The sequence below is a fragment of the Pinus tabuliformis genome, chromosome 2_2 (genome assembly GCF_031772625.1).
Source record: "Pinus tabuliformis cultivar Carrire ecotype Pingquan chromosome 2_2, CPIR1, whole genome shotgun sequence".
Classification (NCBI taxonomy): Eukaryota; Viridiplantae; Streptophyta; class Pinopsida; order Pinales; family Pinaceae; genus Pinus; species Pinus tabuliformis.
In genome coordinates, this window is record NC_142300.1 from 1,149,785,956 (window position 1) to 1,149,858,044 (window position 72,089).

Here is a 72,089-nt window from a genome sequence, read left to right on the forward strand (position 1 = left end):
CTACCATCGCCCTAGCTAGTTTATTGCCATTTCTGTTTGTAAGCATATGTCAGTATTTTCCATTAATGAAATGAAGTATTATTTCCGCTGCATCTTTGTGTATATGGTTATCTCTGTAATTTGTTGCGTTCCTGTTTAAATCTGGATCATGATCAGAGGCGGAGACATTGAGAATATTTGACTGACCAGTAGTGAAGGTGGACAGGTATGCTATACTTATGAGGAACCTGTCAAGACGTTCCATGATATTGCCGACTCCTATTCATCTGTTGCTCCAGGTGTACCTGCGGTTCTTGGGACGGATATCAACCAGATCACGCTCTTGCATAATACTTTCAAGTTGGTTCCTGAATGGGTCTGAATTGAAGTTGCCCCCTCTTTTTTCGTTGGCATGCAATACCAGATTTAAATCCCCTGCAAGAATAAGATTGTTGTCCTGTTCTTCTTCTATACTTGCTTCCAAAGCGTTCCAACACACTTCTTTCTCTCTGTATTGATTCGGAGCATATATATTGTAAATTTTTACCATTGATCCATCTGTCTTGCTTTCTAGATTGACACAGATCCAGTTTTGATGTATTCTGGTGGAGTTACAGTTCCATTTGTTGCTATCCCACATTGTTAAAATGCCACCTGAGGCTCCTCTTGCTTCACTTGCACAACCACTATAATGCTTTTGCTGGCTAATGACTCTATTGATTTCGGATTGATCTTGCTTTGTTTCTTGAATAAGAACGATTTCAGGATTTTCACTTTGGATTAAATCCTTGAGGGCTACTATCTTGGAGGGGTGCCCTAATCCCCTACTGTTCCAGGATAGTATTTTCATCATGATTTACTGGTTACATGGAGAGGTGCTCGCCTCTCTTTGCCTTTGTTATTATTTTCTTTATCCGAGTGCCCAAGAATAAAGGATTCTATAGGAGTCTGAGAGCCCATGGCAATATCTTTCTGGGCACTCTCTTCTCTCTGCTGTTTGGCCGACTTTCTGCCAGGTCCATGTTTTTTGGGAACATCACTGGGCGCTCCATGCTCCTTTGAAGAACTTCTGGTAATCCTGGTGGAGGGGGTATCAGGGGAGGGTTGAGAGATGTGAGGGGGAGAGGGATGGTGAGAAGGGTCAGAGGAAGGGATTTCAGGCTCGGATTCTTCCTGAGCGAGGGTTGCAAAGGGATTAGAAGAAGGAGGAATGGAAGGTTCAGCGTTCCGAGGGGGAGAGGAGGGGTGATGAAGAGGGGGCTGCTGGGAAGAGGAAGGATGTTGAAGGGATGGGTGATGATGGGAAGGGTGCTGATGGGAAGGGCCAGGGGCTTCAGGATCTATTGATTTTAGGGGAGGGGTTGATTTTTTCCTTTTTACAGTTTCCCATTGCCCTTCTTGCTCTTCTGATTCTACATTTACTATTTTATTGCATCTATTTGCAAAGTGCCCATATTCGTGACATACCTTGCATTTGAAGGGTATCTGTTCGTAATCCAACTGCTGTATGTGGCACCAGTCGTCTACTTTCAGTTTGATTGCTTCCAGCAGTCCACGGCCCAGATCAACTTCAACACAAATCCGCGCACAAGCCTGCATGTTGTCTTTGGGTTCACTGCGGTCGATGTATTTCCCAACCGCATTTCCTATTGCTTTAACCGAATCGTCCCCCCAGCAGTGAAGTGGGAGATGGGGCAGTCTGACCCAGACTGGAACCGAACTTGGTATATCAAGTTCTGGATCGAAATCCGGGGTCCATTTATTGAGATAGAGGCCCCTGGAGTCCATAAAGTAAGGCCCATTTCTGAATATTAGGTCCTTATCCTCCTTAGTTTCGAAATGAAAGGTAAAATATCCTCTGCCACAGAATCTGATGGATATTTTTCCCTGAATCTTGTCCGACCAGTTTCGTTCGACCCATCTTTGCACTGTTTTGGGAGAAGACCATAACCCTGTAAATTGCCCGATTAATCATTTCTCTGCTAAAGAAATGGCTTCCATGCGAGGAATGGTCGAGGGCAAATGAACTTCCTGCAATACATCTAGCTTCTTCACAAACTTTGTTGCTGTTGGTCTAGGTCTTTGTGGAGGGAGAGATTTTACCAGGTTTGAGAAGGCTCGTTGCAGCTCCGGATCCCCACCAGGCGGATCCGGAGGGTCCATGTTGCAGATCGATCAGCCGAATGCAGAGGCTAGGTTCCAGACGCGCGCGAGCAGATTAGGTTTTTGAAAAAGGTCTTATTCATCATCCGTTGAATTTTAATAACTATGGAATAATTTTAATTAGATAAAATCTAGGATAATTAGATGCTTTAGATCTAATTTTTCTTTTATCTTTGTAAAATCTCATTTGTGGTTTATATGATATATAATCAATTCTCTCAAAAAGTTTGAAATTGGATACACATTAGGAAGAAACTTAGAAACTCTGGAAGAATTCCGACAAAGATGAGATAATCTAAATAATAAATAGTCTAAATATGTAGATAATCAACATAAATGATCATTTGAATAATTTTTCATCCGTTGAATTTTAATAACTATGGAATAATTTTTAATAAATATGGAACAATTTAAAATTTTGACAAATTTGAGATAACTAAATTATGAATTGCCAATGCCCAAGCTCCACACAAAGGAGGCGCATGCGGATAAAATTATAACCAGGATTATATAATAAAACAACCACGGTAAATATATTAATGAGAATAATTTGAAATAAATAAATAAATAAATAAATAAATATATATATATATATATATATATATATATATATATAACATGAAAGTTGTATATTTATATATTTATAAAAAATTTAGATAATTTTAGAAAAAAATTAGTTTTTTTTATTATAAAGTATATTTATTTTATATTTCTATATAAATTAGTATAGATTTATTTTTATTTTGGATTTATTAAGTGACAATAGATTAATTTTTTTTTATTTTGTTAGTTTGGATATCAAGATATTTGATTCCTCTTGGCGCTTAGTAGATCTAGAGTAAAGATGGATGTATGCTAGTTTAATTCCTTTTTTAAATAGGCTACATTCCACGTGAATGCCATGGGTCAATACCATTGGTTCTCAATACCATCAGTGAATACCATGCACCATTTCTATTTTTATTAATATTAATATTAGGATTAAGAATTTTTTTTTGCATGGTATTAATAATAATTTGACCCATAGGCTTCACCTAAATAAAACTTATAAAGTGAATTGTTGAATTTAAGTCTCTGTGATCCATATCAAGTTTTTTAGAAGATTTGTTCTGGGGAAATCACATTATAATACTTTTCTCGTTTGAACCAACTGAGTGTCGTTCATAGTCAAGACAAGTTGAAGTCATGGTTGCATGTTAAATAAGGAGAGCAAATCTTCTAACATGAATTATGGAATAAATATAAAAAATATGTTTTATTTATTTCAAGTTTTTTAGAAGATTTTTTCTGGGGAAATCACATTATAATACTTTTCTCGTTTGAACCAACTGAGTGTCGTTCATAGTCAAGACAAGTTGAAGTCATGGTTGCATGTTAAATAAGGAGAGCAAATCTTCCAACATGAATTATGGAATAAATATAAAAAATATGTTTTATTTATTTCAAGTTTTTTAGAAGATTTGTTCTGGGGAAATCACATTATAATACTTTTCTCGTTTGAACCAACTGAGTGTCGTTCATAGTCAAGACAAGTTGAAGTCATGGTTGCATGTTAAATAAGGAGAGCAAATCTTCTAACATGAATTATGGAATAAATATAAAAAATATGTTTTATTTATTTCAAGTTTTTTAGAAGATTTGTTCTGGGGAAATCACATTATAATACTTTTCTCGTTTGAACCAACTGAGTGTCGTTCATAGTCAAGACAAGTTGAAGTCATGGTTGCATGTTAAATAAGGAGAGCAAATCTTCCAACATGAATTATGGAATAAATATAAAAAATATGTTTTATTTATTTCAAGTTTTTTCGAAGATTTGTTCTGGGGAAATCACATTATAATACTTTTCTCGTTTGAACCAACTGAGTGTCGTTCATAGTCAAGACAAGTTGAAGTCATGGTTGCATGTTAAATAAGGAGAGCAAATCTTCCAACATGAATTATGGAATAAATATAAAAAAATATGTTTTATTTATTTACCATACCACTCGTTTATTTATATTTTTATTAATTTACCACATCTCTTTTATAAATATAATATTTGGCCCATGGTATTTAGCTCATCGTATTAAAATGGTATTTGGCTAATAGACTCCACCTAAATAAAACTTTTTTTTGAGTCTTCCTAAATATAAAAAAGATTATGGACTAAATATAAAAAAAAGTTTTATTTATTTACCATACTTATTTTTTTACTGTTCATATACTTTTTTATATTTTAAATTTATATTATGTTTATACATAATAGTAATTAGATTAATTTTTTATTATTAAATATTATATGTTAAATATTTACATTTAAATTTACATATTTATGTAAAATTTAACTATACTTAAGAGTCTCCCACCACAAAAATATTATAAATAAGTTTTATATTGTAAATTAAATTTAATAAATATATTTGATAAATTAAATTAATTCAACATTACATGGTTAACCAGATTGTGATGCAATCGCTGAAAAAGCTTGTTGGATTGAAATCCAAACCCAATGAGACATAGACTTAGAATAATATCAAATCCGTATTTCCATAGAGCAAGGGTTCAATCCCCTATATTAAGGTTAGGGAAACAAATCGGACATATTAAAACATAATCCGGTCAAAACCTGTCTGGTTTTTGTTCACATCCCTATTGTCTTCAACCGCTTCGAATTGGCTTCGACGAAACAGCCATCACCTGCGATGCATCATTAACCATTCCATAATCTGCTGGAGCGGGAAGCCAGTCATTGGTAGCCGGGTTGCTACGAACAGGGATTCGTTCCATTAATCCAGTCTCCTCTTGGTAACCCAAACGGAAGTACGACCCGCCATCGTACTCCAGTTTTATGAACGCATCTCCAGTCTACAAACACAACATTGATTTCACTGTCAATTCCATGATTCAAACACTCAATCCTATCGTCAGATTTAAAAAAAAAATTGCTGGAATCCATGATTCCAGTGAAAATAACTTTCCTGGCGAATTTGTAGCCTCTATAGACAAGACCTTTAAATTTACCTAATCGCCGCAGCCAGAAAGAAAGAGCCGCACTGTAGCAAGAAAGAAAGAAAATATAAAGACAAAATACTCACAGGGTGATGCAGCCTTTCCACGGCATTCAAGTCCTCGTAATAGTCGGTTTCCACAAACTCCTCAGGCAAACTCTCAACCTTTTCGCACACAATTAGCGACTGTTCACATAATCAAAAGTTGAAATTTTACATACATAATTAGATGCCGCCTCTCTTCTAATCCGAGATTGAATTAATTCACAATGTGTAGTTTAAGTGTTACAGAAAAAAGCAGGGTAGTTACCCCAGAGTGAGATTTGAGTTGTTGGTATTTCTGGAACTCTGGAGGGATGTCATCACATCGGTCATCTTCAACCCCCTCAACATCTTGATGATCATCATATCCTTCGCTGCGATTGGGCTTCCTGCGGCGCCTTGGAGCCACAGATTCGAAGTGAGATTTAATCTGCTCTGCGATCTGCCATTGCTGCTGCGCATCCAAAACTTCATCGCTCCTGCTCGGCTTCTGCACTTTTAGCCCACCTTTCCCCATGATCCGGAGATCTCTTCTTCTATCCCAGAATTTCCGAAACAAATTCAAACGCCCTCAACAAAACTATAAACCAGTGCTCTGCTATATGTCATGGGAGATTTCTGCATTGGTTGGCTATGGCTTTGGATATCCGAGAAGCAAGATTGTGAATTGTTATTTATAGTGTATGATTAGAGCCGACTGTTGTATTTAGAGACGTCTAATTACAATAATTGAGTTGGACATGCGTGCATCATGATTATGATGTCAATTACTGTCAGCAAGATTACATTCATATGCCAAATAATGTGATTAATTAAGTCATGACATTAAACTTATTTAAAAATAAGGATTTGGATACAAATAAATGTAGATTAATGTTAATCAATTATAATTGTTAATGGACCGATTATAGTTGATTAAAATAAATAGCAATAATAAATTTGAGCTGAATAAGGAAATCAAAATCTGGTTGATTGATTGATTGATTTCAATCATTTCAGACAGACTTGTTTCAGCTAAATTTTAGGCTGCCCTAGGATTGGGGTTTTGCAGTGCTATAAAAGGGCTGAGTCTCCAAGGCTTGCAATAACTCATAAAGATTGTCTGCTCCATTGAAGACTGGAAGGATTGCAAGCTCTTGGAAGGATTCAAGAGCCAATAACTCAAGTCAAGACCAGGAGCCTTTGAGGATGGAAAGTAAGTTCCGCTGTGCATTAATTTCAATTTCTTACAAAGGAGTAGATCTTGGTTGGGGTTTAAGGTAATTAGGAAAACTCTCAAGTTAAATCTAACAATTGGTATCGGAGCTCCCTTATGTAAGAATCCGTGTTTTGATTAAGGTGACTGGGCCTTCTCATTTTTTGGAATGTACTTCACAGCATAGGTTATGTCACGAATTTAAGGCATTGTGTTGCATGTTTGAGTTGCAGTTTTTAGGATACCATTTGGTGTGGAATTAAAGATAAATGGTGCGTTTGATATTTTAATTGGGCTGAATCGATATTCTGATTTAACTTTCGGATTACTCTTATTAAGCTGATCAGACTGATATGTTGCATTTTTTTTTGGCATGTTGGGCTTGTGCATTTGTCTCAATTTGGGACTGAACTGACAAGTACAATTGGTCTGTGGGGTTTGACAGATATGTCAGTAAAATCAAGCATTGAGAAGAAGTTCTCTTCGAGTGTATAGCATTTCCAATTTTGACAGTTTTTTTTTTTTTTTTTTTGGGTGAAGAGCTTCTCCTCTGGCATCTGATTTTTCACAAGCTTCTTGGTTCTTTGTCTATACATTGCGGCTGATATTAGGCGTTTTGTTTTTCTCTTCCATCAAGTTCACTGGGAAATATAGAGGCATGAAAACGCTTTAAAACCCGCACAATGCGATGCATTTAACAGCTCAAATACTTTAGGGACCATAGCGCTGAATTAAAGATGAGGAAGCATAGAAAATTTATACAAGAAAATACAGAAAACTTTCAAATTACAGGACTAAAACATTTCTTTCTATTTTCATCATCAATTTATACGCTGTAACAAATGTATTTTTTATATATTAATCAGAATTTCAGAGTAAAGATGATAAACTCATCTGTTTGAATAATAGAGTTCGCATGCAAACCAGTTGAGACCGATCAATTTGCACTTAATCGTAGGTAGTCCACCGCTGGTTGGGCCATGGTGATAATCTAGATAAAGAATGATTCTAAATTCAGACTAAAACTGGTCCAAACCAAGAAATTTTCACTTCTAATTTTTCTTGAAGATGGAACTGCACATAAGGCTATTGACAGTGAACACCTATGGCAGATTCAGGCCCCAATTGCTTCTTACTTTCTTTTTTATGCAAGGATTGTATAATTTTTATGGAATTTCTCATGTTCATGTTTGGCTTGTGGAGGGACTCGGGAATCTCAAACATAGCTGATATAGTTAAGAGGTTGATTCTTGACAATGACTGGTGGGCTATGGTAATTTATCCCCTAAACATTTATGAGCAAATATTTTCTATGATCCTCTGCACTAAAATATGTTCACCATACCTGTATGACGTGTGTGATTACGTAATGTAGATAGATACAGACAACTGTTCTGTTTATTTGGCAATTTCATTTTACAGACACGTTCCTTATTTTTATTTTTTTATTTTTTTTTTCAGGCAATTTTCTGTTTAAAATTTCTCTAGCTCACCTGATATAAGAGGGAACTGCTCATAAGATCTAGTTTAATATAAATTTAGCAGTATTAATATTTCAAAACAATATTTAGCAGTATTAAATTTAGCAGTTTTCGAATATTTTTCTTTAGAATTGGCTTTATTGGAATATATTGTTTTGGAATATAAATTTAGCAGTATTAATATCTTATGAGGGAACTGCTCATAAGATCTAGTTTACTATAAATTTAGCAGTATTAATATCCATGTTAAAGAGATTTGGTTTCTTCTAATAAGATCTAGTATGTGATCGTTTTCTGTTAGAACTTCTTAGCTATGAACAAAATGATATTGCTTGGCTAAAGTAGGTAAAATGAGCATACCTTTGCCTCCAGAAATAAGCATAATTTTGGAATCTAACTAAAGACAGTTGTTTGGTATACATGTGTTGTTTTCGCATGAGTCAAGCATTGATGTTCGCAAACGAACCGCTCTTTGTAAGACGATTGCAAGGATGACTCATGACAAGTTGAAGTAACGTGCTGGCAATGGACGTGGGTGTTAGCTTTCCCAAAGGAGGGTTGGCGCCTGCTAAGTTGTTTGGTGCATAAGGGTTGCCTGAAGGTAATGATTGCACCCAAAGGTGTTTCATTACTGAATGGTGTTTTGGCTAAAGTTTTAATTGAGCAAATAGTTTTGCACATGCTTTTAGATAGATTTTAGAATTATGATTAAATCGTGACGCATCGTATCTAAATTATTTCCTTGTTCTTGAATTTTTCAGATCCAAACATAATGTTAAGTCTAAGTCAGATTAAGCCCCTCATGGGGAACAATTTCAAACAGTGGGAGGAAAAGCTGAAATTAGTCTTAGGGATCATGCAATTGGACACAACACTGAGATTTGATCGCCCCAAGCCTAATAAAGAGAGTGAAGTAACTCCTCAAGAGAAGGCTGATATTGCTAGATGGGAGCATTCAGATCGCATGTGCATAATGGTGATGAAGCAAACGATCCATGAGACTTTTCGAGGCATCATACCTGATACAGAGACAGGCGCTATGGAATACCTTAAGGCCCTTGAAGAAAAATTCACAAAGAGTAAAAAGACTGATGTGAGTACACTCTTTGTGAAGTTGGCAACAATAAAATACAAGGGAAAAGAAGGGGTTAGAGAGCATGTTATTGAGATGACAAGACTTCAACGTGCCTTGAAAGGGCATAATTATGACATCTCTGATGAGGTTCTCATTGAGTTCATTTTTCTGTCTCTCCCGTCTAACTTTAGTCAATTCAAGATGACTTATAATTGTCAAAAAGAGATGTGGACATTACCTGAGTTTGAGGCTCGGTTGGTGCAGGAGGAAGAGAGACAGAAAATGACTAAGGGAGAAAGTGCTCATGTAGTAACATCTAATCCTAAGGGTAAAGGCAAGAAGCGCAAGTTTACTGCCAAGGAAAAGGGACCTACCAAGGTAGCTGCAAACAATGCCGCGCAGAAAAACAAGAAGGAAGATACTTCTGCGAAAGCAGGAGAAAGGAACTGTTTTTTCTGCAAAGCGCCAGGACATACAAAGAAATTCTGCACCAACTATCATGTATGGTTGGCAAAGAAAGGGTTGCCTAAGCCATCGCAAGCCAAGTGAGGTAGAGCGCTACGTTTACGTAGGAAATGGCAATAAAGTAGAAGTGGAAAGCATAGGAAAATTTAGATTATTATGTAAGACAGGATTTTATTTAAGTTTTGATGCTTTAGTGGTTCCATCTTTCAGAAGGAACCTAATTTCTATATCTTATTTGGACAAAAATGGTTATGTATGTTCATTTGGTAATGGAAATTTCAGTTTGTGTCAAGATTCTAAGCTTCTTGCTTCTGGTATCCTGTCTTCTTATGATAATCTTTATTTTCTAGATATAGACACTTCACATTCAGAGGCACTGCATATAGATAATAGAAAACGTAAATTAACTTGCGAGAAATCTGCAACATTATGGCACAAGCGATTAGGACATATCTCTATGAAAAGGATAGAACGTCTTGTGTCTAATGAAATTCTCCAACCTTTAGATTTTACAAACTTAAGTGATTGTCTAAATTGTATAAAGGGAAAACAAACTAATAAACGTAAGTATGATGCAAAAAGGTGTAATGATGTCTTAGAATTGATTCATACGGATATCTGTGGTCCTTTTTCAAAGGCTACAAGAAATGGTGACCGTTACTTTATCACATTCATAGATGATTATTCAAGATATGGTCATATTTACTTAATAAAAGAAAAGGCGAAAGCATTAGACGTGTTCATAAAGTTCAAAACTGAAGTTGAGTTACAACTTAACAAACGTATAAAGTCCATTCGTTCTGATCGTGGTGGTGAATACTACGGTCGTTATGATGGATCAGGAGAACAACGTCAAGGTCCCTTTGCAAAATACTTAGAGGAATGCGGAATTGTGCCTCAGTATACGTTGCCAGGTTCGCCTGCAATGAATGGTGTTGCTGAGCGACGAAATCGCACCCTTAAAGACATGGTGAGAAGTATGATTGCTCGTACAACTCTACCTGAGAATTTGTGGGGAGAAGCCTTAAAGACTGCAGCATACATACTTAATAGAGTGCCTACTAAAGTAGCTAACAAGACCCCTTACGAGTTATGGGTTGGGCGCAAGCCTAGCTTGAATCATTTGAGAGTTTGGGGATGTCCATGTGAAGCTAGGCCTTATAAGCCAAGCAAAAAGAAAGTGGACGAAAGAACCGTTAGTTGTTACTTTATAGGCTATTCTGAACGATCTAGGGGGTTCAAATTCTATAATCCAACAGAACATACAGCTTTCGAGTCAGGAAGTGCAAAATTTTTTGAGGATAATGAGTTAGTGGGGGGAGATATGACAAAAGATAGTATTTTTGAAGAAGAAGAGACGAATGCGAATGAGACTATGGACCAAAGTCCTAGTTTTGTTCAAATTCCGATTGCGTTTAGAAATACATCTTTTGACAATGTGCAAACTTCATCATCCCAAACAACTCAGTTAGAAACTCAACATGGAATAGAGAACACAAATGGACCTGAACCCAACCCAAACCCTCACATTGACATGACAAATGTTGATGGCCTAGGGCCTGTGGGAGAGTCAGAAGTTGGTAATGATGTTCTTCCTCCTGTTGAAGATCAAGTTGTAAATGAACCTCAAGAAAATCTAGAGCCTGTGCCAATTAGGAGATCTACTAGAGAGAAAAGATCTACACAATCAAAGGATTATGCATATCTTCAAGAACATGAGTTTGACATTGGCATGTTTGAAAATGATCCTGTTAATATCAAACAAGCTGTGGAAAGCTCTAACTCTCAAATGTGGATTAATGCCATGAATGAAGAGATGAAATCTATGTATGACAATGACGTTTGGGATATCGTTCCGTTGCCTAAAGACAAGAAACCCGTTGGTTGCAAATGGATATTTAAGACTAAGCGGGATTCTAAAGGCAATGTTGAAAAATACAAGGCACGTCTTGTTGCGAAAGGTTTCACACAGAAAGAAGGCATTGATTATAAAGAGACTTTCTCTCCAGTTTCATCGAAAGACTCTTTAAGGATTATATTGGCGCTTGTAGCACATTATGATTTAGAACTTCATCAGATGGATGTAAAGACGGCGTTTCTCAATGGTGACATTGATGAAACGATCTATATGAAGCAGCCAGAAAACTTTGTATCAGGTGATGCAGGGTCTATGGTTTGCAGACTTAAGAAATCTATCTATGGGCTAAAACAAGCATCTCGACAATGGTATTATAAGTTTCACCAAGTTATTAGCTCATTTGGTTTTGAGTCTAACATAGTAGATGAATGTATATACCTTAAGTTCTGTGGGAGTAAATTTATTTTCTTGGTTTTATATGTAGATGACATATTGCTTGCCAGTAACGATAAAGACATGTTGCATCAAACTAAGAATTTTTTATTTAAGAACTTTGAAATGAAAGATCTTGGTGATGCATCATTTGTTCTAGGGATTGAAATACTTAGAGATAGATCTCAAGGTATTCTGAGGTTATCCCAGAGGAACTATATCGATAAGATTCTAACAAGATTTGGCATGCAAAACAGCAAACCAGGAGATACCCCTATATCAAAAGGAGATAAGTTTAGTCTGAAACAATGTCCCCAAACTGACTTAGATAAAAATCTCATGAAAGATATTCCCTATGCCTCAGCCGTGGGTAGCATCATGTATGCACAAGTATGCACGCGTCCGGATATTGCGTTCATTACCGGAATGCTAGGGAGATATTTGAGTAACCCAGGTATGGAACACTGGAAGGCAGCCAAGCGAGTGTTGAGATACCTAAAGAGAACAAGGGACTATATGCTCACGTATCGGAGATCAGAACAGCTCGAGGTCATTGGATACACCGATTCTGATTTTGGAGGATGTGTCAACAGCATGAAATCAACATCAGGATACATCTTCATGATGGCAGGTGGTGCTGTGTCATGGAAGAGCGCTAAACAGTCATTGGTAGCCTCCTCCACTATGGCAGCTGAATTTGTTGCATGTTTTGAAGCATCTAATCATGGCGTATGGCTGAAGAACTTCGTCACAAGTCTGAAAATTGTGGATTCTATTCAGAAACCACTCAAATTATTATGTGACAACAATTCAGCAGTGTTATACGCATCCAACAACCGAAGTTCGTCAAAGTCGAAGTACATTGACATTAAGTTTTTGGTTGTAAAAGAGAGAGTGCAGAATAATGAATTATGTATAAAACACATAGGTACAGACTCCATGATTGCGGATCCTCTTACTAAAGGATTACCACCCAAGAAGTTTCACCAACATGTTGCTTGTATGGGTGTAATATCTGTTTAGGATAATTAGAAAAATGTGGGAGTCTGAATATGTTTTAAGTTCTGTTTTTTGATGTTCTATGAAATGCAATTGTAAACAATTTTGATGATATATACAAGTTGCATTTAGTTTCAGTTTCATTATTTCTTTCTTTAAAGTTTAAGTTTTTGGCCTCATACAGTAAAGTAAAGGTGACTCAATTAGAAATAGGCACGTCTAATCACACTTGCGTGTAATTTCTAAACTATATGTCCAAATCAGATTCATGTCATTCAGTTATGTTGGCAGCGTGATTTATGTCAGTTTAGTTGCGAATAAATGTGACAAATGCCGCTTAAGTCCTTTGTTAGCATAATTGATGGACGGAATTGTTTAAGAAATACGATAAGTAAAGACAGAAAAGTTGCATGCAATAAAGTTAAGGATATATAATCAAAAGGTTGCACTTGTCCATGTGGGAGATTGTTGGATTTAGAGATGTCTAATTACAATAATTGAGTTGGACATGCGTGCATCATGATTATGATGTCAATTACTGTCAGCAAGATTACATTCATATGCCAAATAATGTGATTAATTAAGTCATGGCATTAAACGTATTTAAAAATAAGGATTTGGATACAAATACATGTAGATTAATGTTAATCAATTATAATTGTTAATGGACCGATTATAGTTGATTAAAATAAATAGCAATAATAAATTTGAGCTGAATAAGGAAATCAAAATCTGGTTGATTGATTGATTGATTTCAATCAATCTGAAATTTCAGACAGACTTGTTTCAGCTAAATTTTAGGCTGCCCTAGGATTGGGGTTTTGCAGTGCTATAAAAGGGCTGAGTCTCCAAGGCTTGCAATAACTCATAAAGATTGTCTGCTCCATTGAAGACTGGAAGGATTGCAAGCTCTTGGAAGGATTCAAGAGCCAATAACTCAAGTCAAGACCAGGAGCCTTTGAGGATGGAAAGTAAGTTCCGCTGTGCATTAATTTCAATTTCTTACAAAGGAGTAGATCTTGGTTGGGGTTTAAGGTAATTAGGAAAACCCTCTCAAGTTAAATCTAACACCGACACGGATAAAATGTGTTATCAACTATTTGGATCGCCCACAGTTTACATCCCATGCGGATGTGTGCCGCATCGGTCGTCCTTATCCATTATTATCGTCCCCTGTACGGAAGAGTTTGCTCATTTACGGAGTGGTCGCATACTTGGGGCGCCCTAATTCCATGGTTTCATAAAAACATCATACGGATTGGCAGGAAGAAGCTAAGTTTTGGCCTTTTTCTTTCGCGGGGTTTCTGGAACCTCCTTTCATTTCACCCAAAATTTTAGAAATATTCTCCATGTTTATTGAATGGTCAAGATACGGATCGTTGGGACACAATATCTTAACGGCTTATCCATATTTCCAATGGGCAGTCCAGTTGGTTAAAATTCTTCCGGCCAAGTTATTGGCCTTTGCAATGGGTCCGTTCAGTTGGTTGAAGTTGGTTGGGTGAAGTCATTGGTCCTTTGTCTTAGTTAAATTTTTTTAGTCTATGAAAATCAAGTTTTTGAATGTGGGGTCGATGGACCGATCTAGAATTGTTTTTGCACTTAAAAAAAATAAAATCCTAACTCTTTATCTATCAGAAGTAGGTGGCTAAATTAGTTAAATAATTGTGTTAGTAGTTGTTTTTAGTGTGATTTTTTGGAAGCTTTTGCGGTGGGTGTTTCGGGTCAAATTTCTCTAAAATCTGGCAGCAATTTATTGAAATCACAATCTTAATGGGTAATTCACACAATCAAAATGTCCTTGGGGTTTTTTAGTGTCTTGAATCCAAATATGCAGTTAAAAAAGAGTTTAAATAACACAAATCAAGATTTCACCTCAAACTTTTAGCCGGATTCCGGCACTGGAAAGTCCAAAAAGTTGCACTAAAGACAACTCCTTTTATTCTTGGTTGTTTGTGATGATTTATAACTTCAATTGTGTAATAAAATCTCTCTATTGTGTTTTAGTTTATAAATTTAAAAGACCATGCATTTATAATGTGTTTACAGAAAATGTTGAAGACTTTGTATGAAGTTTGTTGGTATGATTGTATTTTGAATTTAGTGGTTTGAACATTAACATAGTAATGATCAAGATTGGATCATTATATAATTTGGCATTCATCTCAATGCTTTTTGTATGGAAAAATTGAAGGAATCAACTTATAAGAGTAGTTTTATTAGTGGGGTCTAATATGGAAAAAGGGGTCTAAAAGCTTTCTTTGTTGGTTTGAGGCCTTAATGACATGTTCTCAAGGGATGTTTTCAGGGGGGGTGGCAAGGGGGAGAGAGGGGGGTAAAACTTTCTCATTAAAGTGTACAACATTGTGACACTATTCTACGCTTACAAGAAGGACATCAATCAAATTTCATATGCAAAAAATATGCCTCCCGGAGCTTCAATTTATTCTCATGTCTTCAAGGATTCAAGGAAGAAACTTGAGGCTACAATGAGTTGGGAGTTTGTGTAGGATACGCCGAAACTCCACACAATTTCTAGGTGTATTTTCCTTCGCTCAAGATGGCAGTTGTGCAAAGAGATGTCAAGTTTAATGAAGAGAAAGTTATGAGAAGCTCTCTTGAGAGGGAGCTGCATATCCCACCAGAGCAGGAAATTTTAGTTCCAAAGGAGGAACCTCAAGATGAGCTTCAACAAGTTGTAGAGTAGCCACAAATGGAGGAGAAAAGAAGAGGTTGAGTGGAGACAACCACTCAACCAAAGACATCGAGGGAGGGGATAAAGAGAACTAGAGAAACTGATAGATTGGTGCAAGATGCGAGGTACATTGGATACATGGCTCTCATGACTGAGCTCATAGAGACAATGTCATCCTCTTTTGAGGAAGCAATTGAACAACATGTTTGGGTTGATGCCATGGTGGAAGAATATGAATCCATCATGAATAACAATGTTTGGGAAGTGGACCCAAGACCGAAGGATAAATCATTGGTGGGTTCCAGGTGGATATTCAAAGTAAAGCATGCAACGGACAGGAGCATTGAGAAGTACAAGGCCAAATTTGTGGCCAAAGGGATCTGTTAGGTAGAGGGAGTCGACTATAAGGAAACATCTTCCCCAGTAGCAAAGTATTCCTCCATCGGATAAATTCTTGCATTGGTTGCATCCCACCAAATGGACATGAAGATTGCCTTTCTCAATGGTGTTGTTGAGGAGGAAATTTACATAAAGAAGACAAAAGGATATGAGACATATGATCAGGAGTCTCATGTGTGCAGACTCAAGAGAGAATTGTATGGTCTCAAATAGGTGACCAGAGCTTGGTACACTCAAATCGACAGTGATTTTAGTAAATGTGCTTCACCAAAAGTGAAGCAAATGTGAACCTCTATCACATTGTGGTAGGTGGTAAGTTGCTTATTCTTGTTTTATATATTGATGATTTATTATTCACGGGTGAGGATAAATTGATAGGGGTGGTTCAAAATATCTTGCTTGCTAAGAGGAAGTGTTAGAAAGTGTAGGAAGAAAGCATGAATTTGACTTTAGCCTTAGTCAAATTGAGTAAATCGATATTCCACATCAGCAGGACGACTTAGAGGAAGTTAACTAGTGTAACATCGCTCTTGTCACTCAATCTTGGAGCTCAGTCATGCATGTGTTGATTGTTAAATTATAGTAATCTAGTTCAATTATTTTTAGTTGTACTCAGTTAACTGACCTCTAAAAATTAATAGAGTCAATGGAGGATCACTTGTGTAGCTAGACATCAGTTTAACGAATAGATCTATCACTTAACTGATCAATCAACCCAAAATAGCCCAAACATGAATGGAATTCAATTTGCTCGGCTAGAGTGGAGAAACCAAGGCAGTGTAAAATTAATTGTATACTAGGCAGAGTGTACATATTTTGCATGAAGTCAGAAGATCAATCATTGGGAATTGTGCAAAGAAATAGGGACTTTTCCCTATTCTTTCTTATATCTATATATAAAAAATAAATGTTGGAAAGGAAATATTTTAATGTTGTCAATGTGGTTTATGAATAAAATATTTTAATATGAATTAATATTATAGAATTTAGGCTTTTGTGATCCATATCAAGTTTTTGAGACATATTTTCGGTGAAAATTCATTTATTGACACGTTTCGAACCAACCAGTGTGGTTCATCTCTAGGACAAGATGAATAATCAGATCATGGCAGCGAGTTAAATAGAGAGACATATCACTCCAACGGCTAAAAGGAAATGACTTCATTTGATTGAACCCAAAATTAGAAGAAGAATATTTACTTTTAATTTAAATATCTATCTCTCTTTCTATATATATACATATATATAAAATATTTTTTATATAACTTTGGAAATACGAAAATATTTTTACCCAATTTATAACACGGGGATAAATCATTTTCTATTTAATTTAAGAAAGAATCTAAATAAAATATGTGTACATATATTAATATTATTATGGAATTATGAAGAGATTAATTACCCAATTCATACTAAAAACTCTTATAAAAAACTATTTTATTATAAACTTTAAGAGATAACAATCCCTGAAATAAAATAAAATACCAAAAGTGATGGATAAATATAAATATAATTAAATTAAATTAAATAATAATAAAAAGTAAAAGGGAAACCAAGGGGTCAAAAGAAACTAAAAAATAGAAAAGGAAACAACGAGGAAAAAACAAACTCCAGGGGAATCAGAAGAGACCAATTTCGAGAAAATTAAATCTTTTAAGGAGTGAAGGGAATAAAATTAAAATTATAAATAAAAACAAAAATAAATAAAATCGAAGGAATTAAGAAAGGGAAAAAAAGGGGGCTAAGCGGAAAGTGCACGGATCTAACAACTGTTAATTTTCCAATCATCATCCCTGTTAAGATTACTAGGCCTTCTTTCAATTTCTTTGGCCTCCCTAAACTTGCGATGATGAAAATGAGCAATCCTTACAGTAATCCTCAATGCATATAGGATGCTTTGTCCTCTCCGCATTTGTCCGCCAAAGCTAAAAAATGGGTCCTCCCATGCTTGATGTTGGTTGTGTGCTCATGAATCCTCTGATTAATAGTGTCGAGTTTCACCAATGTAGGGGTCCCACAAGAACATGGGATAACATAAACACCTTTCATATCCTTAGGGTCCATAGGGTCTTTTACAGATTTTAAGGAGCTATGAGTGGTGTTAAGGGGTCTAAAGGTGGAGGGAACATTATGCTTCCTTAGGATTCTCGCAATCTTGTTTGTGATCCCCTAGATGAAAGGTTGATGTACCCCTGGTATACGATCCTTGGGGATTTTCCTATCCTTGGGACCTTTTCTAGCTCTAAGACCCTGGTGCCTACTATACCCATTATTAACAAAACATTAAGGAGATGGTTTTTCTCTTTAGAAAGGTGGTTTTCATCATAAATTCTCAGCGCACGAGTAGCTAATGCGTTGAGAACACCAAACTTTTGAGAAGGAAAATGATGAGACTTGGCATGAAGATACTGCTCAGTATGTGTTTTCTTTCGAAAACCCCGGTGCAAGAAACAACCGTGAACCTTCTTTGAAATAAGGACATCAAGAAGAGGCATGAAACCATCAGCTTCCTGCTTCATAGTAAAATTTATGGAGATGGATGTGATGCAAAGTTTGTGAAGCAGTTTTTCTTCAGTGTGAGAAAAATGTCTTTCAACGAATTGAGACTTTAGTATGCCTTGGAAAGAATCTTGAATTTCATATCTTGGAAGGATAGGATGGAAGTTGTGTTGGGTGACAATGGAGTTCTAAAATATACAAAAAATGATATTACAAAACTAGCAACATCAGATGCACAGAAGTTGGCCCAGTGGAAGAAAGATATTGTAAAAGCCAGGAGGATTATCCTAGAGGATGTAAGAGACCATATAGTTTTGAATTTAGATGGCAAGGAGACAACTTTTTCTATGTGGAATACCCTCACAGACTTATTCGAAAGAAGAAATGGTGCCAAGAAATTGGCATTGGGAGACAAGCTCAAAAACATCTGAATGCAGAAAAATGAGGTCGTTGTTGAGTACATCTCCAGATTCACTCAAGTGAGAGATGAACTTGGAGGAGCTAGAGAAAACGTGCCACCATCAGAACTTTGGTCTGATTTGGTGAAAGAGGATATTAGAAGGAACACTAGAGATGGTGTCACATCTAGAGTTGAGGAGGAAGAAAATATTTCCTTGGAAGGTAAGGGAAAGAAGTTCAAAAGCAAGGAAAAATCTAGCTAGAACAATGGCAAGAAGAAAGAGATTAGAAAAAAAAAAAATTCACTATCATGAGTATGGAAACTATGCAACCAAGGTCCGCACAAGAAATACATTAAGAATGCTTTAGGAGGAGCAGGAGGTGATGCTCTCACATCACAATTTGAATTGCATTCAACTCTTATTGCATGCATGGAAAACATTGTAATGGAGAGTGTATGGTACCTAGACTCTAGAGCCTCATTTCATATGACTTGATGCAAGGATTTCTTCAGCAACCTAGAGGAGAAGGATCTCCAATTACACATAGAACTTGGAGATGATGGGAGGTATAGTACCAAAGAGATTGGTATTTGTAGGTTTTAACCCCGTAAAAAATTTACCTGCATACGAATTATAAAAATAGAAAATAAACAATGCGAGAGCATAACACATAAAACACATATACACAGAGGTTTTCCCTTGGATCCCAAAACCGAGACTACCGCCTTGATTTTTCATTATGATCCTTTCAATGTTACAATACATATATATACATGCCGAAGCATCCAATACCACGGACCGAAAACCATCGTGCCCAAAACCATGTGCGAAAACCATAGGTAGGTCCGCCCACCTAATATAGGTTCCAAAAAAATTTTCCCTCGGGTGCTGCCCCAGACCCCATAGAGGGGGACAAACCGCCCCCTTCAAACCCCCTGCTGTGCAATTGGCACAACAAAGGGGGGGCTTTGCCCCCTCGGTTAACTAGGGGAGCCAGTCGTGGAAAGAATATAACACAACCCAGCAATGTTGTCCCCTTTAAGAGGGATTCAAGCTCCCATATTCATTTTGAAAATGTTATCTATGTGCCTAGACTGAAGAAAAAATTGATATATGTAGTTGTATTGGAGGGAAAATGTTATGATGTGGTGTTCAGTAAGGGAAAAAAATTTCTGAAGCATCTTGCTAGTGGATGTGTGAAACAAATTGGAGTTCGAATGAAAAAAACTCTATAAGCTAGTGGTGGATGCTTGTGTTTCACTGAGTAGAAAGGAAAAAAATGTTCAAAGTCGAGATGTTGGGGAGATCTGGCATAGGCACATGGGACACCTACACCATGGGGCCTTGAAAATCATGAAACATATCACTATTGGACTCCCAAAATGAAACCTTGACCAACATGATGTTTGCAAGGGATGCACCCTTGGGAAATATGTCAGATCCACCTTCTAGGGTCGAGATAGTAGAGTTGGATTAATATCAGAGTAAGTTCAATATGATGTGTGTGGACCATTTTATACAACCTCAACTACAAAGAATAGGTATTATGTGATTTTTGTAGATGACTTTTCTCACAAATGTTGGATCTACTTCTCGAAAAATAAGTTTGAAGTTTATTCCAAATTTATCAAATCTAAAGCATTAGTTGAAAAGGATACTGGTTAGAAAATAAAATCCCTGAGAAGCGATAATGGAGGAGAATTTGTATCTAATGCCTTCAAGGAATTTTGTGCCAAGGGGGGTATTGGAAGAGAACTAATTGCACCCCATAACCCATAGAAAAATGGGGCAGTAGAGAGGAAAAACAGAAGCATTTTAGGCGTTTAAAGAGAAATGTTGCATGATTAAGGTCTTCCATTACATCTATGGGAAGAAGAATTCAATACTGCAATTTATTTGTAGAACAGAAGCCCTCACAAAATACTTGGCATGATCACACCCGAAGAATCGTTCTCTAGGAGGAAGCCAAATGTCTTCCATTTTTGAATTTTTGGAGCTACAGTCTATTGTCATGTCTCCAAGGATAGTAGGATAAAGTTGGAGCCTACGGCTGAGATGAGGATATTTGTAGGATACATGTAGACACCTCATAACTATTGGGTGTATTTTCCTTCACTCTGGATGACTGCGATGAGGAGAGATGTCATATTTGATGAGGAGAAGGCTATGAGAAGCTCTCTAGATTGAGGTTTGAGTATCCCACTAGAGGAGGAGCTTATAGCTCCAAAGGAGGAGCCTTAGACTAAGCTTCGGGATATTGTGGATGATCTGAAATGATCATAAACTAAACACTGATGTAGAATTGATTAACCATTAATGATTTGAATGTTAGCTGAAGCACGCAAACCGAGGAAAAATGCTTGAAAAGAACACTTTATGACAACTAGTTAAAAATAAAATCAATGCATAACAGAAGTGCAAACAGTAAAAACACAGTGATACCAGACAGCAAATTGATGAAGGAGTTCATCTCTGATGGACTACATCTCCGGGTTCGCTTTCAAGATGGATGACCATTTTTATTAGGAATGAGAAGAAGGTGTTGATTACACAGAGAAAATACCAAACTGAATGTGCACGCAAGCACTTCTGATCACTGTCATCAGATATCCCTCTGAACCAGCTTTCCAACGCTTCTTACGGTTTCTAAAACCGACCCTGATGCTCCCGAAACACTGAAAGAAAAATCTTCTATGTCCTCCAGAATCTGCATACAAAAGTCAAAAACCACTCTCTTTTTTTCCTCCATGGGAAAAATTGCCTCTTATAGCCTTGTGGATACATAAAAGCCTCCTTTGACTACATTTGAGGTGAATTTGGTTAGGTTTTGGATATGGTTTAACTTCGGTCTTGTAGGCAATAGACACCTAGGGCTAGCACCATGGTGGCCGAATTAATTCCAACAATAAATTTTTTTTAAAACCCAAAATAAACCATATCATACCCCAAAACCGCAAATAGTTGGCTGACCAGGCGAAGGGTTGTAACCGCTGCATGTGAACACCTGTAATAAACTGCTTGGATGGCAGTTACCTCGGCGGTTTGCTCTCCAACAGTTCCTGTCTGCGGAGACGTGTCACATGTCAACTGTTGCAGACCGCGAGGCTAGCTAACCTTTAGGTGCTAACCTTCCAAGAGTTAACCGTCATGACTTAGCTCTGATGGTCTTCCAAACCCTATTACATGTTTTCTCCATCGCAGTTTAGACTGATGGTTGATGTTAACCCGATGGTTTTCTAATGCATGTTCACATGTCAGTACTTCTCCAATGCGGTTAGCACTAACGGTTTAGTCTGACTGTGTATTGAATTGCATTTGTTTTACAATATTTTAACATGTGAATAGGCCAAGAGCTATTAGAGATAGGGTTTCACACTTAGACTTTAGGTTTTAGGTTAGGTTTCTAGGGTTGGTATTAAGCTTTGATACATGGTTTAGAGCTTAGGTAATGTATTTACATAGTTGTGATGTATGTTTTGATACATGGTCATGTATTAGATCTAGGGTTTTAGATTTTACATTAGGTGTAAAAACACCTTTTCCAATCATTGTCACAAAGTGACATAAAACCACACGCATGACATCCACAAACGATGATATCGATCCTTTGCCACAACGACACCCATGTCGACACTAATCCTGCGAGCTGAACGACAAAACACATGTCGTTGACCAAGTCCTGGGGAACTGTTGATGAACTCATGTCGACAACTAGGTACAACCCATATCAATTGAACGCCATGAAAACTATAAACATTACCTGAACAACTTGATCCATAACCAACACTGTCGATCTATCGTAGCTGAACAGAAGTGACGATGACACTGAATACTGATGACGACACTTGAACACCTATGCAATGAATCAACGGAATCCTCCTGGATCATTCCTCTCCACTTGAAAGCTTTTGGACCACAAAATTTTGAATAAACAATTAGTCGATGAGGGTAGAACTCCCTCTCTTTCCACCTTGACCTGACGATGTACTAATACATTTGATCAATCACTTGCAATTGATGACCCTGATGATGCTGACTATGGCACTTTTTGATTCAGTGACCTATTTCTTCCATATGCAGTATGAAAAACTTGCGACGATGTGAAAACAACCTATTAGCAACATGACAATTGAATTCTTTCCATGAAGAATCATGAGTTAGTGATTCACAATCTTTGAAAACAATCTCTACTGGATGTTGTTTAATACCATCAACATGTATAAACAATCTATTTTGTGGAATGACAAAGACAATCAAAGATACTTTCGACATCAAACCAGCTACTTGATTTAACATACTTTCCTGATTCCTGTTTACTAAGTGAACTTGTTGCACTGAACCTATCCAACTGTAAGGTGAAATTTGTTGCAACTTAGTTTGATTCTGAAAGTATTGAATTAGCTGTTGATTTGTTTGAATCACTTTTCCTTCATTTATTACATGATGTTTCCATTGATTAGCACTTTCCTCTGATGCATAAGTTCCCATTAGACACTTTGACACTGCTTTAGAAAAGGCTTTGATATGAAAACAAATAGGTTTCCTCTCCACTTGAAAAGAGGGTCCAAACTGTTTGAGACATGACATGGCGACACAATATAAGAGAAATCGAACACTGACTTTCCCCAATACTGACCTGCACCCCTGAAACTGAAAATAAACATACCATCTGAAACAAGTCTCTGATTAGACTTACATGTACCATTCCCTGCAATACACTGCTGATGATGATAGTTTCTAGAATTCAGATGAATGAATGAGTTGAGAGTCATTCTGTCTTTAAGAAAATGTTCATAGGACATCAAATGCATCTCATGTTGCTTCCTGTTTATGAATAAGATTTCTTGGAAAATAATTAACCACCTTGACCAATTGATCTATAAATTGAATCTCGCATTCCGAACAATCATCCTTATGTTGTTCCTTTATAAACATGGGTACATATTTACTTGAACTTATTAACTGCTTAACTTGATTTGTAACAATTAAATCTAAGTTTGATTTGACTTTATGTGCCCTGACAATAAATTCAACCCCTTCTTTCTTTAGGTGATATTTATGTTCTCTTTTGTAAAACACTGCATCTCTATCATAAAGATAAATACTTCCTAAGACAACTCCACATGTGTCTGCCGGGACCACATCTAACTCCACTTCATTAATGTACTTTGACGTAATTGCAGATTTTAACCGACACTACTATGTGACATGTATCTGACTTGATTTATTAATCCAACCTAATGGGTATGGTCTTGGATGATTCTGTGTCTCCAATCCCAATTGATTAACTATATGTTCATATATTAAATTTGTCTGTGATCCACTGTCAAACATTGTGTCTATCTTTGTATGCTTAGAAGTTAACCTTATGTGGAAGAGTTCATCTCTTTTATCCTCATGTGAAGGTTTTATGTTTGAAGAAGATACAATAGTTTTCGAACTTGAACCAGTATCAGGAGTTTTACCTGTCGTAACCATGGTGGTTATCCTCCTTTCATCACTTGAATCTGAACCCAGATCTTGCTGGACTGCTGCAATGGCCTTATTTTCATCCTTCGCCTTAAGGAAATTTTTGGGCTTAAGTTCTGGATGAAGTTTCCAGCACTTCAATTCATCATGACCGATTCTCTAGCAATGGGAACAAGTAGGTCTTTCCATCTGAACGATTGTTGGTTTCTTTCTCTTTGAATTGTTCTTTCCCTTACTGTCACTGGAATCTTTATTTCCAACTCTTTGGATGAATGTGATGAAAACTTGAATGGTTTGCCACCTGATTCAATATGTATGGCCTGAACACACACCTCATCAAAGTCATCAGTATTAAACATCAATAAAGTATGCTGCAAATATGAATGTAAATTGTCGATGTATTTTAACAAAGTTTCCCGTGTATCTAATGAAATACCAAGCACCAATGGTTTCTTTCTAAACTCCTGAGTAAGCTCCTAAACACTCTGCCCTTTACCTTGCCTCAAATTCTGCCAATCAATAACAACTTGTTGCATGTATGCTAAAGGATAGAATTGTTTCCTAGGAGCTTTTAAAAACTTATACCATGAAGAGATGAATTTTCCTTTACGCTTTACATCTATCTGAGTTTTACTTTCCCACCAGATTAAAGTTGTTCCCCCCATTCTAAGTGTAGCTAACTGAATTTTAGTTTTATCGCTAGAAATGTTTTGAATGCAACAATACACTTCTAACTGCTTTACCCAGTTATCTAGCTTTTCAGGATTCCTTTCGCCATCATAAGTAGGTAACTCAAATTTAATGTCAAGTTTCTAAAGAGATGGTTTCTTAGGTTTCTTTTCCATTTCAGATTCTGCACTAGAAGAAGAAGAAGAAGAAGAAGAAGAAGAAGAAGAAGAAGAAGAGGATGGAGATGATGGAGGTGAAGGTGGTTTATCAGTATTCCCTTTACCTTTGTCCTTCTTCGATGTTTTTGAAGAAGAAGCTGCATCTCTCGCCTTTTTGTATTCGTACAATTCTCCCAACATTTGCTGCATGGTTAAGAACGCTTGTTGAAACTGTTCTTCACTCATCTTAGTTTCAGTGTTTTCACCTACATTAGGTCCTGACATGGTCGATTTCTGAACGACTCATCACTTTCCAATCTCTGGATTGATCTGCTCAAGGATTCCTTCTCCTCGTTGTGAATTTGACCTAGTTAACATTCAATGGCACATTCTACAAATGCAACCTATTCTGATACCAAATTATATGATATGAAATGATCATAAAATAAATACTCATGTAGAATTGATTAACCATTAATAATTTGAATGTTAGTTGAAGCACACAAACCGAGGAAAAACTGCTTGAAAATAACACTTTACGACAGTTGATTAAACATAAAATCGATGCATAACAGAAGTGAAAATAGTAAAAACACAATGATACCAGACAGCAAATTGATGATGGAGTTCATCCTTGATGGACTATGTCTCTGAGTCTGATTTCAATATGGACAACCGTTTTTATTAGGAATGAGAAGAAGGTGTTGATTACATAGAGAAAATACTAGACTGAATGTGTACACATGCACTTTTGATCACTGTCATCAGATAGCCCTCTAAACCAGCTTTCCAACGCTTCTTACGGTTTCCAAAACCGACCTCGAATGCTCCCAAAACACTGAAAACAAAATTGCCTATGTCCACCAGAATCTATAAAAAAATTCAAAAACCACTCTCCTTTTTTCCTCCATGGGCAAAAATACCTCTTATAGGCCTGTGGATACATAGAAACCTCCTCTGATTTCATTTGAGGTTAATTTGGTTACGTTTTGGATATGGTTTAACTTCGGTCTTATAGGAATTAATTCCACCATAAAATTGTTTCAAAACCCAAAATAAACCATATCATACCCGGAAACTGCAAACAGTTGGCTGATCAGGCAGAGGGTTGTAACCTCTACATGTGAACACTTGTAATAAACTGTTTGGATGGCAGTTACTTCAACGGCTTGCTCTCTGGTGGTTCTAGTCTGCGGAGACGTGTCACATGCCGACTGTTGCAGACTGCGAGGGTAGCTAACTTCCAGGTGCTAACCTTCCAGGCGCTAACCATCATGACTTAGCTCCGACGGTCTTCCAAACCCTGTTACATGTTTTCTCAGCCACGGTTTAGACTGACTGTTGATGTTAATCCGACGAATTTCAAACGCGCGTTCACATGCCAGTCCTTCTCCAATGCGGTTAGCGCTAACGGTTTAGGCTGACTATGTATTGAATTGCATTTGTTTTACAATATTTTAACATGTGAATAGGCCGAGAGCTATTAGAGCTAGGGTTTAGCTCTTAGACTTTAGGTTTTAGGCTAGGTTTCTAGGGTTGGTATTAAACTTTGATACATGGTTTATAGCTTAGGTAATGTATTTACATAGTTGTGATGTATGTTTTAATACATGGTCATGTATAGATTTAGGGTTAGATCTAGGGTTTTAGGTTTTACATTAGGTGTAGAAACACCTTTTCCAATAATTTTCACAAAGAGACATAAAACCACGTGCATGTCATCGACAAAAAACGGTATCGATCCTTTTCCACGACGACAAAGCCTCCACAACAAAACCTAAGTACTATGTAATTTTTGTTGATGATTTCTCTAGAAAATGTTGGATTTTATTCATGCGGAAAAAGGATGAGGTTTTTTCCAAATTTGTAGAATTTAAGAAATTAGTTGAGAAGGAGACTAGGAAGAAGGTGAAGGTTCTTAGGAGAAAAAAATGGAGGTGAATTTGTTTTGAAATTATTCAAGGACTTCTGTGCCAAAGAAGGAATTCGAAGAGAAATGACAACTCCCTATAACCCACAGAAGAATGGGGTAGCTGAGGGGAAGAACATAAGCATAGTTGGAGTTGCAGGAGCTATGTTACATGACCAAGGTCAACCTTGAATTTGTGATAAAAATCATGTAACACAACAGTTTATTTGCAGAATTGGAGTTGTCATAGGATACTTGGTATGATTACACCAAAGGAAGCCTTCTCTGGGAGAAAGCCTGACGTGTCTCATTTCAAACTTTTTGGAGCTTCAATTTATTCTCATGTCTTCAAGGATTCAAGGAAGAAACTTGAGGCTACAATGAATTGGGAGTTTGTGTAGGATACACCGAAACTCCACACAATTTCTAGGTGTATTTTCCTTCGCTCAAGATGGCAGTTGTGAAAATAGATGTCAAGTTTAACGAGGAGAAAGTTATGAGAAGCTCTCTTGAGAGGGAGTTGCATATCCCACCAGAGCAAGAAATTTTAGTTCCAAAGGAGGAGCCTCAAGATGAGCTTCAACAAGTTGTGGAGTAGCCACAAATGGGGGAGAAAAGAAGAGGTTGAGTGGAGACAAGCACTCAACCAAAGACATTGAGGGAGGGGATAAAGAGAACTAGAGAAACTGATAGATTGGTGCAAGATGCAAGGGAGAATATGAGCGTTCCATCATCTTGGTGCAGGAAGAGGAAGTCACTTGAGAGGTACATTGGATACATGGCTCTCATGACTGAGCTCATAGAGACAGTGTCATCCTCTTTTGAGGAAGCAATTGAACAATCTGTTTGGGTTGATGCCATGGTGGAAGAATATGAATCCATCATGAATAACAGTGTTGGGGAAGTGGACCCAAGACCGAAGGATAAATCATTGGTGGGTTCCTGGTGGATTTTCAAAGTAAAGCATGTAATGGACAGGAGCATTGAGAAGTACAAGGCCAAATTTGTGGCCAAAGGATTCTCTTAGGTAGAGGGAGTTGACTATAAGGAAGCATTTTCCCTAGTAGCAAAGTATTCCTCCATCAGATAAATTCTTGCATTGGTTGCACAGATGGGATGGAAGATCCACCAAATGGATGTGAATATTGCCTTTCTCAATGGTGTTGTTGAGGCGGAAATTTACATAAAGAAGACAAAAGGATATGAGACATATGATCACGAGTCTCAAGCGTGCAGACTCAAGAGAGAATTGTATGGTCTCAAATAGGTGACTAGAGCTTGGTACACTCAAATCGACGGTTATTTTAGTAAATGTGCTTCACCAAATGTGAAGCAGATGTGAACCTCTATCAGATTGTGGTAGGTGGTAAGTTTCTTGTTCTTGTTTTATATATTGATGATTTATTATTCACGGGTGAGGATAAATTGATAGGGGTGGTTCAAAATATCTTACTTGCTAAGAGGGAGTGTTAGAAAGTGTAGGAAGAAAGCATGAATTTGACATTAGCCTTAGTCAAATTGAGTAAATCGATATTCCACATCAGTAGGATGACTTGGAGGAAGTTAACTAGTGTAACATGGCTCTTGTCACTCAATTATATCAGAAAATTTGATTTAGTGCGCTTGGAGTTCAGTCATGCATGTGTTGATTGTTAAATTATAGTAATCTAGTTCAATTATTTTTAGTTGTACTCAGTTAACTGACCTCTAAAAATTAATGGAGTCAATGGAGGATTAGTTGTGTAGTTAGACATCAGTTTAACGAATAGATCTATTACTTAACTGTTCAATCAACCCAAAATAGCCCAAACATGAATGGAATTAAAATTGCTCAGCTAGAGTGGAGAAACCAAGGCAGTGTAAAATTAATTGTATACTAGGCAAAGTGTACATATTTTGCATGAGGTCAGAAGTTCAATTATTGGGAATTGTGCAAGGAAATAGGGACTTTTCCCTATTCTTTCTTATATCTATATATAAAAAATAAATGTTAGAAAGGAAATATTTTAATGTTGTCAATGTGGTTTATGAATAAAATATTTTAATATGAATTAATATTATAAAATTTAGGCTTTTGTGATCCATATTAAGTTTTTGACACATATTTTCGGTGATAATCACATAAAAATTCATTTGTTGACGCGTTTCGAACCAACCAGTGTGGTTCATCGCTAGGACAAGATGAATAATCAGAGCATGACAACAAGTTAAATAGAGAGACATATCACTCCAATGGCTAAAAGGAAATGACTTCATTTGACTAGACCAAAAATTAAGGGAAGAATACTTACTTTTAATTTAAATAAATAACTATATATATATATAGATAGATATATAACTTTAAAAATATGAAAAAATTTTACCCAATTTATAACATTGGGGATAAATCATTTTCTATTTAATTTAAGAAAGAAACTAAATAAAATATGTGTACATATATTGATATTATTATGGAATTATGAAGAGATTAATTACCCAATTCATACTAAGCGGTTTAGGGTGATTTTTAGGATCAAATATTGTATAAAAAACTTTTTTATTATAAACTTTAAGAGATAAGAATCCCTAAATAAAACAAAATACCAAAAGTGATGGATAAATATAAATATAATTAAATTAAAAAAAAGTAAAAGGGAAACCAAGGGGTCAAAATAAATTAAAAAAATAGAAAAGGAAACAACGAGGAAGAAACAAACCCTAGGTGAATCAGAAGAGACCAATTTTGAGAAAATTAAATCTTTTAAGGAGTGAAGGGAATAAAATTAAAATTAAAATTAAAAATAAAAATAAATTGATAAAATCAAAGGAATTAAGAAAGGAAAAAAAGGGGGGCTAAGAGGAAAGTGCACGTATCCAACAACTGTTAATTTTTCAATCATCATCCCTGTTAAGATTACTAGGCCTTCTTTCAATTTCTCCGGCCTTTGTAAACTTGCGATGATGAAAATGAGCAATCCTTGCAGTTACTCAGGCTTCCTCAATGCATATATGATGCTTTGTCTTCTCCACATGTGTCCTCCAAAGCTAAGGAATGGGTCCTCCCATGCTTGATGTTGGTTGCGTGCTCATGAATCCTCTGATTAATAGAGTGTCTAGTTTCACCAATGTAGGGGGTCCCACAAGAACATGGGATAACATTAACACCTTTCATATCCTTGGGGTCCACGGGGTCTTTTACAAATTTTAAGGAGCTATGAGTGGTGTTAAGGGGTCTAAAGGTGGAGGGAACATTATGCTTCCTTAAGATTCTCGCAATCTTGTCTATGATCCCCTTGATGAAAGGTTGATGCACCCTCGGTATCCGATCCTTGGGGTTTTTCTTAGCCTTAGGACCTTTTCTAACTCTAAGCAAAGCTTTAAGACCCTGGTGCCTACTATACCCATTATTAACAAAACATAAGGAGATGGTTTTTCTCTTTAGAAAGGTGGTTTTCATAAAAAATTCTTAGCGCACGAGTAGCTAACGCATTGAGAACACCAAACTTTTGAGTAAGGAAATGATGAGACTTGGCATGAAGATACTGCTCAGTATGTGTTTTCTTTCGAAAAACCTGGTGGGAGAAAGAACTATCATCCTTCTTTGAAATAAGGACATCAAGAAGAGGCATGAAACCATCAACTTCCTGCTTCATAGTAAAATTTATGGAGTTGGATTGATTGTTCCTTGCTGACTTTTACAACAACAATGTCCTTGTTCCTATTCAAGGATTTGCAGGCTTCAAACTCATTCTTGCTAATGTTGTGATTATCACCAAAAATATGTCTCAAAAACATGAATTAATATTGACATATACTTGAAAATGTATTAATAACAAAAATAATAATTTAAAGCAGTATAATGAAATTTAATTCCTCTTGGCTCATGTTAGATCCATGCTTAATAACTAAACCAACCTAAATCCATCTTAACTCCAAATCTATAAAACTTAAGAGAAATAAATATACAAAAGATTTCATCTAGACTCTTAATAAATCGATTTCAAATTAAAATGTATCTAATCTAATTATCATTAATCATTTACAATTTACATCTTTTATAATTTTTTATCATTAATCATTTACAATTTACATCTTTTATAATTTTTAATCTTTTGGTATTTGAGTAGTTTCAATCCTTCTCTCATATTCATTTCACATTTTCACTTCTCTACAATTACATAAAATCTAGGATAATTAGATGCTTTAGATCTAGTTTTTCTTTTATCTTTGTAAAATATGGTTTATATGATATATAATCAATTCTCTCAAAAAGTTTGAAATTGGATACACATTAGGAAGAAACTTAGAAACTCCGGAAGAATTCCGACAAAGATGAGATAATCTAAATAATAAATACTCTAAATATTTAGATAATCAACAGAAATGATCATTTGAATAATTTTTCATTTTAATAACTATGGAATAATTTTTAATAAATATAGAACAATTTAAAATTTTGACAAATCTGAGATAACTAAATTATGAATTGTCAATGCCCAAGCTCCACACAAAGGAGGCGCATGCGGACTAAAATTATAACCAGGATTATATAATAAAACAACCATGGCAAATATATTAATGAGAAGAATTTGAAAAAAAAAAGAATATATATATATATATATATATATATATATATATATATATATATATATATATGTGTGTGTGTGGAGGCGCATGCGGACTAAAATTATAACCAGGATTATATAATAAAACAATCATGGCAAATATATTAATGAGAATAATTTGAAAATATATATATATATATATATATATATATATATATATATATATAACCTGAAAATTGTATATTTATATGTTTAAAAAAATTTAAATAATTTTAGAAAAAAATTAGATATTTTTTTATTATAAAGTATATTTATTTTATATTTTTATATAAATTAGCATAGATTTATTTTTATTTTGGACAAGTGACAAGAGATTAAATATTTTTTTATTTTGTTAGTTTGGATATCAAGATATTTGATTCCTCTTGGCGCTTAGTAGATCTAGAGTAAAGATAGATGTATGCTAGTTTAATTCCTTCTTTAAATAGGCTACATTCCACGTGAATACCATGGGTCAATACTATTGGTTATCAATACCATGTCAATACCATGCACCATTTCTATTTTTATTAATATTAATATTAAGATTAATAATATTTTTTTGCATGGTATTAATAATAATTTGGCCCATGGTATTTGACCCATAGGCTTCACCTAAATAAAACCTTTTTTTGAATTGTTCCTAATATAAATCTATGATCGATATCAAATTTTTAAGAAGATTTATATTTACATTTAAATTTACATAAAAAATTTAAACATACTTGACTATAGAACATTTCTCACCACAAGTTATATTGAAATTAAACTTAATAAATATATTTGATAAATTAAATTAATTCAACATTACATGGTTAACCAGATTGTGATGCAATCGCTGAAAAAGCTTGTTGGATTGAAATCCAAACCCAATGAGACATAGACTTAGAATAATATCAAATCCGTATTTCCATAGAGCAAGGGCTCAGTCCCCTATCTTAAGGTTACAAAAACAAATCGTATATATTAAAACATAATCCGGTCAAAAGCTGTCTGGTTTTTGTTCACGTCCCTATTGTCTTCAACCGCTTCGAATTGGCTTCGACGAAACAGCCATCACCTGCGATGCATCATTAACCATTCCATAATCTGCTGGAGCGGGAAGCCAGTCATTGGTAGCCGGGTTGCTACGAACAGGTATTCGTTCCATTAATCCAGTCTCCTCTTGGTAACCCAACCGGAAGTACGACCCCCCATCGTACTCCAGTTTTATGAACGCATCTCCAGTCTACAAACAGAACATTGATTTCACAGTCAATTCCATGATTCAAACACTAAATCCTATCGTCAGATTTAAAAAAAAATTGCTGGAATCCATGATTCCAGTGAAAATAACTTTCCTGGCGAATTTGTAGCCTCTATAGACAAGACCTTTAAATTTACCTAAGAGCCGCACTGTAGCAAGAAAGAAAGAAAATATAAAGACAAAATACTCACAGGGTGATGCAGCCTTTCCACGGCATTCAAGTCCTCGTAATAGTCGGTTTCCACAAACTCCTCAGGCAAACTCTCAACCTTTTCGCACACATCACTGGCGACAACACTTTTGGTTTGACAACGGACTCTTGTATCAACGCGTAGTGTAACAACATCCAATATGTAACAACATCTGATGTGTAATAGCAACTTCTAATAACATCCAATGTGTAACAACAAACTGTTCCACCATTCTTTGTAGTTAATCCGCGCTACCTGTCTGCTTCATAGCTTCATTCTCGCGAGCCATCATGTGAAAAGAATAAGAGCTTCTCAAAATACTTCTTCAATACTCTCCCAGTTAGGCACAAAAAAGGAATAAATCATCGCATTACTCAATAAAATATGGCAAAGTAACATAACAATAGAATAGGTTATAAAGGTGAGAAAACAGGGAAATTGGTCATGTAAAGTCATAAGTCGAGGACAGAAAGGTCAAAATTGGGGAAAGAAAGTGTAGAAAATAGGTAAAAAACCACACCCAACAGTTGAGCTAAAATATTTAGAGTCATATGCATGTCCTGACTTTGATCCAGAACCCAACAAGGGAAAAAAAAATTATTGATACAATACCCAGTGCCACCATTTCCACCACCAAGGTCTTAAATATTGATCCCTAAGATCTAGAGGAGGGGGAGAATCTCTTCCACTTAGAGATGTTGGTGAAGGGTTCCCCACTGCAGTGTATTAATGAAAGTGGGAGCCAAAATAACTTCATATAAGAAGAGGTAATTAAGTGGTTAGGCCTGTCTACTACACCACACCTAAAACCATACACCATCAGGTGGTTCCACCAAGGGAAAGATCATTGCTTCAGCCAGCAGTGTGTCCTACCCTACATCATCAAGCCCTTCATGGACAAGGTATTGTGTGATGTTTCTCCCTTGAAAGTTTGTGATATTTTATTAGACAAACCATACTTGTGGAAGTGCAATGTTGTGTATAAGTCCAAACCTTGTATTTTTATTATTATTTTGGGCAGAAAAATATATAGGATACCAAAGGTAGCCCCACATACCACCATTTCTTTGATCACTACTAAGAAATTCATGTTGGCATTGATGTTGTGATGAGTTTTCTGGTTGAAATTGATGTCAACCTAGTACCATGGTGTTGGAGGCTACATTGATGATGTGATGAGGTGATAGTTGATGAGCATTGCAATGAGTGATGGTTGGCATTGATGTCAACCTAGACTTGGTTTGGAGATGGTATCCATATGCTTGATTGTTTTATGGTATTGGCTTGTGCATGTTTGTTGTGACATATGATTATGTTGCGGATGCTTTGATGTTGGCATTGATAGTTTTGACAGCTGATTGATTAACTAGGCCTCTATGCATATGATGCTTGAGGTGTTGCTCTTGAGATGTGCCCTTCATGCTATTGAGTTATGCTTTGGAATTCTGAGGATGTTTGAAGGTATTGAAGAGGTTTTCATAATCCCATCTATAGTTGAGCTTGATGTTTGATGCCACTTGACATATTTTCTGCTCTCGTGAGTTACTTATTGCACTTATGATGTCTACATCATGTATGAACTCTTCAAGAGGTTTCAGAGATGCTTTTGGGGCTTTTCATGGCTTGGAAAAGCTTTACATATGTTAGAGATGTTGAGAAAGAAGTTGTAGGTAGTTTTGAGTTGAAGACATTGTGTTTTTCCTTCATCCCCTGCCTAGTCGCATGGATAGTAGCCCATGGGAGCAGTTTTAGGCTCCAAATGCATGGAGGGAAACCTATGGGGGCAACTATGGTCCCAATCACATGGAGAGTATGTTATGAAAGAGACTATGCACGTAGATGAAGTTTTCTCTAGATTTATCATTCTCCTCAGATGATTTAATTGGTTTTATTGATGTATCGTGTTCTGAAATTTTCATTGAAGATTAAGATTGGCACAATCAACATGATGGAATGTAATTTGAAGTGTGAATTCCTTTAATGAAATAATTAGAGGATTAGTGAGAAAAAAAATGTTTAAAATAAGGAGCAGATCAACCATTTGGAGCGAGTGGTCAGAGAAGATATTTGAGTAGAGAGCATAGGGCGACCTCCTCGAGCACATAATGTTATAGAGGTCGAATTTGTTGAGGTGTGCACACATAGAAATAAACCTTTGAGATCAGAACATAGTTTAATGCATGTAGAGGCCAATTCTCACTATTTGTAGAGGAAAAGGTTGATCTACAACTAGAGATAGATTTTGCAGAGTCAGATTCAGAAGTTATGTAACACATGGATCATAGATTATTGGAGCTTAGTATAGTTTGATGGTCTGACATATGTGTTTGCAGGTATTACTTATTGTTGTAGCATATTCTCATGATTTGCGACATGTTGTCAAGTCTATTTTCTAAATGTGTTGATGTGTAGACATGTTGTTATGTGAGTTGTTTGTTTGAGTTGGTGCTTGAGTATTGAATTGATGAGTTTATGATTTGATTGAAGGATTGTTGCATATCCTTGGAGTCCATTGTATGAGTGAGGTATTGGTTTTATTTGTTTGAGATGATGATGATGTATTGAGCTTATCAAAGAGAGAAAGTTGGTGTTGTCTTGTGCAGGGGTCTAGTTTGAAATATTGTGAAATGTGGCCCTATTGATCTACAGATCAAATTAGCATGGTGAAGAAGGGATAGGTGTTTCTTGCTTATGCGTGTACGTAGCTAGTAAGATGAAGTAACATTTTCATAGTCCAATGGTTTTTGGGCAAGGCTTTTATGGGATAAGAGTCTCCAGTGGATGGGAGTTCACTTACTCAATGTGATATGAGAAACTTCCTTGTCGGGCATAGCCAACTATGATGATGTAAATTAATTTTCCTGATTAATAAGATTAGAAGCAAAGAAACAACAACAGGGAATGGTGGTTTTTTACTTGGAGGGAGGTTTTCCACCACATATCCTTGTGTCCTTTTTGTATGTGATTGTTTAATTGGTTTATGGATTTTAGATAATGATCATGGTATTTAGTTTGTTGGTTAATGCATAATATGATCTAATATACTAATGGTGTAATGTGTGATTGTGAATCAGTAAGAAGAAAATAATTTTAAAGTATACATTGTCATTACTGATTCACCCCCCCCAGCAGTGAGCACATTTCCAACAATTGGTATCAAAGCATGGTGCCTTTGTTGCAACTTCACCGCTAGAAGGTAGATCATGGGATATCAAGGAGATTTTGGAGCAGATGAACTATTCACTCTTCATGGATTGAATTATGCACTATGGAAGGTAAGATTGGAAGCCTATTTTATTGATCTTGATGTGGATGTTTTTCTCTCATTAGAATACAATATGTATGCTGAATCAAATGAGAAAGCCAAAAAAATAATCTTGATGACCCTATTAGATCATGGTGTTGCAATAGTAAGACACTACATTATATGTATGTGTTGTATCGGCTACAAACACCCTCCAAGATTTTGGTTTGCATGCAAATTTCGGAGCCTACCTTGGATACTGTGATCAATCATCCTTGGTCACTTATTGGTAAGATGATGATTTTAAGCTCCCCTCCTTGATCCTAATAGTTGTCTGCATTCTCATCTTTATGCAGCATGTTTCAACATCGGGCATAGGAGTTGTTGTTTGTCATGCAAAGGGAATGTTGTTTTTCTTCAAGGGAATTGTGCATATGAGTGGTTGTCATCACATAGACATGTTTCACACTCACTTAACACACTCTTGTCACGAATTTTGTTGCATCAAGAAAAGTATGTATTATGTATTTTGGATGGTCTACATTGTGTCACTAAGTGTTAGTATGCGATCACAATCAAGTCCTATCAATGTTTACATATGTTTCATTGATTCACACTTAACCATGTTCCTGAGCAACCTAGCCTCATCCAGCTTCCCGGAACTGTGCGCTTTTCTTCTGCTAGCATCAACCTTCCTCCCTTGCATCCTAAAACCCCGTAGTGTGTGGAGACACCAACCTCTTTTTCCTGCTGAAACCTTGCAGCCTACAGAGACACCAACTCCCCTTGCCTGATAAAACCGCAAAGCCCAAAAAGACCCCAACCAACACTTCTTTCCAAATATGCACAAAGAAGTCAGGTAGCCAACACTACTCTCCAAAAATGCGCAGAGCAGTCTAGCTGCACTGCACTAAAATATTTCAGAAAGGTTTCTTCCCAGGATCCCCATCCTGCAACAGTATCATGTGCCTCAAACTGTGCAATGTTGTCCAAGTTGCCTTGTCTGTCTTGCATGCAGAAAATGCACAGACGGGCCTCCTAGGGCCTCATTCTAGCAACAATCACTGTCCGCTGAAATTGCGCAGATCTACCTCTCACTAACTACAGGAAAAGTTTACATGCTGAAATCGCTTCCAAGGAGTTGAGGATAAGGACCAAGGAACCAAGTAATGGAAATGATCAGGACCGCATGCAAACTTTTTCAAATGCATGATCATCTTGAGGGTAAGCATGGTAAGTAAAGAACCCCTTTCGAAGTACACCTCTTAGTTGAGTTTGCAGGACAACTTATCAATGTCATATCATCCTGTCCTCAGTAACATCTGTGTGTGCAAACACAAAAGGTCATTGTATTTGTTTCTTCTACATGTCTTGCTTCCTTTTCACTTGTTCAACCAACTATCGTCTTCGACATGTTGATTTCTATGTCATACATACGACCTCGTTCTAGTGATTTTGAAGGTTGTATTTGAGTTTTGTTCACTATGTAAACATCTATCGCACTCACACACGATGTTTTAAGCACTATCGTGAAAGTGTCGTCACGATCGTCTGAATGTATATCTCAAGTGTCACGCTTGTTGCTTGCACTTGTTGGTCAGTCACACTGAGTGTATGTTACCTTGATGGTTTGAGGTGTCTTATCGTCGAGTCATGTTGAGTGTGTGTTCACAAGGTCATGCATGCACAAGTTCACTTGCTCACACACTTAGTCATTTTTCTAAAACTCTATCGAATGGACCTCCCTCCAACAGCTAGACCTTCGTTGAGTTACACTGCACAGTCTCATCTCTCAGTGAACATCTACTACTGCCCAGAATTATGCAAAGCTTGAGGCTATCTCCCAAGCAGTATGCACTGCGAAATCTTGGAATCGACTCGACTAACTGTCACCCAGAATAACGCAAGTCATCTCGATTGGCGTTGCCCACAAGCAACACCATCCAGCCTCTAGCTGGTCAACTGGAGAGTTTGACCAGGCAGTGACCCCGAGACTCACTCCTCCAAAAAATTGTGTAGAAGTTTCCAAGCATGCCTGCTTCCATTGACTGAAGAAACTGCGTAGAAATGCCCAACAGACACCCGTTGCCTGTCACTACACTGCCCTAAAAAATTGTGCAGTTTTTCTAGCCAGCACCCTGTCAGCTGTCCTGCTGCTCCTCCTGAAAATTGTGTAGTTTTCATGAGAAGCCTCCCAACTGCCCAACGTCCCACTCAGCCCAGAAAATGTGCAGGGATGTCCAGCAGGCCAACCTCCCATCTCTACGTAGTTTTTGCCAGCAGCTTCTCACGGCTCGTTGCCAGCTCCCTAGAAAATTTGTGCAATTTTTGCCAGCAACCTCTCGCAGCCCATTGCCATCTCCTTGGAGAAATTGCACAAATTTCACTGCTAGTCTCCCTCTACTACCTCCACTGTCTCCCTAAAAAAATTGTGCAGATATATCCTCTAGCCGAGCCAAATCCCGCAGACAGTCACTGCCGATCTAGATTTCCCATCTCAGCCTCCTAGTTACCTCTGCGTAATTTTCATGGACAGCACCTGGATCTCGCATCCCGGCTTGAAATGTGCCTTGAGCAGTTTCAGAGCCTTGTCCTCTCTCCTAGTCACCTGCATCTGAAACTGAAAAACAATGCATGATGGTAGATTAGGAGATTTCTGGATTTTATGTCGTCTCAAGAGTGATTGCAGATATAGGTACATGGATGAGATATGGTGTGATGAAGAATGGGATGAACAAGGAGTGCATGCTAGAAGACTTGTTCGTGAATGAACAAACACATGGAGCATGCCAAGTACAAGTGAAGGAGGGACATGCACGTGAAAACATCAAGCAAGCATCAAGACCATCAAAGACTTTGCACACCTTGCCATGTGGAGGTGAGGCTATGATACACCAAGAGCACATTCATCACTCAGCAGCACTACAACTCGGCATGAACACCACCACCAACATGAACATACCAGCACTGTCGTGTCGAGTCATGTCATGAGTCATCTTGGCCACATCACTATTGCAGGCCATACTATTGTAATTAATGTAATGTAATGTGGAAGTCTAAGAGACCCACATGTAAAGTTGAAGAGTCATGTAAATCAAATAGTCATGAGGGAAGTCGAACAGTCACAAGGGTCAGTTTCACCATTAGTTATATATACCCCTTATTTGTACAAGCAAAAGAATTTTCACCTTGGCTCCTCCTACATATCCTTGAGAGTCTGTGATCTTTTCTTTGAGGAGCGAGTAGTGGCTCCAATGCCCCGCTATAGGGGTTAGTGATGTAATGTTGTACGAATGTGTCTTGGAATTTTCACTTAATTCAGAAGCCTATAAACAATCCAACACGTTTTCACAAAGGTATTGTATTCGTTTGTAAGACTATTCTTTGGATGCTTGTAATGCATGTTCCTTTAACTTGTGTTAAGATAGTTGAACTGTTTTAGTTGTTTTAGTACATATACTATTGGAATTGTGTTGTATCAGTTGTTAACATTGTCTCGCCTGTGTGGGATATTCCACTGGACACTCGACAGATTCATTCTTTTAAACTTGTTATAACGCTCGTCGCACTCGTGTGGACTATTTCGCTGCCGGATGTACATGTTATTTGTTCACTGTGTGTTTGTGACTGCCACACCCGTGTGAACTACTCTGCCAGAAGCTGCGCATGTCATGTTGTGTTGTGTGTCTCTGACATAGTTGGGATTATTCCCTTTTGACTTGAGACTCACTTCCACATTCTCCCTCTGCGGTGAAAGAACCTTGACACAAGTAACACAAATCACTCACCAGGCATGCAAACCTTGTTGTTTGAAGAAAAAGAAGACCGCTCTCATGTGTTGACAAGCAAGAGCTAAGGCATATCTTGAAGATAATGGCAACCAGGCCATCGTACCTGATGGGACTCCTACACCAAACGGTGTGAGTTATAGTTGGGACTTCATACCGGGGAGATCCCATGAATGTTGGCGAGTCCAATACCGTCAACAGTATGGAAGAGATGGATCTCATATTGAAAAACCTCGCTCTATTCTTGAAGAAAATGAACATATTACAAAAGAATCTACATTCATAGAAGAAGCAGAACCAATCTCCTCTCAAGCGGATAGTGAGAGAAGCCATGAGAGCATTGACATGAATCCATTGATCAAGAGACATCACATGAAAATATTATCAAATAAAATGAGATGTTGAGGAATTAGCTACAAGATCGGGAAGAGTATTGTGCAAGACTAGAAGAGGAATTATCTTCTTTGAGACATGAGCTTGAAAATGCAAATAATCAACTATCTCAATATCATAAGTTGGAGAAAAGAAACAAAATTTTGGATGAGATCCTTATCAATCAAATATCTCCTCTTATCAAAATCGAATTGGGATTTGAAGAAAAATTAAGCCTTGTGAAAGGAAAGGAGGAAGTGAAGGATAACCATGCAGTAGAAAATCATAAGCACACCATCCCAAGTAAATCAAAGATCTTGGAAGCATCATCATCCAAGGAAGCCAAAGAAGGAAAGAAACTATCACCAGAAGAAAAGGAGAGAAGGCCACAAACACAATATGCAACAATTCAAGAGAATAAGGAAGCAGCCAAGTGTACATCATATGACAAATCGAAACACAAGGTATCCAAGTTTATTTTATGGTTATTTATTTTCTTGCAATCATTTTGTTCATCGTGCTAGAGATTGTAAATATTATGCAAGAAAACAAAGATTGTTGGATAGCCATTGTTTCAAGTGTAGAAATTATGGCGACAAGGCTCTAGCTTGCAAATATGATAGGATTAACCCAAAAAAAGGAGAAAGCTCACCATTGAAGACAAAGAAAGTATGGATGAGAAATGATGAGTTACAAAGAAATTTAAAGGATTTAAAGGAAAGATGGTTTGGTTTGAAAAAAGATATTCTACTCACGGGAGTAGATCTTCATCATCTACCCAATAGGAGATGGCTTCAAGAGAAGCCAAACTTGATAGGTGCATGCATTTAAAAGAAGCAATTTTCAGCTTCATGCATTTATTCATCTCATGTTGGGAAATGGAAGGAGAGTGCATGATTAAGGGGCAGTCTACAAAGATTGATATATTGCATGTTATTTTATCTTTTGTCTCGTGATTGTTGGTGGTTGTACCCATGTTGCGTGAAGATAATTTATATTTATCCACATTAATGAATTTCTTATGCAATAAGAAATAGTTGATGGAGAATGGCATATGCTTAGGGGGGTGTGATATGATTCTATGTTATGCATGTATAACATTTAAGTCATGCCGAATACTATGGCTTTCATGAGAAGTTTGGTGATAGATTGAGACAATGATGTTATTCTAATTGAAACCTTCACTCATAGTGATTCATTAGATTTTTATCTTTCACATAAGTAATAATTATTGATACATGCATGTGCCTTGAGAGTTGTTGGTTGGATTTGTGAATTTTTTAGGAGTGTTGCTGCATAGTTCTTGCAAATTATATTGGCATTGATGGCTGAAGTCTTCTACATTATATGTGTTCCCTCATGAGTTATTTAACTCGTTCATGTCATGCAAACTTAGTAAAAATCCAAGCCTTCGAGTTTCTAATATTGAATCTTGCGCATGAGTTTTTTACTTTGAAGATTATCATATGTACTTTTTAATGATGATGCATATTGTGCTTGCTGGTGCACATATGATATCATGGGAGAGTGGATGAAATTTCATTAATGATTTTGCTACACATAATGCATGATATTTTGATGGTTTCCTAATGATTATAAGTTTTATGTTATTACTCTTTAGCTGGAGGTTATGATGGTTGATTCTTGTTGCTCAATGCCTATTGCTACACGCTGATGGATAGTTTTTGATGTGATTTATTCATGAAGACTTGTGATATTGGGGATGCTAACTATTAATTATTCAGGTTGATAGTTCATGACATGTGCTAGAAAATTTTTGGAGAGAGTTGTACATGTTTCCTTTTGGCATGGAGTTATTCATTTTGATCATGAGAGTTATAACTTTGTAGTCTCATATTATAACTTTGTAGTCTCATGTGTGGTCACGAGTCAAGAGTGACTTGAGAGAGAGAGAAATTTAAGAGTCATTTCAACTTTGTTTCAGCTTGTATATGTTTATGTCTTACAACCATATGAGAGATTTCATATCCATTATGGAGCCATGTAATGTCATGTGTCATTCTTGAGTCTTGGGTAGAGCCATAAGGAGGCATTGTATAGCCACATTCTATCGTTATTGTATCCATGTAATAGGCCTATGAATCCTTGTATGTCCGTTGCAAATATTTTTTGGTTCATATTCCTTGGTTCTCTAACCTCTTGCATGTGGCAAGTAGGAAATGATTATTGTAGAAGTTTTGTGTCCATCAGCTTGGTGAGACAATTGTAGCCTCTTGTACATATTCAAGAGAAGCATATTCATCGAGACAATGTTGATGACCACATCATTTTGTTCGTGATATGTTGCTTCCCACACTATGATTTTATTGTGCTACTTCTGCTTGATGTTATGATGCTCATTGGAGCATGTTTTGCATGTGATTCCTAATATGGTGGATACTTTGTTGTTGCTTGGTGGATCAAGTTTGGTGCTTCTATATGTGTATTAGTTAGAGTACATTCCTACTTCTTAGAGGCATTGTCATTGTTTCTTGATGTTTTAGTTGATGGGTATGATGTTGGTGATGATTGTGGAGAGATTATTGATGCTCATGGTATATTTTTGTTGATGCTTATGTTGTTGCTAAGTTGATTGTTGCTACTATTGCTGGTGCATATGATGTGTTGCTATTCTTGAGGCTTTTGCTAGTTATTCTTGTGTTGTTTGTATCCACTTTATGTTATGATTGATGGATATGGTTTGATTAGAGGAGCCATTACTTGAGTTTGTTGTTATTATAATTATGTCTTGCTCCTACTTCCATGTTATGGAGATCTTGTTATTGTAGTTTCTCTTATAGGAGTGAGAGTGGTTCTTGGTTAGATCAACCATGATTCTTCAGTGAGTATTGATGGCTTGATTTTTTCCCTTTTCCATTGATGTCAAAAGGGGAGAAAATGTGAGTTCATTTCTTCATGAGGATGTTTTGGTTAACCCAGCTTGGGTTGACATCAATGCCAAAGGGGTAGATTGTTGGAATTGATATTGTGATGAGTTGTTTGGTTCACATTGATGTCAACCTAGTAGGATGGTGTTGGAGGCTTCATTGATGATGTGACGAGGTGATAGTTGATGAGTGTTGTAATGAGTGATGGTTGGCATTGATGTCAACTTGAACTTGGTTTGGAGATGGTATGCATATGCTTGATTGTTTGATGGTATTAACTTGTGCATGGTTTTTTTGACATATTCTTGTGTTGTAGATGCTTTGATGTTAGCATTGATAGTTTTGATGGTTGATTGACTAACTAGGTCTCCATCCATATGATGCTTGAGGTGTTGCTCTTGATACGTTTTCTTCATGCTCTTGAGTTATGGTTTTGAATTTTGATGATGTCTGCGGGTATTGAAGAGGTTTTCATGATCCCATACATAGTTGAGCTTGATGTTTGATGCCACTTGAGATAGTTTTTGCTCTAGTGAGTTGGTTATTAAACTTATGATGTCTACATCATGTATGAACTCTTCAGGAGGTTGCAGGGATGTTTTTGAGGCTTTTCATGGTTTGGACAAGATTTACAGATGTTAGAGATGCTGAGAAACAAGTTGGAGGCAGTTATGAGTTGAATACACTGTGTTTTTCCTTCATCCCTCGTCCAGTGGCATGGAGAGCAGCCAGTGGGAGTGATGTTATGCTCCAGTCACATGGAGGGAAACCTGTGGGAGAGAATATGGTCCCAGTTGAATGGAGAGTGTGTTATACAAGGGAATATGCTTGTATATGAAGTTTTATATGGATTTATTGCGCTCCTTGGATGATTTAATTGGTTTTATTGATGTATTTTGTTCCAGAATTTTCATTGAAGTTTAAGATTGACCAAATAAACATGATGGAATGTAATTTGAAGTGTGAAATCCTTTAATGAACTAAGTAGTGGAGTAGTGGAAAAAAATAAAATAAGGAGAAGATCGGCCATTTGGAGCGAGTGATCAAAGCAAAGCTTTGAGTAGAGAGCAGAGGGTGACCTCCCGAAGCACATAATGTTGCAGAGGTCGAATTTGGTGAGGTGAACACACACAAAGATAAACCTTTGATATCAGAACGTAGTGTGATGCATGTAGAGGCTAATTATCATTGTCTGTAGAGAAAGAGGTTGATCTACAACCAAAGACATAGTTTGCAGAGTGAGATGCACAAGTTATGTAGCACATGGATCAAAGATTATTGGAGCTTAGTGTAATTTGATGGTATGAAATTTATGTGTGTATGGATTAGTTATTGTTTTAGGATGTTTTCATGATTTACAGTAGGGTTTCAAGTATATTTGTTGAATGTGTTGATGTGTATAAATGTTGTTATGTGAGTTTTTTGTTTGAGTCGATGCTTAAGTATTGAATTGATGAGTTGGTGATTTGATTAAAGGATTTTTGCATATCCTTGGAGTCCATTGTATGAGTGAGGTATTGGGTTTGTTTGTTTGAGATGATGATGATGTATTAATCTTATCAAATAGAGAAAGTTGTTGTTGTCTTGTGCAGGGGCCTAGTTTGAAATATTGTGAAATGTGGCCCTATTGATCAGTAAATCGAATTATCTTGGTGACAAAGGGATAGGTGTTCCCTACCTATGGAACACCTATTCTTTCTTATATCTATATATAAAAAATAAATGTTCGAAAGGAAATATTTTAATGTTGTCAATGTGGTTTATGAATAAAATATTTTAATATGAATTAATATTATAAAATTTAGGCTTTTGTGATCCATATTAAGTTTTTGACACATATTTTCGGTGATAATCACATAAAAATTCATTTGTTGACGCGTTTCGAACCAACCAGTGTGGTTCATCGCTAGGACAAGATGAATAATCAGAGCATGACAGCGAGTTAAATAGAGAGACATATCACTCCAATGGCTAAAAAGAAATGACTTCATTTGACTAGACCAAAAATTAGAAGAAGAATACTTACTTTTAATTTAAATAAATAACTATATATATATATATATATAACTTTAAAAATATTTCACCCAATTTATAACACTGGGGATAAATCATTTTCTATTTAATTTAAGAAAGAAACTAAATAAAATATGTGTACATATATTGATATTATTATGGAATTATGAAGAGATTAATTACCCAATTCATACTCAGCGGTTTAGGGTGATTTTTAGGATCAAATATTATATAAAAAACTTTTTTATTATAAACTTTAAGAGATAAGAATCCCTAAAATAAAACAAAATACCAAAAGTGATGGATAAATATAAATATAATTAAATTAAATTAAAAAAAAAAAAGTAAAAGGGAAACCAAGGGGTCAAAATAAATTAAAAAAATAGAAAAGGAAACAACAAGAAACAAACTCTAGGTGAATCAGAAGAGACCAATTTTGAGAAAATTAAATCTTTTAAGGAGTGAAGGGAATAAAATTAAAATTAAAATTAAAAATAAAAATAAATTGATAAAATCAAAGGAATTAAGAAAGGAAAAAAAGGGGGGCTAAGAGGAAAGTGCACGGATCCAACAACTGTTAATTTTCCAATCATCATCCCTGTTAAGATTACTAGGCCTTCTTTCAATTTCTCTCGCCTTTGTAAACTTGCGATGATGAAATGAGCAATCCTTGCAGTTACTCAGGCTTCCTCAATGCATATATAATGCTTTGTCTTCTCCGCATGTGTCTGCCAAAGCTAAAGAATGGGTCCTCCCATGCTTGACGTCGGTTGCGTGCTCGTGAATCCTTTGATTAATAAAGTGTCTAGTTTCACCAATGTGGGGGGTCCCACAAGAACATGGGATAACATAAACACCTTTCATATCCTTGGGGTCCACAGGGTCTTTTACAAATTTTAAGGAGCTCTGAGTGGTGTTAAGTGGTGTAAAGGTGGAGGGAACATTATGCTTCCTTAAGATTCTCGCAATCTTGTCTATGATCCCCTTGATGAAAGGTTGATGCACCCTTGGTATCCGATCCTTGGGTTTTTCTTAACCTTAGGGTCTTAAAGCAAAGCTTTAAGACCCTGGTGCCTACTATACCCATTATTAACAAAACATAAGGAGATGGTTTTTCTCTTTAGAAAGGTGGTTTTCATCAGAAATTCTTAGAGCATGAGTAGCTAACCAGGATTATATAATAAAACAACCACGGCAAATATATTAATGAGAATAATTTGAAAAAAAAAGATAACATGAAAGTTGTATATTTATATGTTTAAAAAAATTTAAATAATTTTGAAGAAAAATAGATATTTTTTATTATAAAGTATATTTATTTTATATTTTTATATAAATTAGCATAGATTTATTTTTATTTTGGAATATTTTTTTATTTTGTTAGTTTGGATATCAAGATATTTGATTCCTCTTGGCGCTTAGTAGATCTAGAGTAAAGATGGATGTATGCTAGTTTAATTCCTTATTTAAATAGGCTACATTCCACGTGAATGCCATGGGTCAATACTATTGGTTATCAATACCATCAATCAATACCATGCACCATTTCAATTTTTATTAAAATTAATATTAAGATTAATAATATTTTTTTGTATGGTATTAATAATAATTTGGCCCATGGTATTTGGCCCATAGACTTCACCTAAATAAAAAAAAAATTTGGATTGTTCCACTATAAATCTGTGATCGATATCAAGTTTTTAAAAAGATTTATATTTACATTTAAATTTAGATATAAAATTTAAACATACTTGACTATAAAACATTTCTCACCACAAAAATAATATAAATAAATTTTATATTGTAAATTAAATTTAATAAATATATTCGATAAATTAAATTAATTCAACATTACATGGTTGACCAGATTGTGATGCAATTGCTGAAAAGCTTGTTGGATTGAAATCCAAACCCAATGAGACATAGACTTAGAATAATATCAAATCCGTATTTCCATAGAGCAAGGGTTCAATCCCCTATCTTAAGGTTACGAAAACAAATCGGACATATTAAAACATAATCCGGTCAAAACCTGTCTGGTTTTTGTTCACATCCCTATTGTCTTCAACCGCTTCGAATTGGCTTCGACGAAACAGCCATCACCTGCGATGCATCATTAACCATTCCATAATCTTATAAGAATCACATTAAACAAATTATTTAATAGATTTATTTGAATTATTTTATTTAAATTCATCTAAAAATTAAACTACACCCTATTAAAAATAATAATGATAAAAATAAAAAATAAATGCAGATCTCACTTTTTTACACCATTAACACACAGTCAAGTTGCAAGATAGATGAGGCTCTCACCGTTTCCTGGTCATCTGCTGGAGCGGGAAGCCAGTCATTGGTAGCCGGGTTGCTACGAACAGGGATTCGTTCCATTAATCCAGTCTCCTCTTGGTAACCCAAACGGAAGTACGACCCGCCATCGTACTCCAGTTTTATGAACGCATCTCCAGTCTACAAACAGAACATTGATTTCACTGTCGGTTCCATGATTCAAACACTCAATCCTATAGTCAGATTTATAAAAAAATTGCTGGATTCTAGTAAAAATAACTTTCTAGGCAAATTTGTAGCCTCTATAGACAAGACCTTTAAATTTACCTAATGGCCACACCATAGCAAGCAAGAAAGAAAGAAAATATAAAGACAAAATACTCACAGGGTGATGCAGCCTTTCCACGGCATTCAAGTCCTCGTAATAGTCGGTTTCCACAAACTCCTCAGGCAAACTCTCAACCTTTTCGCACACAATTAGCGACTGTTCACAAAGCAAAATTTCAGATTATACATACAAAATTAGATGCCGCTTCTCTTCTAATCTGGGATTGAATTAAGTCACAATGTGTAGTTTAAGTGTGACAGAGAAAAGCAGGGTAGTTACCCCAGAATGAGATTTGAGTTGTTGGTATTTCTGGAACTCTGGAGGGATGTCATCACACGGATCATCTTCAACTCCCTCAATATCTTGATGATCATCAGATCCTTCGCTGCGAATGGGCTTCCTGCGGCGCTTGGGAGCCACAGATTCGAAGTGAGATTTAATCTGCTCTGCGATCTGCCATTGCTGCTGCGCATCCAAAACTTCATCGCTCCTGCTCGGCTTCTGCACTCTTAGCCCTCCTTTCCCCATGATCCGGAGATCTCTTCTTCTATCCCAGACTTTCCGAAACAAATTCAAATGCCCACAATAAAACTATAAACCAGTGCTGTGCTATATATCATGCGAGATTTTCTTCATTGGTTGGCTATGGCTTTGGATATCCGAGAAGTGAGATTGTGAATTGTTATTTATAGTGTATGATTAGGGCCGACACGGATAAAATGTGGTATCAACTATTTGGATCGCCCACAGTTTACAACCCATGCGGATACCTGCCGAATCGGTCGTCCTTATCCATTATTATCGTTCCCTGTACGGAAGAGTTCACTCATTTACGGAGTGGTCGCATAATTGGGGCGCCCTAATTCCATGGTTTCACAAAAACATCATACGGATCGGCAGGAAGAAGCTACGTTTGGACCTTTTTCTTTCGCGGGGTTTCTGGAACCTCCTTTCATTTCACCCTTAATTTCAGAAATATTCTCCATGTTTATTGAATGGTCAAGATACGGATCGTTGGGACACAATATCTTTGAGGCTTCCTAACAACATTAACGGCTTATCCATATTTCCAATGGGCAGTCCAGTTGGTTAAAGTTCTTCCGGCCAAGTTATTGGCCTTTCCAATGGCCTTTCCAATGGTTAGTTTAGTTGGTTGAAGTTTGTTTGGTGAAGTTATTGGCCGTTTGTTATGAGAAAGAACTAGTTCAATTTTTTTTAGGTCTATGAAAATCAAGTTTTTGAATGTGGGTTCGATGGACTCATCTAGAATTGTTTTTGCACTTAAAAAAATAAAATCCCAACTCTCTAGCTATAAGAAGTAGGTGGCTAAATACCGGAAAGTCCAAAAAGTCGCACTAAAGACAACTCCTTTTATTCTTGGTTGTTTGTGATTATTTATGACTTCAATTGTGTATGGAATTATTGTGTAATAAAATCTCAACTCTCTATTGTGTTTTAGTTTATAAATTTAAAAAACCATGCATTTATAATGTGTTTACGGAAAATGCTGAAGACTTTGTATGAAGTTTGTTGGTACGATTGTATTTTGAATTTAGTGGTTTGAACATTAACATAGTAATGATCAAGATTGGATCATAATATAATTTGTCATTCATCTCAATGCTTTTTGTATGAAAAAATTGAAGGAATCAACTTATAAGAGTAGTTTTATTAGTGGGGTCTAATATGGAAAAAGGGGTCTAAAAGCTCTCTTTGTTGGTTTGAGGCCTTAATGACATGTTTTCAAGGGGAAGGGGGGCAGATAAAACTTTCTCATTAAAGTGTAGGACATTGTGACACTATTCTACACTTACAAGAAGGACATCAATCAAAGTTCATATGCAAAAATTATGCCTCCCGGGAGTTGACATATTGTGTTTAACCACCATAATTTGAAAGGATGCCACATCAAGCCCCATTACTCCTAGAAAAGAGGATAGTGACATGAAGACTATTAAGAAAACTCGAACAAGGTAAATTTTCTAACTTTAGTAACAAGGTCAAGTTTATAACTTTAGTTTGTCCAATGGAATATCCACAATGGTTTACAAATCATATTAGTATTAGAGCATGTTTCTTTGGGTATTTATGGGAAGTTGCATGGGATCCAAGAAACAATTTTAGTAGGAAGTCATAAAATCCCAACCATGGCCAATGAATCTATTTATAATAACCTCGAGATCTAGCAGAGGAGAGATTCTCAAGGCTAGAAGTGCAAGTCATGAATATCAACCACAATATGAACCTCCTTATGGTGGCTCCAACAAACAAGTTTGGAATCAGAGAAGACAAAGGCTCCAACTCAAAGATAATATCAAAGAGAAATTCAAGGAATCAAGAAGAAGTAGAGAAGGAGTTTAAGAAAGAACCCAAAAAAGAGTAGTCAAGTTGGAGAATCATAAACCATTTATAGTCCCTCTTCAATATGGAAACAAAGGTAGATATCAAGTCATATCAAGGTGAGATCGATGCTTTGAAATAAAAAAGCCATTAAGCTAGAGGGAGATCCTCTAGTAACTAGTGGGAGTATTTTAAAACTCTTATAAGTCCTAATTATACCCTATCAATTATATAGAGGACTAGTGGATCTAATGGCATTATTAGGGAGTGAAAAGGGAAGCGTGTATAGGAGTACACCAAAAAATTTAAGAAGATGGAAATAATGTTAGGTAGCTCTCCTAATAACCCAATTTTACTCCTCAAGTATCTTTGGAATAAACATAGCAATATGTGAAATAAAATGATGTTGTACATACCCATAATGATGGTGTTGTAGCCACTACAACACCATCCAAAATTTTTAGCCTATATGTCTAAATTTTGGGTCCCCCTATGCTTTTCAAAGTCTTAATAGATATCCATGTCAAAGGTAATGATCTAAACCATATAATAACTCATTTATCATCGAAGCTAGGATTGTTGTATATTCATGAGGCACATCGTCTATGCTTGCTTGTATTGCTTCATCCTCATAATTAGGGTTTATGGCATTTGCATTCATTTTGCAAAAGAATTTTAGGTGTTGCTTTTCCACTTATTTTTATGAAATTTAGAAGAATTAGGTTTAAGAAACTATCGAAACTGTACTTATGCACTCCTTTTGTATGCTCAAGGTTTGGACGAAGTTGCAATTAGCCAACAAGGGTTATTCCCACTAGTAGTAGCTCTTAATGAGAAGCAAAATACTATGTCATCAAGGTTTTACATAACCAAGAAAAGGAGCCAAGGATTATATTAAGGTGATGAAGCAAAAGAAATCAGTTGTCATTCCAACCATTGAAATTGGTGCATTGTTTTCTCCTGAGATGTTGATAACACTAAGTTCCCAAACAATGCAATGCAATCCATATTGTTGCCAATTGTGGAGCATATGTTAATCTATATTACAACATTGTACCAAGCTCAATAGAGTGGAAATGCGTGATATATAAGAAGCTAAATGATCCAAGTGGATATTGGTGGCCACTCGCCTATTCCACTTGGACCCCCAACACTGTTTCCTTTCAGTTTCCTATTTTCCAGCACAGTTTCCTATTTCGACAACTTTTCGAGTCCTAAATTTCTAGAGTCATTTTTAGGCCCTAAACGACGTTTTTTGGAAAATCGGGAAAATATAAGTCTTTGACTGATGTTTATAGTTGAAATTTGTTGTCCTTGGATAAGCCTTTCTAACAAGTTATCATGTGTTCCCAACAGAGATCGTACCAAAGTTACAACCCCAGGAAGTTGATGTTCTAATTGACCCCAACAGGGCCCACAAGATTTTGGTGCTTCATCTCCTAGTGTTAGGTTTTTGGATGTTTAGGGTTTCCCATTATTTCATGATAAAAATCTTGAGAGACTCATTTTAACTCAATTCAAAAGGCATGTATCCATCACATCTCTTCTCAGAGATAATCTACCATTGCTTGAGCTAATTTGTTTCCTTTTTTCATGTAGATATTTTTCATTCATTACTATTTACTAATTGAATCAATGTTTTTGTTTGTTTGTTTGTTTGTCAAGTTGTATGTGATCCTCCAGGTTTGACTTGTGGGTTGAGGAGCCGCAACCCAATGACACCTAAGCAATCAAAGTCACCTGGGGACCACACCCAGCCTGGGCCACTTCAGCCCTTAGCTAACTGGATTTTTTAGCATGGATACTCCCCCTAACACAAGGCACAACCACACCCTTGAGGCTTGATCTTGGGTCACCTTTCTAATGAGGTCCATCCTCAACCAGTTGTGCTAGTGGGACTTAACAAATCTCAGTGTTTTTGTTGAAATCTATATTTTGTTTCATTTCCTCGTAAATCTGGACGAGTCGTATTAGAATTGTCTGCTCTTTCTCTGTTTTTTTTTGTACATGCCCCCAATGAGGTCGGGGTATAAGGAGTTGGTACTTGAACTAGCTAGACCCTTGTAAGAGTATCATCAATGACCTTGACGAACTCCCATGGTGGAAGAAAAGAAAGACAAGGGAGCAGGAAATCCTATAAAATTGTTACTTGAAGCGGCCCTTGAGCGAAAAAGGAACCAGATGATGGATAAATTTTCCCAGATCCTTTAGCGGGTATCAGCGAGTGAAGCATCTTCATCCAATAGTCACTTCAGAGGTTTTGACCCATTTAAGGTACAAGTTAACTTTGACATTCCTATACTTAAAGGCCAAATAAACCCAAACACTCTAGATAAGTGGTAAAACCTATTAGAAGGATATTTTTCGGTCCATAATTTTTTTGATAGGGAAAACATTACTTTTTCACTCCTTAAAGTTGCCCCTCATGTCAAGGACTAGTGGAAAACTTACAATGAGCATAGGGACAAGGAGGACCCTCATTACTTTCAGTTGCACCCTCTTGGAATTATTTCCAAGATGTTGTCAAGGAACAATATTACCCTGTCAGGAGCTATGAAAATAGGTACATAAAATGGACCACACTAAGGTAAGAAAGGGACCAAGACGTGCTAGAGTTCACGAATATTTTTCATACCCTACATAGAAAGTCAGGCGTCAAGGATTTTGAGTGGCATATGGTACTCAAGTATTGTGGCTCTCTGCACAAAACATCTAGGCATAAATGGAGTTCTTGGACATATTCTCACTTAGCATAGCATACTAATATGTTGTCAAAATTGAGGAAAATTTTAAACAGAATAAATGAGATTTTAGATCTGTGAATTTGAAGTAGGGAAAAGGTACCCCCAAACCACATAAAAAGGGACCAAACCAAGGTGGAGTGACATGGTACAACCCATCAAAGCCACAAGCAAAGAATATCAACATGAATATGAAGGACACAGGAAAGTGGTGTGAGTTCTACAAGAGCCCCACCCACAACAAAACTAAGTGGCATGCCAAGCCTTCACTAGTGGTCGATGTAGTGCTGTTTTAATCAATCTTAATTGACCGAGTCTGCAACATTTAATTGTCAACCCAGGGTAGGTCTTGTTGTTTCAAAGGATTTCACACTGTCTGTGTTAATACATTCCAACCAAGAATAAGAAAATGCAGAAAATAGTAAAAAATGTTGTTGAACCAAATTGCTGAATCAAACCATGCATGTAGACAAAAAAGCACTCTACAGAATTAAATCACGCTTTGCAACTATCAAAGTAAAGGCACGCCACACAGGAACTAATGTCTACTCCAGCTGGTTACTACCATTATATTGATTAACTCAGTGTAACAACATAATATAAATGGAAACAACAACAAATGTAATCCACGATTTGTACAACAACATCGAAAAACCATAAATCAATTAGCTAAACTATAATGTACACTACCTCTATCAATGCAATCCTTGCCAAAGAGGAGGGCCCTTCCTCCTTAGTAGGGCGTAGGAGTAACACAAAAGTAATTAAAAAATTAGCTGAAGAGCAGTAACATCATCACTGTGCTGATTAATATTAAAAATAAACTCAGAATTACAGAAGAAGAGTAACAATACCGTGTTCTTGTACATGAAAAATCGAGTTCCTTTATAGTTATTACAACCCGAAATTAGAAACAGATCACTCATGAGAATCTCACGATTCTCATGCTGATAAAAATAAAAGTAGTTACAACCTATTTCTGAATACGAACATACATCAGTTAGGATTGCAACTACTTGGGTCCGTTTCTCCCAAAATAAACAATCCCTACTTCCGAAAGTTGTTGTGTGTAATAGTACCCACATTTGCCAGCTTCGGCGCAACAACTTCGAGTGAATAGTGGTTTGGGATGTCACGAAATCACTGGCGACAACACTTTTGGTTTGACAACGGACTCTTGTATCAGCGCGTAGTGTAACAACATCCAATATGTAACAATAACCTGTAACAACATCCGTGTAATAGCAACTTCTAACAACATCCAATGTGTAACAGCAAACTGTTCCACCATTCTTTGTAGTTAATCCGTGCTGCCTGTCTTCTTCATAACTTCGTTCTCACGAGCCATCACCTGAAAAGAATAAGAGCTTCCCAAAACACTTCTTCAATACTCTCTCAGTTAGCCACAAAAAAGGAATAAATCATCACATTACTCAGTAAAATATGGCAAAGTAACATCACAATAGAATAGGTTATAAAGGTGAGAAAACAGGGAAATTGGTCATGTAAAGACATAAGTCTGGAGGACAGAAAGGTCAAAACTGGGGAAAGAATGTGTAGAAAATAGGTAAAAAACCACACCCAACAGTTGAGCTAAAATCTTTAGATTCAGATGCATGTCCTGACTTTGAGCCAGAACCCAACAAGGGCAAAACAATTATTGATACAATACCCAGTGCCACCATTTCCACCACCAAGGTCTTAAATATTGATCCCTAAGATCTAGAGGAGGGGGAGAGTCTCTTCCACTTACAGATGTTGGTGAAGGGTTCTCCACTGCAGTGTACTAATGAAAGTGAGAGCCAAAATAACTTCATATAAGAAGAGGTAATTAAGTGGTTGGGCCTACCGTCAGGTGGCTCCACCAAGGGAAAGATCGTTGCTTCAGCCAGCAGTGTTTCCTACCCTACATCATCAAGCCCTTCATGGACAAGGTACTGTGTGATGTTTCTCCACTGAAAGTTTGTGATATTTTATTAGACAAACCATACTTGTGGAAGTGCAATGTTGTGTATGAGTCCAAACCTTGTATTGTTATTATTATTTTTGGCAGAAAAATATATAGGATACTAAAGGTAGCCCCACATACCACCATTTCTTTGATCACTACAAAGAAATTCATGTTGGCATTGATGTTGTGATGAGTTTTCTAGTTGACATTGATGTCAACCTAGTAGCATGGTGTTGGAGGCTACATTGATGATGTGATGAGGTGATAGTTGATGAGCATTGCAGTGAGTGATGGTTGGCATTGATGTCAACCTAGACTTGGTTTGGAGATGGTATCCATATGCTTGATTGTTTTATCGTATTGGCTTGTGCATGTTTGTTGTGACATATGATTGTGTTGCAGATGCTTTGTTGTTGGCATTAATAGTTTTGACGGTTGATTGATTAACTAGGCCTCTATGCATATGATGCTTGAGGTGTTGCTCTTGAGATGTGTCCTTCATGCTATTGAGTTATGCTTTGGAATTCTGAGGATGTCTGAAGGTATTGAAGAGGTTTTCATGATCCCATCTATAGTTGAGCTTGATGTTTGATGCCACTTGACATAGTTTCTGCTCTCATGAGTTACTTATTGCACTTATGATGTCTACATCATGTATGCACTCTTCAAGAGGTTTCAGAGATGTTTTTGGGGCTTTTCATGGCTTGGAAAAGCTTTACATATGTTAGAGATGTTGAGAAACAAGTTGGAGGTAGTTTTGAGTTGAAGACATTGTGTTTTTCCTTCATCCCCTGCCTAGTCGCATGGAGAGCAGCCCGTGGGAGCAGTTTTAGGCTCCAAATGCATGGAGGGAAACCTATGGGGGCGACTATGGTCCCAGTCACATGGAGAGTGTGTTATGAAAGAGACTATGCACGTAGATGAAGTTTTCTCTGGATTTATTGTTCTCCTCAGATGATTTAATTGGTTTTATTGATGTATCTTGTTCTGGAATTTTCATTGAAGATTAAGATTAACACAATCAACATGATGGAATGTAATTTGAAGTGTGAATTCCTTTAATGAAATAATTAGTGGATTAGTGAGAAAAAAAAATGTTTAAAAGAAGGAGCATGTCGACCATTTAGAGCGAGTGGTCAGAGAAGATATTTGAGTAGAGAGCATAGGGCGACCTCCTCGAGCACATAATGTTATATAGGTCGAATTTGTTGAGGTGTGCACACTTAGAAATAAACCTTTGAGATCAAAACATAGTGTAATGCATGTAGAGGCCAATTCTCACTATTTGTAGAGGAAAAGGTTGATCTACAACTAGAGACAGACTTTGCAGAGTCAGATGCAGAAGTTATGTAACACATGGATCATAGATTATTGGAGCTTAGTATAGTTTGATGGTCTGACATATGTGTTTGTAGGTATTACTTATTGTTGTAGAATGTTCTCATGATTTGCGACATGTTGTCAAGTCTATTTTCTAAATGTGTTGATGCTTGAGTATTGAATTGATGAGTTTATAATTTGATTGAAGGATTGTTGCATATCCTTGCAGTCCATTGTATGAGTGAGGCATTGGTTTTATTTGTTTGAGATGATGATGATGTATTGAGCTTATAAAAGAGAGAAAGTTGGTGTTGTCTTGTGTAGGGATCTAGTTTGAAATATTGTGAAATGTGGCCCTATTGATCTACAGATCAAATTAGCATGGTGAATAAGGGATAGGTGTTTCTTGCCTATGCGTGTAGATAGCCAGTAAGAGGAAGTAACATTTTCATAGTCCAATGGTTTTTGGGAAAGGCTTTTACGGGATAGGAGTCTCCAGTGGATGGGAGTTCACTTACTCAATGTGATATGAGAAACTTCCTTGTCGGGCATAGCCAACTATGATGATGTAAATTAATTTTCCTGATTAATAAGATTAGAAGCAAGTAAACAACAATAGGGAATGGTGGTTTTTTACTTGGAGGGAGGTTTTCCACCAGAGATTCTTGTGTCCTTTGTGTATGTGATTGTTTAATTGGGTTATGGCTTTTAGATAATGATCATGGTATTTAGTTTGTTGGTTAATGCATAATATGATCTAATATACTAATGGTGTAATGTGTGATTGTGAATCAGTAAGAAGAAAATAATTTTAAAGTATACATTGTCATTACTGATTCACACACCCCCCCCCCCAAGTAGTGAGCACATTTCCAACAATTGGTATTAGAGCATGGTGCCTTTGTTGCAACTTCATCGCTAGAAGGTAGATCATGGGATACCAAGGAGATTTTGCAGCAAATGAACTATTCACTCTTCATGGATTGAATTATGCACTATGGAAGGTAAGATTGGAAGCTTATTTTATTGATCTTGATGTGGATGTTTTGCTCTCATTAGAATACAATATGTATGATGAATCAAATGAGAAAGCCAAAAAAATAATCTTGATGACCCTATTAGATCATGGTGTTGCAATGGTAAGACACTACAAGACTACAAAAGAGATTATGGATAAGCTACATTATATGTATGCATTGTATTGGCTACAAACACCCTGCAAGATTTTGGTTCGCATGCAAATTTCGGAGCCTACCTTGGATCCCGTGATCAATCATCCTTGGTCACTTATTGGTAAGATGATGATTTCAAGCTCCCCTCCTTGATCCTAAGAGTTGTCTGCATTCTCATCTTTATGCAACATGTGTCAACATCGGGCATAGGGGTTGTTGTTTGTCATGCAAAGGGAATGTTGTCTTTCTTCAAGGGAATTGTGCATATGAGTGGTTGTCATCACATAGACATGTTTCACACTCACTTAACACACTCTTGTCACGAATGTTGTTGCATCAAGAAAAGTATGTATTATGTATTTTTGATGGTGTACATTGTGTCACTAAGTGTCAGTGTGCGATCACAATAAAGTCCTATCAATGTTTACATATGTTTCACTGATCTCACCCTTAACCATTTTCCTGAGCAACCTAGCCTCATCCAGCTTCCTGGAACTGTGCGCTTTTCTTCTACTAGCATCAAGCTTCCTCCCTTGCCTCCTAAAACCTTGTAGTACCCGGAGACACCAACCTCTTTTTCCTGCTGAAACCCTGCAGCCTGCAGAGACACCAACTCCCCTTGCCTGCTAAAACCCCATAGCCCACAGAGACCCCAACCAACACTTATTTCCAAATATGCACAGAGAAGTCAAGTAGCCAACACGACTCTCCAAAAATGCACAGAGCAGTCTAGCTGCACTGCACTAAAAAATTTCACAAAGGTTTCTTCCCAGGATCCCCATCTCTCAACAGTATCCTGTGCCTCAAACTGCGCAATGTTGTCCAAGTTGCCTTGTCTTTCTTGCATGCAGAAACTGCATAGATGGGCCTCCTAGGTCCTCATTCTAGCAACAATCACTATCCGCTGAAATTGCACAGATCTACCTCTCACTAACTACAAGAAAAGTTTACATGCTGAAATCGCTTCCAAGGAGTTGAGGAGAAGGACCAAGGAACCAAGTAATGGAAAAGATCAGGACCACATGAAAACTTCGACGAATGCATGATCATCTTGAGGGTAAGCATGGTAAGTAAAGAACACCTTTCGAAGTACACCTCTTAATTGAGTTTGCAGGACAGCTTGTCAATGTCATATCATCCTGTCCTCAGTAACATCTATGTGCGCAAACACAAAAGGTCATTGTATTTGTTTCTTCTACATGTCTTGCTTCCTTTTCACTTGTTCAACCAACTGTCATCTTAGGCATGTTGATTTCTATGTCATACATACGACCTCATTCTAGTGGTTTTGAAGGTTGTGTTTGAGTTTTGTTCACTATGTAAACATCTACCGCACTCACACACAATGTTTTAAGCACTATCGTGCAAGTGTCGTCATGGTCGTCCAAATGTCTATCTCAAGTGTCGCACTTGTCGCTTGCACCCGTCAGTCAGTCACACTGAGTGTATGTTGCCTTGATGGTTCGAGGTGTCTTATCGTCGAGTCATGTTGAGTGTGTGTTCACAAGGTCATGCATGCACAAGTTCACTTACTCACACACTTAGTCATTTTCCTAAAACTCTGTCGAACGGACCTCCCTCCAAGAGCTAGACCTTCGTTGAGTTACATTGCGCAGTCTCATCTCTTAGTGAACATCTACTACTGCCCAGAATTGTGCAAAGCTTGAGGCTATCTCCCAAGTAGTATGTACTGCGAAATCCTGGAATCGACTCGACTAACTGTCACCCAGAATAATGCAAAATTTTCTTAACAAGTCATCTCAATTTGTGTTGCCCGCAAGCAACACCATCCAGCCTCTAGCTAGTCAACCAGAGAGTTTGACCAGGCAGTGACCCTAGGACTCACTCCAAAAAATTGTGTAGAAGTTTCCAAGCATGCCTGCTTCCATTGACTGAAGAAACTGCGTAGAAATGCCCGACAGACACCCGTTGCCTGTCACTACACTACCCTAAAAAATTGTGCAGTTTTTCTAGCTAGTCATCCTGTCAGCTGGCCTACTGCTCCTCCTAAAAATTGCGTAGTTTTCATGAGAAGCCTCCCAACTGCCCAACATCTCGCTCAGCCTAGAAAATGTGCAGGGATGGCCTACCTGCCATCTCTGCGTATTTTTTGCCAGCATCTTCTCGCAGCCTGTTACGATCTCCCTAGAAAATTTGTGCAATTTCTGTGAGCAGCCTCTCGTAGCCCATTGCCATCTCCTTGGAGAAATTGTACAATTTTCACTGCTAGTCTCCCTCTACTGCCTCCACTGTGTGCCTAAAAAAATTGTGCAGATCTACCCTCCAGCTGAGCCAAATCCCGCAGACAATCACTGCCGATATAGATTTCCCATTTCAGCCTCCCAGTTACCTCTGTGTAATTTTCATGGATAGCACCTAGATCTCGCATCCCAGCTTGAAATGTGCCTTGAGCAGTTTCAGAGCCTTGTCCTCTCTCCTAGTCACCTGCATCTGAAACTGAAAAACAATGCATGATGGTAGATTAGGAGATTTCTGGATTTTATGTCGTCTCGGCATGAGTGATTGCAGATACAGGTACATGGATGAGACATGGTGTGACGAAGAATGGGATGAACAAGGAGTGCATGCTAGAAGACTTGTTCGTGAATGAATGAACACATGGAGCATGCCAAGTACAAGTGAAGGAGGGACAGGCACGTGAAAAAATCAAGCAAACACCAAGACCATCGAAGAGTTTGCACACCTTGCCACGTGGAGGTGAGGCTAATTATACACCAAGAGCACATTCATCACTCAGCAGCACTACATCTCGACATTAACACCACCACCAACATGAACATACCAGCACTGTCGTGTCGTGTCATGTCACGAGTCATCTCGACCACATCACTATTGCGGGCCATACTATTGTAATTAATGTAATGTAATGTGGAAGTCCAAGAGACCCACATGTAAAGTTGAAGAGTCATGTAAATCAAATAGTCATGAGGGAAGTCAAACAGTCACAAGGGTCAGTTTCACCATTAGCTATATATACCCCTTATTTGTACATGCGAAATACTTTTCACCTTGGCTCCTCTCACATAGCCTTGAGAATCTGTGATATTTTCTTTGAGGAGAGAGTAGTGGCTCTAATGCCCCGCTATCAGGGTTAGTGATGTAATGGTGTACGAATGTTTCTTGGAACTTTCACTTAATTCAGAAGCCTGTTAACAGTCCAACATGTTTTCACACAGGTATTGTATTCGTTTTAAAGACTATTCTTTGGACGCTTGTAATGCATGTTCCTTTAACTTGTGTTAAGATAGTTGAACTATTTCAGTTTTTTTAGTACATATGCTATTGGAATTGTGTTGTATCAGTTGTTAACATTGTCTCACCTATGTGGGCTATCCCACTGGACACTGAACAGAATCATTCTTTTAAACTTGTTATAACGACTGTCGCACTCTTGCGGACGATTCCGCTGCGTGATGTGCATGTTATTTGTTCACTGTGTGTTTGTGACTGCCACACCCATGTGGACTACTCTGCCAAAAATTGCACATGTCATGTTGTGTTGTGTGTCTTTGACACAGTTGGGACTATTCCCTTTTGACTTGAGACTCACTTCCACATTCTCCCTCTGCGGTGAAAGAAACTTGACACAAGTAACACAAATCACTCACCAGGCACGCAAACCTCGTTGTTTGAAGAAAAAGAAGACCACTCTCATGTGTTGACAAGCAAGAGCTAAGGCATATCTTTAAGATAATGGCAACCAGGTCATCGTACCTGATGGGACTCCTACACCAAATGGTGTGAGTTATAGTTGGGACTTCATACCGGGGAGATCCTATGAGTGTTGGCGAGTCCAACACCGTCAATAGTATGGAAGAGATGGATCTCATATTGAAAAACCTTGCTCTATTCTTGAAGAAAATGAACATATTACAAAAGAATCCACATTCATAGCAGAAGCAGAACCAATCTCCCCTCAAGCAGATAGTGAGAGAAGCCATGAGAGCTTTGACATGAATCCATTGATCAAGAGACATCACATGAAAATATTATCAAAGAAAATGAGATGTTGAAGAATTAGCTACAAGATCGGGAAGAGTATTGTGCAAGACTAGAAGAGTAATTATCCTCATTGAGACATGAGCTTGAAAATGCAAATAATCAACTATCTCAATATCATAAGTTGGAGAAAAGAAACAAAATTTTGGATGAGATCCTTATCAATCTCATATCTCCTCTTATCAAAATCAAATTGGGATTTGAAGAAAAATTAAGCCTTGTGAAAGGAAAGGAGGAAGTGAAGGATAACCATGTAGTAGAAAATCATAAGCACACCATCCCAAGTAAATCAAAGATCTTGGAAGCATCATCATCCAAGGAAGCCAAAGAAGGAAAGAAACTATCGCCAGAAGAAAAGGAGAGAAGTCCATATACACAATATGCAACAATTCAAGAGAATAAGGAAGCAGCCAAGTGTACATCATATGACAAATCGAAACACAAGGTATCCAAGTTTATTTTATGGTTATTTATTTTCTTGCAATAATTTTGGTCATCATGCTAGAGATTGTAAATATTATGCAGAAAACAAAGATTGTTGGATAGCCCTTGTTTCAAGTGTAGAAATTATGGCAACAAGGCTCTAGCTTGCAAATATGATAGGATTAACCCAAAAAAAGGAGAAAGCTCACCATTGAAGACAAAGAAATTATGGATGAGAAATGATGAGTTACAAAGAACTTTAAAGGATTTAAAGGAAAGATGGTTTGGTTTGAAAAAAGATATTCTACTCGTGGGAGTAGATCTTCATCTTCTACCCAATTGGAGATGGCTTCAAGAGAAGCCAAACTTGATAGGTGCATGCATTTAAAAGAAGGAATTTTCAGCTTCATGCATCTATTCATCTCATGTTGGGACATGGAAGGAGAGTGCATGATTTCAGGGGCAGTCGACAAAGATTGATATATTGCATGTTATTTTATCTTTTGTCTCGTGATTGTTGGTGGTTGTACCCATGTTGTGTGAAGATAATTTATATTTATGCACATTAATGAATTTCTTATGCAATAAGAAATAGTTGATGGAGAATGGCATATGCTTAGGGGGAGTGTGATATGATTCTATGTTATGCATGTATAACATTTAAGTCATGTTGAATACTATGGCTTTCATGAGAAGTTTGGTGATAGATTGAGACAATGAAGTTACTTTAATTGAAACCCTCATAGTGATTCATTAGATTTTTATCTTTCACATAAGTAATAATTATTGATACATGCATGTGCCTTGAGAGTTGTTGGTTGGATTTGTGAATTTTTTAGGAGTGTTGCTGCATAGTTCTTGCAAATTATATTGGCATTGATGGTTGAATTATTCTACATTATATGTGTTCCCTCATGAGTTATTTAACTCGTTCATGTCATGCAAACTTAGTCAAAATCTAAGCCTTCGAATTTCTAATATTGAATCTTGCGCATGAGGTTTTTACTTTGAAGATTATCATATGTACTTTTTAAAGATGATGCATATTGTGCTTGCTGGTGCACATATGATATCAGGGGAGCATGGATGAAATTCCTTTAATGATTTTGCTACACATAATGCATGAGATTTTGATGGTTTCCTAATGATTATAAGTTTTATGTTATTACTCTTTAGTTGGAGGTTATGATGATTGATTCTTGTTGCTCAATGCCTATTGCTACATGATGATGGATAGTTTTTGATGTGATTTATTCATGAAGACTTGTGATATTGGGGATGCTAACTATTAATTATTCAGGCTGATAGTTCATGACATGTGCTAGAAAATTTTTGGAGAGAGTTGTACATATTTCCTTTTGGCATGGAGTTATTCATTTTGATCATGAGAGTTATAACTTTGTACTCTCATATTATGAGTCATGGGACATATTCTATGTGTGGTCACGAGTCAAGAGTGAATTGAGAGAGAGAGAAATTTAAGAGTCATTTCAACTTTGTTTCAGCTTGTATATGTTTATGTCTTACAACCATATGAGAGATTTCATATCCATTATGGAGCCATGTAATGTCATGTGTCATTCTTGAGTCTTGGGTAGAGCCATAAGGAGGTATTGTATAGCCACATTCTATCATTATTGTATCCATGTAATAGGCCTATGAATCCTTGTATGTCTGTTGAAAATACTTTTTGGTTCATATTCCTTGGTTCTCTAACCTCTTGCATGTGGCAAGTAGGAAATGATTATTGCAGAAGTTTTGTGTCCATCAGCTTGGTGAGACAATTGTAGCCTCTTTTACATATTCAAGAGAAGCATATTCATCGAGAGAATGTTTATGACCACATCATTTTGTTCGTGATATGTTGCTTCCCACACTATGATTTTATTGTGCTACTTCTGCTTGATGTTATGATGCTCAGTGGGAGCATGTTTTGCATGTGATTCCTGATATGGTGGATACTTTGTTGTTGCTTGGTGGATCAATTTTGGTGCTTCTATATGTGTATTAGTTAGAGTACATTCCTACTTCTTAGAGGCATTGTCATTGTTTCTTGATGTTTTAGTTGATGGGTATGATGTTGGTGATGATTGTGGAGAGATTATTGATGCTCATGGTATATTTTTGTTGATGCTTATGTTGTTGCTGAGTTGAGTGTTGCTACTATTGCTGGTGCATATGATGTGTTGCTATTCTTGAGGCTTTTGCTAGTTATTCTTGTTATTGTTGTGTTGTTTCTATCCACTTTATGTTATGATTGATGGATATGGTTTGATTAGAGGAGCCATTACTTGAGTTTGTTGTGAGTATACTTATGTCTTGCTCCTACTTCCATGTTATGGAGATCTTGTTATTGTAGTTTCTTTTATAGGAGTGAGAGTGGTTCTTGGTTAGATCAACCACGATTCTTCAGTGAGTATTGATGGCTTGATTTTTTCCCTTTTCCATTGATGTCAAAAGGGGAGAAAATGTGAGTTCATTTCTTCATGAGGATGTTTTGGTTAACCCAGCTTGGGTTGACATCAATGCCAAAGGGGGAGATTGTTGGAATTGATATTGTGATGATTTGTTTGGTTCACATTGATGTTAACCTAGTAGGATGGTGTTGGAGGCTTCATTGATGATGTGACGAGGTGATAGTTGATGTTGATGAGTGTTGTAATGAGTGATGGTTGGCATTGATGTCAACTTGAACTTGGTTTGGAGATGGTATGCATATGCTTGATTGTTTGATGATATTGACTTGTGCATGGTTTTTTTTACATATGCTTGTGTTGTAGATGCTTTGATGATAGCATTGATAATTTTGATGGTTGATTGACTAACTAGGTCTCCATCCATATGATTCTTGAGGTGTTGTTCTTGATATGTTTTCTTCATGCTCCTGAGTTATGGTTTTGAATTCTAATGATGTCTGAAATTATTGAAGAGGTTTTCATGATCCCATATATAGTTGAGCTTGATGTTTGATGCCACTTGACATAGTTTTTGCTCTAGTGAGTTGGTTATTGCACTTATGATGTCTACATCACGTGTGAACTCTCCAGGAGGTTGCAGGGATGTTTTTGAGGCTTTTCATGGTTTGGACAAGATTTACAGATGTTAGAGATGCTGAGAAACAAATTGGGGGCAGTTATGAGTTGAATACGCTGTGTTTTTCCTTCATCCCTCGCCTAGTGGCATGGAGAGCAGCTAGTGGGAGCAATGTTATGCTCCAGCCACATGGAGGGAAACCCGTGGGAGAGAATATGGTCCCAGTCGAATGGAGAGTGTGTTATACAAGGGAATATGCTTGTATATGAAGTTTTCTATGGGTTTATCGCACTCCTTGGATGATTTAATTGGTTTTATTGATGTATTTTGTTCCAAAATTTTCATTGAAGTTTAAGATTGACCAAATCAACATGATGGAATGTAATTTGAAGTGTGAATTCCTTTAATGAACTAAGTAGTGGAGTAGTGGAAAAAAAAAAAAATAAGGAGAAGATCAACCATTTGGAGTGAGTGATCAAAGCAAAGCTTTGAGTAGAGAGCAGAGGGTGACCTCCTGGAGCACATAATGTTGCAGAGGTCGAATTTGTTGAGGTGTGCACACACAAAGATAAACCTTTGATATCAGAACGTAGTGTGATGCATGTAGAGGCTAATTCTCACCGTTTGTAGAGAAATAGGTTGATCTACAGCGAAAGACATAGTTTGCAGAGTCAGATGCACAAGTTATGTAGCACATGGATCAAAGATTATTGGAGCTTAGTATAGTTTTATGGTAAGAAATTTATGTGTGTATGGATTAATTATTGTTTTAGGATGTTGTCATGATTTATAGTAGGGTTTCAAGTATATTTGTTGAATGTATTGATGTGTATAAATGTTGTTATGTGAGTTGTTTGTTTGAGTCGATGCTTAAGTATTGAACTGATGAGTTGGTGATTTGATTAAAGGATTTTTGCATATCCTTGGAGTCCATTGTATGAGTGAGGTATTGGGTTTGTTTGTTTGAGATGATGATGCTGTATTAATCTTATCAAATAGAGAAATTTGTTGTTGTCTTGTGTAGGGGACTAGTTTGAAATATTGTGAAATGTGGCCCTATTGATCAGCGAATCAAATTATTTTGGTGACGAAGAGATAGGTGTTCCTTGCCTATGGGTGTAAATATCCAGTAAGAGGAAGTAGAATTATCATAGTCCAATGGTTGTTGGGAGAGGATTTTAGGGGATATGAGGCTCTAGTGGGTGGTAGTTCACTTAGTCGATGGCATATGACAAAACTTCCTTGCTAGGCATAGCCAGCTATGATGATGTAAATTGATTTTCCTAATTAATAAGATTAGAAGCAGAGCAACAATAGCAACGAAGGGTGATTTTTGCCTCGGAGGGAGGTTTTCCACTAGAGATCCTTGTGTCCTTTGTGCATGTGATTTTTTAATTGGTTTATGGATTTCATGTGATGATCATCATATATGATTTGTTGGTTAATGCATAATATGATATAATATAATAATGATGTAATGTGTAATTGTGAATCGGTAAGAAGAAAGGAATTTTAAAGTATACATTGTTACTACTGATTTACCCCCCCCTCCAGTAGTGAGCACATTTCCAACAATGTAGTAAGATCATCTCCCAGACTGGGAAATTTGATTTCTTTATGATTCACTCTCAAAGTAAAGGGAAGATCGTGGCCACATCCATGGCTCCCATAAAGGGTTCCTCTGTGCAGTAGAAGCAAGTTAATAAGGCTTTGAAAGAGTACATGTACATCCTATCCTCACCCGCAGGGTACCCTTGCACTCTCAGGTCAAGCATTTGATCAATCTAACTCTCGGAGAACCTCTACCCAATGGACGAATATACTTCTATTTTCTTCTAGAAAATGAGGAAGTTAAGTGGTAGATCTAGGAGTTTCTCCAAAAATGAAACATCTTACTAAGTTACTCACCTTGTGGGAGCCCAATTGTACTCATACAAAAGAAACATGGGCCTGGAGACTCTACAATGATTATTGGGAACTGAATAAAATCATTATCAGTAACAGATACCCAATCCCATGAATTCGTGACCTTCTTGACTAGTTCAAGGGGACCAAGTACCTTAGCAATATTGATTTATTATGGCTATCACCAAGTTCCAATAAAACCCACATATGTATGGAAGATCACCTTCAAATCCAAGGAGAGCCTCTCTGAGTGGTTGATCATGCCCTTCGGGTTGAAAAATGACCATAAAATTTTTATGAGGTTGATCGATGACATCTTGCAACTTTTCACCAACTCATTCATGGTTGTATATCTGAATGACATACTCATCTTGGAACCTTGCAACAACATAAATTATGTGCCAAAATGGATAAATGATCCTTTGGAATAAACCAGGTCTAATATGTGGGCTACATAATTGATGAGAAAGGCATGTATGTGGATATAGCTAAGATATAAGTCATTTGGGTTTGGCCAACCCTAAAAATTCTAACAGAGCTTTGTAGGTTTTTGGGCCTTGCCAATTTCTATCAAAGGTCCATGTTGGGTTTCTCTCATATCACTTGGCCTTTGAGTCGAGTTACCAAGGGTAGAGTGAAAGCAAACTTTTTTTGGTCAGAATCACAACAAAAGGCAAGCATAAAGCTAAAGCACTGTCTTTGCTGTGCACTAGTACTCAAATTTCCATACCTGCAACAACCTTTTGAAATTGAGACAGATGCTTCTGATTATGTTATTGGTGTAGTTCTCACCCAGCAATGGCATCTAGTGTTTTATCATAGTGAGATACTCTTTGATACATAAATACCCCACCTATGATAAGGAGATGTATTCCATCGTGCAGGTTTACTGGTAGTGGAAACATTAAATTCTAGGGAAGGAGATGATCATCCACATAGATCACTAACCTCTTCAATTTATGCAGACACAATGAAAGTTCCAGAATTATCGCCATCAGAAATGGTCCATCTATCTACAAAAGTTCCATTTGAACATTAAATACAAGAAGGGAAGCAACAATAACGTTGCAGATTGCCTCAGTCGACCCCCAGTTGTGGCACTGACCATTTTTCTCAACTCTTATGGGCATGATACTTTTGGATTCCTGCAAATATACAAAAATGATCAAAAATTCACCCCCACATACCAAATGTTGATGGATGGAAAACAACTACAAGACTTCCACCTATAGAATGCACTGTTATGCTACTTGGGGCACTTTATGAGTGTGTCAAGCTAATTTGGGAGGCATATTACAGTCAGGTCGCGGGACACTTTGGTTTGGAGAAAACAGTGGCAGTACTACATAAGTATTTTTATTGGACAAAACTCTAACAATATGTTGGAAAATCTATTAGATTCAACACCATCTATTTCATTGCCAAGCCAATCGTTAAAAAGCAAGGCCTATACACCCCTCTTCCTACTCCTAGTGAACCTTGGGAATCCATCTCCATGGATTATATTTATGTCCTTCCTTCTACCAAGCATGGAAATGACTATTCATTTGTGGTCATTTGTATATTTTCTAAGATGGCTATATTGGTTTCATGCAAGAAGAGTATCACAACATAAGACACTTCCAAACTCTTATTTGGACGATTGTGGGTACATTTTGGGATCGTGTAGACCATTATATCATATTGACATAGCAGGTTCTTGAATGCATTATGTTCAAGCCTCTAATCATTGTTGGACACCAAGTTCACCAAGTTAACTACATCCCATCCCCAAACTGATGGCCATACAAAGGTCATCAACAAGATAATAATGTACATACTACACATGTACAACTCCAAGAATCCATGAACATGGGATGCGAGTATTCCCTATGTGTAACACAATTATAACAGATATCTCCATAGCAAACTAGCCACAACCACTTTCAAGTGGGCCTTGGATTTCAACCATTGTGACCCATTGATGTTGCAATGCCTCTTGCAATTACACAGGAAGAATTGGCACATGTTAAGTCTAAAGCCAATAAAGGCATCAATTTTATTGAATGTATTCAACACATCAGTCAATAGGTTCATGATATCCTGGATAAACCTAATGTCAAGCACAAACAACATACAAACAACATCATGATCAACATCAGATGCCACATTAGTTTCAAGTCGACGATAAGGTATGGGTGCACTTGCAGAAGTAACACTTTGTTAGAGCCCATCAAAGGCTTTGACCACTTCGATACGGGCCTTACACCATCACCAAGGTTGTGGGTGATAATGCTTTCGATTTAAGTATCCCCCATTCCTTGGCTTGCACCCAGTATTCAATATGGACCACCTTTGGCCATACTTTCTCCCATTCCTGGATACCTTAGACGTTGTTGAACAGTTAACTGTCAGGCTAGGCAGTAACTCCATTAAGCAAAAATGATTCGACTGTATTATTCCATCAGGTATTTCCATCAGGTAGGTGTTTGTTATATACATGAGGGAGAGACTGTTCAGTTCATCTCTTGATGATTGTTCATATTTCTAATTTATTTATTTACATAAATTCACCCAATCACAAGGATTAGGTTTCAACATTCCCCCCTTTAATCTGAAGGGATGTTGGTGAGTCCAAGCATCATTCTGAATCGTTCAAGCTTTTCTCTTCCAAGTGCTTTGGTGAAGATGTCTGCAATTTGCTCATTTGTGGAACAATGACGAAGATGGATTGTTTTGGCCTCAAAATGATGTCGAATTTGATGATATTTAGTATTGATGTGCTTTGTTCGATCATGGAATTTTGGGTTCTTGGCCAACTTTATTGTAGAGGTATTGTCAATCATGAGTGGAGTTGATTGTACTTGTTTTACTTGCAAATCTTCAAGAATTTTCTTGAGCCACACAATTTCTTTTGTTGCTTCAGCTGCTGCCACGTATTCTGCTTCTGTTGTGGAATCTGCTGGAACTAATTGTTTGCGTGATCTCCAGGAGACAGCTCCTGATCTAAGACTCATAGCATATCCTGAAGTTGATACCCCAGTTTCTTTGTCTCCATCGAAGTCTGAATCAGAGTATCCAATCAAGCTGAAGTCGTCCACCTGTGTATATTTGATTCCAAAGTCTTGAGTTCCCTTAAAGTACCTTAGAACTCTTTTTGCAGCAGACCAATGTCCCTCACAAGGCTTTTGCATAAACCTGGAGAGGATTCCAACAACAAACGAAATGTCTAGTTTGGTAGTAGTTAGGTAGTTGAGACTTCCTACAAGCTGTCTATACATTGTTGCATCCTCAAATTCTTTTCCTTCAATAGATGTGAGCTTTAAGTTTTGTTCCATTGGAGTAGTAAGAGGATTGCACTTTGTCATGCCAAACCTGTTCAACGGATCTCCAATGTATTTCTTTTGAGAAAGAAATATGGACTTTGGATGTTGGGTTACTTCAATGCCAAGATAGTAATGAACATAGCCCAAATCAGTCATTTCAAAACTTTTCCCCAATTCCTTATTTATGGATGCAATGTAGCTTTCATTGTTCCCTGTCATCAAAATATCATCTACATATACCACAAGATATACAACTGTTTTTCCAACTTTCTTGACAAATAAAGTTGCATCATCAAGATCAAAATGTTTGAAATTGAGTTTTAGAAGATGCTCAGTTAGTTTTTCATACCAGGCTCGCGGTGCTTGTTTGAGGCCATACAAGGAATTCACAAGTTTGCATACTTTATGTTCATGTCCTTCCACAGCAAATCCTTCAGGATGGGACATAAAAACATTCTCTTTTAGATCTCCATTTAGGAAAGCAGTTTTTACGTCCATTTGGTGGACTTTCCAACCATTCTGAGTTGCTAATGCAAAGAGTGTCCAGATGGTAGCCCATTTTGCTGTGGGGGCAAAATTCTCCTCATAATCGACCCCTTCCTTCTGTGCAAAACCTTTTGCCACAAGCCTAGCTTTGTGCTTGTCAAGTGAGCCATCAACTTTATACTTGTTCTTGTAGACCCACTTGCAGCCAATTGGTTTGGTTCCTAATGGAGGATCAACCAGCTTCCAAGTGTCTCTTTATGAGGGCATCATACTCCTTTTGCATTGCTTCTTTCCATTCATCATGAGAAGCAGCTTCTTTGAACGAAGTTGGTTCAAAATCTGTAGACAAGTTCAATTCACAATCATAAGAAACATCCATATCAATAGGTGAATTAGAGTCATCTACATCACCTCCATTTTGCCGATTTGAATTTCTGGTTCCTGTCTTTCCAACTTCATCAGGATGAACACTTTCAAGTGTCTTTGTCAGCCACTTTGGGGGACCTTTCTCAGATGGTCCAGGTTGCTCCGTTGATTGATTTGGGACTGAATCAAGATTGAATCTCCCAATTCTATCAATTACATCACTTAAAGCATCATCCGTTGTTGGAGTTTCATGCGGGGGAGAGCGTTATTCAAAAGAAGATTCCACATGTTGATCTAGTATAGGAATCCCCCCTTCAATATGTGGAATCTGATTATCAAATTCTTGAAATTATTTTGCTTTTGTGAATCTATCCAAGCGATCAATTTGGCACTCAACAACATTGTCAGTTTTGGATGATTCAAGGAAAATTACATCTCTAGATACAACAAATTTCTTATTTACTTCATAATAGAGGCGGTATGCTTTGGAGGTGTTTGAATATCCCAGGAAGATACACTTACGACTTCTAGCACCAAGTTTGTTTCTATGTACCTTTGGTATCAAAGCATAACAGGTGGAACCAAAGACCCTGAGATGCTTTACCGAAGGAACATGTCCATACCACATTTCATATGGAGTCTTATTTCTTATAGCATTAGATGGACATCTATTCTTTATATATGCAGCACATAGAACAACATCAGCCCAAAACATTATCTTTACATTTTTGAAGAAGAGCATGGATCGTACCATATTTAAGATTATCCTATTCATTCTTTCAGCTACACCATTCTGTTGGGGCTCATAAGGCACAGTTGTTTGATGTTTGATCCCATGTTGGCGAAGATAGTTTTCAAATTCATTTGATGTGTATTCTTTTCCATTATCAGTGCGAATAGACCCAATATGAGATTGTGCATCATTTTCAATCCATTTATGAAAATTCTCGAATGTTTGAAAAGCATCAGATTTGTTCTTCAATAAATAAACCCAACACATTCTGGTGTAGTCATCAATAAATGTCATGATATATTTATTTCCATTTGTAGAAGGAACAGGTATTGGACCACATAAATTTGAATGAATGAGTTCAAGTTTCCTATGTGCTCTTGAATGTGAATCATAAAAAGACTGTTTGTTGTGCTTTCCTAGAATGCAAGCATCACATTGCTTAAGTTTCCTAGGAATTGTAGGCAAACCGGCAAC

At 37.0% G+C, this 72,089-nt stretch overlaps 3 protein-coding genes across 3 annotated transcripts; all 3 read right to left on the bottom strand.

Annotated features, from left to right (window-relative positions):
- Positions 1 to 4,525: 4,525 nt before the first annotated feature.
- Positions 4,526 to 5,817, bottom strand: LOC149197470 (uncharacterized). Its single transcript, XM_089403921.1, has 3 exons — positions 5,443 to 5,817; positions 5,220 to 5,318; positions 4,526 to 4,989 (listed from the first exon to the last, which is right to left on the bottom strand). The coding sequence occupies exons 1-3, from the start codon at positions 5,689 to 5,691 to the stop codon at positions 4,783 to 4,785; spliced, it is 555 nt and encodes a 184-aa protein (XP_089260047.1). The 5' UTR covers positions 5,692 to 5,817; the 3' UTR covers positions 4,526 to 4,782.
- Positions 5,818 to 32,215: 26,398 nt separating this feature from the next.
- On the bottom strand, positions 32,216 to 38,402 carry LOC149197471 (uncharacterized). The gene is made up of 3 exons (XM_089408702.1): positions 38,242 to 38,402; positions 32,899 to 33,070; positions 32,216 to 32,689 (listed from the first exon to the last, which is right to left on the bottom strand). Exons 1-3 carry the CDS (start codon positions 38,400 to 38,402, stop codon positions 32,483 to 32,485), a joined length of 540 nt encoding a protein of 179 aa, XP_089264828.1. The 3' UTR covers positions 32,216 to 32,482.
- Positions 38,403 to 46,968: 8,566 nt separating this feature from the next.
- On the bottom strand, positions 46,969 to 48,501 carry LOC149197472 (uncharacterized). The gene is made up of 4 exons (XM_089403922.1): positions 48,100 to 48,501; positions 47,878 to 47,976; positions 47,520 to 47,672; positions 46,969 to 47,306 (listed from the first exon to the last, which is right to left on the bottom strand). The coding sequence occupies exons 1-4, from the start codon at positions 48,346 to 48,348 to the stop codon at positions 47,268 to 47,270; spliced, it is 540 nt and encodes a 179-aa protein (XP_089260048.1). The 5' UTR covers positions 48,349 to 48,501; the 3' UTR covers positions 46,969 to 47,267.
- Between the last annotated feature and the right edge of the window lie 23,588 nt (positions 48,502 to 72,089).

Coding starts and splice junctions, on each gene's coding strand:
- LOC149197472 (XM_089403922.1), bottom strand. CDS start 48,348: ATGGGGAAAGGAGGGCTAAGAGTGCAGAAGCCGAGCAGGAGCGATGAA. Junction 47,673..47,877: donor TGGAAAGGCTGCATCACCCT/GTGAGTATTTTG, acceptor TTCTGTTTGTAG/ACTGGAGATGCGTTCATAAA. Junction 47,307..47,519: donor CAGCAGATGACCAGGAAACG/GTGAGAGCCTCA, acceptor GATGCATCGCAG/GTGATGGCTGTTTCGTCGAA.
- LOC149197471 (XM_089408702.1), bottom strand. CDS start 38,402: ATGGGAGGTTGGCCTGCTGGACATCCCTGCACATTTTCTGGGCTGAGT. Junction 33,071..38,241: donor GCACAATTTTTTAGGGCAGT/GTAGTGACAGGC, acceptor ATTACACATCAG/ATGTTGTTACATATTGGATG. Junction 32,690..32,898: donor TGGAAAGGCTGCATCACCCT/GTGAGTATTTTG, acceptor TTCTGTTTGTAG/ACTGGAGATGCGTTCATAAA.
- LOC149197470 (XM_089403921.1), bottom strand. CDS start 5,691: ATGGGGAAAGGTGGGCTAAAAGTGCAGAAGCCGAGCAGGAGCGATGAA. Junction 5,319..5,442: donor AACTCAAATCTCACTCTGGG/GTAACTACCCTG, acceptor TTATGTGAACAG/TCGCTAATTGTGTGCGAAAA. Junction 4,990..5,219: donor TGGAAAGGCTGCATCACCCT/GTGAGTATTTTG, acceptor TTGTGTTTGTAG/ACTGGAGATGCGTTCATAAA.